The sequence below is a fragment of the Strongylocentrotus purpuratus genome, unplaced genomic scaffold (genome assembly GCF_000002235.5).
Source record: "Strongylocentrotus purpuratus isolate Spur 01 unplaced genomic scaffold, Spur_5.0 spur5_scaffold_19, whole genome shotgun sequence".
Taxonomy (NCBI): domain Eukaryota; kingdom Metazoa; phylum Echinodermata; class Echinoidea; order Camarodonta; family Strongylocentrotidae; genus Strongylocentrotus; species Strongylocentrotus purpuratus.
Window position 1 is genome coordinate 17033441 of NW_022145604.1, and position 60299 is coordinate 17093739.

A 60299-nucleotide genomic window follows, 5' to 3' on the forward strand; every position below is an offset into this window, starting at 1 on the left:
TAGCCAAAATAACGTGATAACTACATGTACCTTTCGTTTCCAACCAAAAACTATAAGTTAAAAGCACATTTATGGCCGCGACTGTGACGAAGCTCATGAAAACACTCTGCAATAATCGGTAAATAAAACAAAGCCACAAAACGGCTATATATATATATGTACAAAGTACGCGAACTTGAACTTGAACATAATGCATTCAACCAATTACCATATCTTTTCAATACCCACGTTTTGAAATTTCAAAGCTTAAGCTAAATCAACCAATTAATCAAAATAACGAGATAACTACCTTTCATCTTAAACCAAAAGCAGTCTTCAATGAAAAACGCGTTCATGGTCCCAACTGTGACCAAGCTCATGAGAAAGCTTTGTAATTTTCATTGACTGAAATACACAGCATCAAAATCCGGGTATATATATGTAATAAACTTAACATGTTAATCGTAACCATTAGCCTAATAAGTCTCTTTCGCGTTACATAAAAGTTTTATGCTTTTAAAGCTCGAGCTAAATAAACCAATTACCCGAAACCTAATAACTACCTTTAAACATCAAAATGGGGAAACATATACTGTATATATATATATATACGTTAAATAAATCAACTTAACATCTTAATAAAAACCGCTAGCCTGATAAGTCTCTTTTGCTATAGCGTACGAGTTTTGTAATTACAAAGCTTGAGCTAAATAAAAATAGACCAATTACCCGAAACAAACGTGATTACTACGTTTCATTATGACTTGAATAACAAAAAAAACTCCACGAAAATCTATGCCATGTTTTCCAACCCCTTAATAAGGCTATGAAGAAACATATTACTTCCGGTCTCGGAGAGATGAATACCATCATTCCTAAACAGCTCGCGCCGCTCGTGCCTGATGCCCAGGTGAGTCAAAGCACTGCCCCCGATCGTGCGGCATATGCGCCTGGCGTGCTTGTTTAGAGCTCGCCGCGTCCGATCAATTTTGGGCTGCTCGTCTTTACTGAAGCCGCTGTAGGTCCTGCGAGGCAAAATATCCGACCAAATGATGCGGGCATTGGGGAAATGTTCGTGCAATTGTCCGAGTGTTGTATCCAAAAGCAAGAATAATTCATCTTTTTTAGCTTGCCCGACGTCGTTCGTCCCCACGTGCAAAACGATGTGCGACGGAGAGGAAACCTGGATACCGGGCAGCACCCATTGGACATGTCCAATAACTTGACCTAGCTTAAGGCCCCTCCTTCCTCTCCACACGACGTTGGCTGACGACCCCAAACCTTGTTTTCCCTTACGATGCGCGAAGGCGGCTAGCCAGTGGATCATGGAATCGCCTATGAGCAGGATCGTACTTGACTGGCAACCTACAGCAGGAATGAAAGAAAAACTTCCGGCAGCTCATTGTTGTTGATGATTTACTCGTTTCAAAATCCCCAATAAATTGTAACATTATTAATCTTCAACTGCCTCGTGCATAAACATGAATCAATTATACATACTATTCAAACATATAAGTCTACCCAAATAACTGATAATTTTTCTTAACACACTTCCTTCAACTCAAATGATTAAAGAAATAATATGGTACAATACATCATGAATTATGCAACAGGTAGCATATTAATACGAACATATCTCTTATGCGCGTCCGAGGACCAGCGCCCCGTATTCTCAATTTCCCCTGCTTCAAACCGGTCATAGCGGCTGATGTGGCCGCGCCTTTTCTAAAAAAAAAAAAATGTGAGTAAATCGTGCTACTGGCAGATCCAAAAAGGACCAAACACTATTAATTTGTCTGGCCGAAGGGGTCGCTTTCACGAATTGCATCACCGTAATAGGCGGGGGTTGAATGCGTGCATGGTGCTGTGGCAGTCATGAGCCACAATTCACTATCAATGACAGCCCATGATCTAATGGATTCTCTTACTTGCCTCAGCCTAAACTGCGCATCGTATGTGCGCCAGCCGTAGCCGCCAAATCTAGCCGCCGTCCGGACGGTGTCCATATACTTAAACATCTCTAAGGCCCGAACTATATGCTGCTCGGTGTATATAGACGCAAATACCAAAAATGCGCTGGTCCATTGCTCTATTGAGGTTATTCGCGGCACCCCTCGCTGCGGTTGTACCTCCAATGTCGACCCCGACAGGGCAATAACCGTGGGTGCGCTGCCGTCTGGAACGGGGACATTTTTTAGCAAGGCCCCTAAATCAACAAACTCGCCTTTCCAGATTCTATCCCGCAATTAGTCCACTGCCTGGACTGTTCTCTTCATGATCCGTGCGCGCTCACATATTACTAGTACACCATAATATACACGTACGGAAACAGAGCCTGAGAACAGTCCAGTACACCTTGGCAAGTTCCCCCTAAATTCAGGGGGAACTTTTATTCCTCCCACTTCACCTTGGTCAGACCTTGCTTAGTTGTGATTGGTTCCCACTCATGCCCATCAAAAGATTCGGTCATTGCGCAATCTTACAACGATCGTAAACCTATAATTTGCAATGTCAGTTCCTTGACCCTTGACGGGAAATCCAACCCTAAATCTATATCTAAACCACCAGTGCGAATTCCGGGCAATGAAAACCACTACAAAGCATTGCTAACAATTTCGTTGTTCCGTCATTCAATCACACACACACGCACACACACACTCTGAACACTACACATCCATGATGTAAACACAAAGTAGTGCATGACTTGTAATCATTTCACCAAGATATTTTTATTCCAATTTACAGACTTCAACTTCATAGTGTACCTATAATGAACTACACTAGTAACAGATGACATGTTTCAAACTAGGAAGCATTTAATCAATTGTCTTGTTAGTGATTTTTACAGACAAACTGTTATTTTTTACTGAAATCCTTGCATCTGATTAGCTGAGAGCGAATTTGTCAGTCAAAATCACTGACAAGGCACTTGAAGAAACACCCCCATTTTGAAGTCCATTATGTCCCCAATCACTTCAAGATAAACATAAATATATAAACATGGAATTCAGGACTCTCATTGTTGTCGCAAATGGGTTAAACACGGAATACAATGAATTCCTTACCCTTTGCAGAATAGTATCTCACACTGTAGTGCATGATTTGAGATATATGTAATTTGCCATCAAGGACTATGGGCAAGAACAGTGCTCAGCATTAGTGTACTTGCATAAAAAGTCCACGATGTATGTGGAATACTGATTACCTTTTGAAGACAAAAAATTGGCAACGAGAATAATAGTTAAAGCATGTCATCATCTGCAAATTCATGTTAATAACATCAAAGTAAACTGTTATAACCTGTAAATGAGGTAAGCTTATTATGTAGCTTAAATTAACAATCATTGGGTGTAAAGTTACTTCAAATTAAAAGGAGAATCTAGCTACTTCCTTCTTTGTATGGCTTTCATACAAAGTGACACAAAAATTGAGATTTGGAGAAAAGTCATTCCAATGATTATAACATGTCTATCATGATATCACATTTTGAAAGCAAAGTATTTGTAGGTATGCATCTTTGAAGCAATAGTACTGGCTGTTTACCTATAAGGAATGAGTAATAAAATAAGCAAAACAAATCAATCATCAAAGAAAAAATAAGGCCAGTTCTATCGAAAACAGGAGCTATAGTATGAATAGCAAAAAAGAAAATCAATATATAATATGAATACATTTATAAAGCAGGTAATGTCAAAATATACATCCACAGTGTTTGAAAAATCAACATAATATGCTAATCGATCTGAAATATGATAAACATACAACGCAAATATTTATTTAAAAAAGGAATTTGTGGGTAATATAAAACAAAAGCTCTTTTTGAGGGAAGTTCTAAATTAGTATTCTTTCAAATGCCGTTCTGATTTAACCTTTTCATTTTTGGGCCTGCGAATGGAACATAGTACCTTTAATAAACAATTACTGTCATATTTAAGTGCATAACTGCTAGCAGTCAAATTATGACCTGAGATATTAAGGGAGAAAGAAAATAGTTTCCATTTTCTCCTAATGAAACAACTTTAGGGCCTACCTATAGTATTCCCTATATTTGCATATATATATATATATTTATCATCAGTCTGATTTTCCTCAAACTTTTAAAAAATCTGTTGGTCCATTTGTCTGCTTTTATAAATACCAAGAAATTATTGGACTGGACTTGGCCTTTATATATGATTCTGCAGTCTAACCAAGGAGTTACTGGCACTCCTTGGTCTAACACCAAATGTCAGATGAATGCATGGATTAAAAAAATAAAACATTATTGCCAGGGAGTCAATCAAACCAACAAAATTCATAAACCCAATCTGAACTTGTTTTCCTCGTTGTGGCATTGGATCAATTAATGGCTGGAAGTTGATCCTCGTCTTGGACTTGGGTGTGCCAGAAACTTAGTAACATGCTTTAAGGATACCAAAATACACATTCAGTATGAATAATTGCTTGTTAAAAAATACAAAAACATAGATCTAGGTGATGGTGCTGATTTGCAAAAAAAAATATTTAAAAATCATACATTCAGGAATACAATATTTGTATCATTATAATGATATTATATTGCATTATTGTGATATTTGTTCTCGCCTATAGGCGAAAACAAATATCACAATAATGCAAGAAAGAGTCTACAAACATAACTAATTTCAAAGATTTTCATTTCACTGTAGGCCTAGCCTATTTAATTAAGTAGCAGAAAAAAAAGGGATTTTTTTTTTTTTTTGTAAGTGGGAAGAAAGCCATAGAAAGGGAACAGTAAAGAACAAAAAACAAATCAAAGATTGTCGCAAGACGCAAGATCGAGTACATTCATGACATGGCACCTTTTTTTTACAGTTCGACCAAGCGATGAAGTATTTTGGTCCGACAAGAAAGGTACACCTAGATCTAGAGATGAAATTTAAATGTGTTTGTTTGATTAATTACCTTTGTTGGTGGTGTGCCAGGTAAAAAACAAGCTTCTCTTTTATTCTCCGAATTTGACCCTTTTTTGCTTTTTGGTGTCGTTGCTTTCCTTTTTGGAGTAGAAGGGCTAGAAGAGCTAGAAGAGGCAATTACGGTGTGGTTTTGAAGTGTCCGTTCGTAGATTAGTTCGACTTGTTGACTTCTCATGGAGTGTACATTTATAACTTTCTTCACACAATTGTCGCATACATGCTGCGATTTGTTTGTAGAAAAGTCACCAAATATGTCTTTTAAAACTCTTCTGCAAGCCACTCCTTGAAGTTTTCGTAGAATTTATATTAATGTAGTGTTTGCAGGTAACTATAGGGCAGTATCACAAATCATACACCACCTAACAGGTCTCATTGCATATTACTTTTAATAGTCCTTCTTTCACATGATTTCAGTGCTATTTAATGCTATTTATTTCAGATTTCTTTCTAATTTATGTTCCCATTTGTTGCAATAAGCTATATTTCTCGTATTTATACTGATTTATTTTACAAGTTCAATATATCATGTTATGCTATGTTCTATGTTATATAAATTACATTATGTGTTATTAATTTTGTTTGTAAACTTTTGTAATTCGGCTAAACGCCGCGATGAAAGTTTTATTTGAAATGAACCATTTTGAATGAATGAATAATTGGCAAACTCAGTTTCAATTGCTAGTCAACTTTTATCCAATACGATGTATGCATGCTTAATAAATTGGGACAATAGTGCATGTGTTATAACAAATAGCATTGCACATAACTTTCACATTCACCAACATACACCCAGCTCCCAGGGCTCACAGGCACGCATACACAGGCCGAGCACCTGAGCAAGGCCAACTGATCGGAACGAAACATGCATCATTCATGAGAGGATCCTTATTTGGGAAGCGGGGTCATGGGGTCACTGCTCATTAAATTCGGACCTCGCTGCCGAGATTAGCTGGTCGTTTTTTCGGGGAAGGTGAATTGGTGGGGAGTACGCATTTCATAAACGCGCGCGCATTTGGGAAAGGGCGAAAGATTAAAACGACCATCAGCTGGTCTATCCCGCAATGCGCGAGGAACAGCTGACCCCAGCACCTCCCGAGGAGTTGCCAACAAGGGGGGGGGGGGGGGGGGCATTGATCATAAGCCCCACCTGCTGCGCCTGCTCAGGGCCTCCAATTGAGTTTAATGTATCAATACCCGCGCAAACCAACGGCCTAGAATCGTACTCACTTGCGGATGGACCCGGTCCCCGCTGCTCCACTCCGGGATTCGGCTGCGGTGCCTGGACGAGAGGCTCTGATACGGGCTGGGAAGGCGGAGCTGTTGCAGTTGCAGTTCTCCGTGGACGTGAGGACCCAATTCGGTCAACAGTTGTCCACCTGGTCACTGGATTTCTGCTTAGCCTTCGGCATTATAATTCCCGACGCGATGATACAATTAACAAAATTATGTAGCTAATATAAAGTTAACCAATTATGAACTCCAAATGTACACAATTCAAGATCCCGTCGCCGTATATAATTACTCTGAAGAACCAAGTTGTATTAAAATGTTCCCTTCTGTAAATCCGATGTGGAATCGAAGTATAATAGTTGTCGACTACAATGTTTCCTCAATAAAGTCCAATAAATTAATTTGCCACCGAATAATGTCTATGACCATCCTCTAAAAAATCTGCAAGGTGAATGAGGATTCTCACGCCAACACCGTGAGAACCAATATATCCCGGCTAAAATAATTCCATATATAAATTCGAAACATACATTGCGCACATTCCTTTTATAAATACGCGTACATGAAAGAAGCCGCGCGGCTGACTCAAAGGGTGTCGGCACGTTATTGTTTTCTATCAAGATGCCGCTAAGGGTCATCACAGAAGAGAAGCCGCCGCGAACTCGTGATGTCACTGATGAATGTAAACCATTTATATCGCCCTTCGTTCGATAAAATTTCTTATATTATCCATTGATTTTTAAAAATATTTCTGCCCTTTTCGTAATCAAATTTAAACATTGAATATTTAGCGGAGGACGGCGAAGCAAAGTTATATATCTGTTTCAAGTGATACCTCATGATACGAGAACAATTTACACATTTACCTAAGAGACTGCGATTCCCGCAAAAAAAAATGAGAGTAACCCCACCAACACACACACAACAGCATACCCAAACATAATATACATACAACATTACAATTAAAAAAAAAAAAAAAAAAAAAAAAAAAAAAATCCCTTCAAAAAACACAAAAAACAACAACAACCAAACCTTAAAATAAAAAAAAAAAAAAAAAAAAAAAAAAAACTACTCAAGAAAGTATTTATTTCCTGAGTAGTAGCTTTGCAAGACCTTCCCAAGCAAAGACTGCCCACAATTCACCCCCTCTTCCTTGAAATCAAATAATCAAAGTAAGAACCCGCCAATGTCCAACATACCCATTCCTCTTTTCGTTAACCTGTCTGTATCCGAATTAATGGTATAAAACAACTTATTGTCACAGCTTCTACTCGACCTTTATAAACAAAGTTATGCTATCAATATATACAGAAGAAAAAAAAAAAAAAAAAAAAAAAAAAAAAAAAAAACCTCCATTGTCTGATTTGAAAGTACGAGTCAGATCGACTTTTAAGTTTTGTTAAAGAATAACCTCCATTTGATAATAGGCGTATGATATATATATATATATATATTTTTTTTTTACCAATATAAATGTTTCTATACTTTTCAACGATACAACAGAAATGTACTCCTATTCGAAGGTTCAGTATTGAAGTTAATTCGTCAAACTATCAATGTCTATATTAAGAAGGCATAATATTTGTCAAGGGACTACCACCTTGAGTACCTAATGAGCACTTGTTATTCTTGAGTAATAATATTGTTAACATTCAAATACCTTTCTGCAGATAGACACGGCACGTATTAAATCGTAATACTCATTGTCATACGATAAGTTCACTATGTGACTGGAAGAAAAAAAAAGAAAAAAAAATCAATTTGGTTCAACAACTCATTCAAAGGTAGAATGCATGTGGCAATACTATAAAGACCTTGCCGTGTCAATTGACACGCCCTTCGTCTGACCATCGTGACCTTCGTCAACCCTAACCCACTTGTGCAACAACAAAACATTTCAAAAAGAACATGTGAACATTGTAACTCTAAACTCTTGCCACACAGGACAGTGTCAGAACTACAATGCACAGTTACAATGACAGTCAAGATGTGTTCTTAGGAAAAGTTAAATTTGGTTTAACAATTTATTCAAAGGTATAATACCACAAGTATGCTCGTGACAATACTATAGAGACCTTGATTGTTGTCTCGCTCAGTATATTAAGCCTATCATTACAGATTACGCTTTAATCTTGCTAACGCATTTAGGAATGTGTATTATTCTTAAATTAGTGAAGGAGAATATTACTCCATCTCTTCAATGTGTGCCTATCTAGAAAAAGGTCAGGCATGTATCACTTTTTAGAATTTAAGATTGAAAGGCATCCGCTTTATGTTCAAATTAACAATAAGCTTGGCATAATGTTAAAGAGCAAGACATACAATCAAGAATGTATCCTATTGCACTATTCGAAAATTCAGAAAATACCAAATTCCTCTTTTCTTTGATACGTCAGTATCTGGATCTAATAGGTATACACTTTAGTTTACTATCATGGATTTGTTTTTGTCTTGTTTTAAATAAACGTTTTAAAGACAAACAACTTAGAGTAATTGTCATAAGACATTCACCTATTGGTGATAAGCATACTGATCGAAAAACCTTTGTCTTTAGCAATACCTTCATTGAGGAATGTGCCACTTTTCAAATGTCTTCGAATTATCAATGAGTGCATTTAGCATGTAATCAAACCGTCTTGATTATGACGGTCAAGTGACACGCCCAACGGCTGACCGACGTGACTTTCGTCAACCTTATAACCCACTTGTGCAACAACAAAACATTTCAAAAGAACATGTGAACATTACAACTCCAAACCCCTGTCATATAGGACAATGTCAGAATTACAATGCACAATTACAATGATAGTCAAGATGTGTTCTTAGGAAAAAAAAAAATCAGTTTGGTTTAACAATTTATTGTACGTGACGATACTATAGCCTAAAGACCTTGCCGTGTCAAGTGACACGCCCTACGACTGACCGTCGCGTCGTGACCTTCGTCAACCTTAAAGGTAATACAAAGTTTTGGGAAATTTTGCAAATTGGGTGGATGGTGAATCTTTACAATTTTGATATATTTGGATGCCCCTGTGGATGTATTATAAGCACTACAAAAATTAAACCCTAAAACACTTCTGATTTCGAGAAAAATTGAATATAAAAATTTACCGGTGCTCCCGGTAAATTTGGATAAATTTCAAATGGCGCCTATATGGCCGTACAATGGTAGCTGCGACCATGAACATCTCGAAATATGTAGTTGTGATATATGATTTCCAAACGGGAATAGCTAATCGGTCGATTTTAGTCAAGAAACATTGTTTCATAGCTAAATTGATATCTTGACCTTGAGAGGGAGCTATACAAAATAAAGAGTTTATTATTTATAATTTCATAACTTTAGACTCGATTTCAACCGGGACAACGATCAATGAATATTGTAGGAACGCATATGCTTCCAATATGTTAATTTGAACAAAATTTATGACCCGATACCAAAACTTTGTATTACCTTTAACACACTTGTGCAACAACAAAACATTTCAAAAGGAAAACATGTGAACATTACGATTTTAAACTTATGTCCTATAGGACAATGTCAGAATTTTAATGCACAATTACAATGATAGCCAAGATGTGTTCTTAGGAAAAGTTCAATTTGGTTTAACAATTTATTCAAAGATATAGTACCACAAGCATGCACGTGGCAATACTAAAAAGACTTTGAGTGTTGTCTAGAAAAAGATCAGGCGTGTATCGCTTTTGGAATTTAAGATTGAAAGGCATCCACTTTATGTCCAAACATCAAGTTTGGCACGATGGTAAAGAGCAAGACATGCAATCGAGAATGTAACCTATTGCACCCTTCGAATATTAAGACAATACCGAATTCCTCTTTTCTTTGATATATGTCAGTATCCAAATCTAATGGGCGTACACTTGAGCTTACTATCACGGATTTTTTTTCTTCCTTTAAATAAATAAAACAACTTGCAATTGTTGTCATAAGACATTCACCCATTGGTGATAAGCATACTGATAAAAAAACCCTCATGTCTTCAACAATACATTCAGGGAGAAATGTGCCCCTGTTCAAATGTCTTTGAATTTTAAATGAGTGCATTGATCATGTAATCAAACCGTCTTGATTATGACGGTCAAGTGACACGCCCAACGGCTGACCGTCGTGACCTTCGTCAACATTAACCCACTTGTGCAACAACAAAACATTTCAAAAGAACATGCGAACATTATAATTTTAAATCTTGTCATTTAGGAAAATGTCAGAATTACAATGCACAATTAGCATAGTCAAGATGTGTCCTTAGGAAAAGTTCAATTTGGTTTAACAATTTATTTAAAGGTATAATAGCTAATAACACAAGAATGCAAGTCGCATTACTATGTAGACATTAAGTATTGTCTCGCTCAGTACATTACGAAAATCAGTACAGTTTTACGCTTTAATCACTCTAATACATTAAGAAAAGTGTATTATTCTTAAATTAGTGAGGGACAGTATTGTTACTCCATCTCTCCAAAGTAAACCTAACTAGAAAAAGGTCAATCGTGTATCACTTTTGGAATTTGGGAATTTGAAAGGCATCCACTTAAAGTCCAAACAACAAGCTTGGCACAGTGGTAATGAGCGAGACCTGCACTTAAAATTGCAACTTACTTCGTCAACCTTAACCCACTTGTGCAACAACAAAACATTTCAAAAGAACCTGTGAATTTTATGGTTTGAGTCTCTTGACATATAGGATAATGACATAATTATAATTCAAAATAAGCATAGTCAAGATAAGCATCATTCAAGGTTCATTTAATGCTCTTTTCTTCCTTTTAATCTTCTTTTCCTGTTACAATAATATATTCCACACAAAAAGTATCCTTTCGTTCTTGTTGTTATTATTATGTTATCATGATGGGTATCAACATTCTATTTTTTCATATAACATGTTTGTGTCCTATGTTTTGATGAAATTAATCAGGATTCATTTCTGTTTTTTCTTTTTTTTTTCTCCCTTCCCCCCTTCTTTTGCTTTTTTGCTTTCACTTACTTTGCCTTCTTCCTAAAATAAAATAGACTTAAATACAAGTGATTAAACATAAACAATGCCAATTCATTTCATTCAATCTAGTGGCATTACAAATAAAATCTCGCAACGGCCTATATTTTCGCTGAAGCAAATCGACCCTTACACATAAACATGCACATGGATACACATTCATATTTTGAGAAAGCCTTTCCTATATTTGATGAAAACAATTTTTTTTTCTTTCTTTCTCAAATATACAACAACAAAAAAAAAGCAATTTTCATACCATGATTGCAGCATTTCCGCTTTCGTAGACATCATTATTGGTTGTGTCTTTATTGTCAATGAAGGCGATCTGGATAGATTTCCAATGTACTTAGGTCAGCTAGTCGTTCCAACAATTCTTGTGCTGATGGTTTCTTACTTTCTTCCCATACTGGTAGTTGCTTTCATTTCTCCTTTCTCCTCTCCTTCTCTTCCCTTATAATAATATCCAAATCTTGTCGGTGCAATATCATCGTTTCTCAACCACAAAGAGTATGTTGCCATAATAAACATTTTTAAATTATATCTTGTAGCTTTTAGAATATTGGTTTCTTCTGCTCCTGATGATCATAACGACATAATTATCACAATCTCATTTTCTCCTACTGACGCCCTACTTCTCTCCTTCTGATGACCCCTGTATATCCGTCTCCATCGCTAGTGACTTCGGTACTCCTGCCACGGGCATTCCTTTCCTGTGCATCTCTCCTGTAGTCTTCTTCGGGGTGGATTGGTCCCGGGTCCCCTGTGTTACCTCGTTTTTCTCGAATTCGTCCACAAACCTTGGCTGGTCTTTCATCGGCATCCACACATGGTCAATATAAAGCTTTGTTGGCTCTGTTCTTGAAAAGTAAGCGAGTTTCCCCGCATTCCTCGCTGTCTTTAACGCTGCAATTTGGCTCTGCCGGATCGATCTCACCCTTTTCGAAAGGTCGTCCGTGATGAATATCTTCGTTCCTTTTAATAGTTTAGCTCTTCGTTGAATCTCTACCTTGTCTTTATAGCGAAGGTAACGGGCTTTTATTGGCTTTGGCGATGATGAGGGTCCGCTCCGAACACGATGTATTCGCTGATACTCAATCTTATCTACTTCGTGTTCCGTAAATTGTAGTTTTGTAATCATAAATTCTTTCATGACTTTTTCAACGTTTTCCCTCTCTCCTTCCTTTTGTATCTTTTCTGGTATGTTGAGGAACACCAAATTCTCTCTTGCTGCATACGTTTCAACTCTGTCCAGTTCAGGCGCGGATCCACGGGCCCAATTCTTCCGGCCCGGCTATGGCAAGCCCTTTGTGTAAAAACTAGATAAACTCTGTTTTTCTCAGATAAACTCTGTTTTTCTCAGATAAACTCAGTTTATCAACAGATAAACACAGTTTATCAGAAAAACTCAGTTTATCAGTTGATTGACTCAGTTTATCAGTTAATAAACTCAGTTTATCAAGAAAAACTCAGTTTATCAATGATAAACTCAGTTTATCAATGATAAACTCAGTTTATCAATGATAAACTCAGTTTATCAACAGATAAACAGAGTTTATCAGATAAACAGAGTTTATCAGTTGATAAACTCAGTTTATCAGAAAAACTCAGTTTATCAGTTGATAAACTGAGTTTATCATTGATAAACACAGTTTTTCTGATAAACTGAATTTATCTAGTTTTTACACAATGGGCTTGCCATAGCCGGGCCGGTAGAATTGAGCCCGTGGATCCGCGCCTGGTCCAGTTCTTCCTTATACTCCTTCTCAGTAGTATTCATTTCTTCCTTCAATTTCTTCATTTCCTTTTTCAGGTTCGCGATATCTTTAGAGTTGTATTCAACGGTGTTCACTATCTCTGCAAACTGTTCGCGAATTTGTTTCACTTCATTCATTATATTCCTTTCCAGTTCCGCAAAACTTGTTTCAAATTTTCCTTGAAGTTTCCTGGTTTGCTCGTCATTCATTTGCTGGATGACTGGTATAAGGCTTGAAACCTCAGAAGAGACGGGGCTTGTTCAAAATACACGTGGGTGAATTGTGGGTGAGCCGCTTGCGCGAGGTGTGTCTTCACTCGACGAAGGTCATAATGAATAGGCCGACGATATTGGAAGCAAATGAGATTTTACAATATTCAATGATCGTTGTAGCGGTTGAAATCGAGTCTAAAGTGATGAAATTGTAAATAATAAACTCTTTATGTTTTATAGCTCCCTCTCAAGACTGATTTTTACTTTAGCTTTAAAACAATGTTTCTTGACTACAAACGACCGATTTGCTCTTCCCGTTTGGAAATTATATATCAGAACTGCATATTCTGTGATTCTCATAGTCGCAGCTACCATGGAATGGCCTTAATCGCTATTTGAAATATTTGAAATTAACCGGGAGCAACGGTAGATTTTTGATTATTCAATTTCTCGAGAGCAGAAGTGTTTCAGGGACTAAATTTTCCGGTGCTTATAATACATCCACAGGTGCATCCAAATATATCAAAACTTTAAAGAATTACTATCTATCCATTTTTTCAAAATTTCCTAAAACTTTGCATTACCTGAGAAGCAAATGATCTTACAGAAGAAAAGGCATTTCAAGTCCAGGTGTTATAAAATTAGCAGATACAAGACAACTGAAGCCGAAGGGGAGTCGTTGCAAAGGGAAGCGAACAATACTGTACAGCAAAGATGTACCTTAATTACCTTAATTTGTTTAAAAAAAGATACGGGCCCCTCCCCTAGTGCTCAAGGGGCGGGGGGGGGGGGGGGGAGGGTGCGATTTTCAAATTTTCGGGAAAAAACAACAACTAGTGCTCCCCCCTCCGCTGAGCGAAAAATCGACCGGCGCGATTAGTGCTCCTTACCCCCCCCCCCCCCCCAGGCGCGGATCCACGGGGGGGGGGGCGATGGGCCCGGCCCCCTGGATTTATTATTTTGTTTAGTTAGTGTTCACACTGCCCCCCCCCCCCTACTGAGCGAAAATAATGGTCTGTTCGATTTTCAAATTTCCGGGGGCTAAAACGAATACTAAAATTATGCTCACTACCCCCCCCCCTCCCCGAACACTCAACGAAATATTGGACGGCGCGATTTTTACATTTAAGGAGGCAAATACGAAATACTATACAAATATACTTGTTAAATTTGATTGATTTGCAGTAAAATGAGAACAATGAAAAGCCAATAATACCAAATTGCACTTTTAGCTTCTCAGACCGTCTGGTCCTGCAGGTGAAGTTCAAAATTATTACACGCTTCATTTAAAATTCAACAGGTAATAAGACTTTATATACAAACATAACAAAAGTGTGTGCCACGGGCAATGGGACACAGGGTTCGAACTTACACAGTGCAATACTACATGATAAAGGAGGTCAAAAACACGGGGGTGGGGCATTAGATATTGTGTGTGTGTGTGTGTGTGTGTGGGGGGGGGTTCCCCTATTATTGACGCCCATGCATGGAAGTAAGTTGAAATCCTAATAATCCTTAACATCCGAAGACACTGTAAACTACACAAAAGGAATAACTGCTATCATTCAAAAAGCATCAAATCAAATCATTTATTTTCCATGAAAAAAACATGTTACAATTATTGTTTCTCCACAATTCATTTCAGTACATGTAATAATAGAGGTTGATTTTTTATTTATTTATTTATTTATTTATTCATACATATTTATTCAGGTACACAATTAACATATTGGACCTGGTTTTAAAAGCATAGTATAAAAAGTTAGAATTCAGTACTCAGAATTCAAGTATAACAAAGTAAAATACAAAATAAATACAAAGTAATACAAAATATGGTAACATAACAATTTAGGTCCATAACAAAAATGATTATAAATATGAATGGTGGCTACATATAACAATTTCAATTAGAAGTTAAAAGAACAAAAATAGAGTCATATATGTAAATGCAAGGTTTTCAGGGTCATAACAAGGGATTCGATTTTGATTTTTTGTACAATAATTTGAAAACATCCAGAGACTGAGCATTTTGAAAGTTATTTGGTAATAGATTCCATACTTTAGCACCGGAATATTTTAATGACTGACAATAGAGTTGAATGTTTGGTTTAGGCGGCACAACATTAAGGGAATTGGCATTACGTGTATTCAGTCCATGTCTGTCGAAATACATTTCAATCTCATTGCATAAACGGGGTGGTGCAAGATCGTGGACACATTGGTACATTAGTGTAGATAGAAAATAATCACGTCGATCCTCAATTGTTTGCCAAGATAGATTATTCATCAGATCAAGACCAGAGATATTAGTATAATCATGATTACTTGTTACATGACGAGCTGCCCTTTTTTGGAGTCTCAATAGGGGTAATTTTAATTTATTAGGACAGTTACCCCAAACTGAGACACCGTAATCAAGACAAGGTTTAATAGTAGATTTATATATCGTATTGAAATGTGTCATGTTAAAGAATTGTCCCAATTTTTTCAAGGCAATAAATCTTGTATGCAACTGAGTTACATAACTGTCTTAAATAATCATTCCATTTCAGGTTTTCATGAATAATAATACCTAAGTACCTGTAGTGACTTGACCTTTGGAGAACTTTGCATTTGTAAATATTATTGTCTTGTCTTTATTGTGTGGCTTGAAGTCTAGCCTTTTATTCCATTGTCACTCATTTCTTTAGTGACACCTGTTGCATTACTAGAGTGCCACAAATACTTACTCTGGCAAGCACATTCCATACCCTATGGGTTGGGATGTGCAACCACCTAATGTACTGGTATAGCTTATACTGTACAGGGACATTACACTTGCTTGCTTTATTTGCCACACCTATTTTCATCACTTCTCCTGAGCTGTTCATATAGAGCACACGTATTCTAGAGAGTCTATCTACAGCAAAGCTAATTCAGCTTCATCTTAATTCTTGTCCTATTTCTTCGCTTGTTTCTCTACTCGGTTCTGAGGCCTTATTACTTTATAGAGATTATAAGTTTCTTCTTCTTTACTTAATTCGCGAAGAAGCGTCATTACTTTGTACATGGTCTTACATATTCTTTCTACGGGTGCTGTGCAATATTTGAACTACTACTTGTGATATAATATATGTTCCAAGTATCTGTACTCAACAGGTGTTTCTACGAGACAAGGTAGGAAAGAAATCTATTTCTATTTCTTTTATTTAGGTGATTAAATTCCCTAAACTGGTGACCCCGACGTGATCCAGATTTTTTTTCTTCTGTTGATCTAATCTACCTTGTCATCGTCATTATCATGCCTGATACTGATAGCAATGTATTACCTAATGAGGCTTCTGAGCCATCCCCTCAAGTCTCATATGTTAGTTTAAAGCTTCCCCCATTTTGGGCACATGATCCTGATATTTGGTTTGCTCAGGTTGAGGCTCAGTTTCAAACTAGAGGTGTCTCAGTTGAGTCTACAAAGTTTGCTTATGTTGTCGCCTCATTACAACCAGAGGTAGCTCTAGAGGTGCGCGATATTTTAATTGCCCCTCCCCAAACAGAGCCGTACAAGATACTAAAAGCAGCACTGGTTAAGCGAACTTCTGTCTCTGAGCAAAAGCGTCTGAACAAATTGCTGACGAGTGAAGAGTTAGGCGATAGGTCGCCCTCCCAACTCCTTAGGAGAATGCAACAATTATTAGGCTCTAATACTTTGGAAACTAGTATACTTAAGCAATTATTTTTGCAACGCCTGCCAACCAATGTACAGTTGATTCTCGCTTCCACAAGCGATGATGTCAGCTTGGTTGCGCTAGCGGCATTAGCCGACAAAATTGTTGAAGTTGCTGGTCCGCCTACTATTTCTCATGTCTTACCTAAAGAAGTGCCAGCGCAGACTTACGCTTGCGCTACTCCCAATGACTCTGGTGAAGTACATCGACTTTCTACCCAGGTTGCTCAACTGGCTGCTCAGGTGCAAGCCTTGACTTGTTCTATACAGGAGGACCGCAGAAGTCGCAGTCGACAGCGAGGCCCGAAGAATTCCGGCCCTCGCCAATCAGCTTCCCGTAGCCCGAGTCGGCATCAACAACATGCTGGGGCTGAATGTTGGTACCACTGGAAGCATGGCAAACGAGCCCAGAAGTGCATAAGTCCTTGTTCATACTCAGCAGGACAAAGCCGCCCTGGATATGTCCAGGGAAACGGGCCCGCCAAGGAATAGCGGCGACTAATTCACTTGGCACCATTCAACCCAGTCGCCTTTTCTTTGTTCATGATAAACAATCAGGCACGCGTTTTCTTGTTGATACTGGGGCCGAAGTTAGTATTTTCCCTCATTCCATGTTAGGAAAATCGGCAATGGTAAGTGCAACAAATATCCAACTTCAAGCTGTTAACAAGTCACCCATTAAGACTTTTGGCCAGAGATCTTTCACTCTTGATCTTGGGTTGCGGCGAGTTTTTCGTTGGATTTTTGTTGTCACGGACATACCTACACCTATCTTGGGAGCCGATTTCCTTGATAACTATGGACTATTAGTCGACATCAAACATCGACGGCTGATAGACACCACCACCACTCTTACAGTACAGGGAGTCGGTACATACACAGGCATCATTAGCCCGGTGTATGTCAAGCAAGATACTTCGGAGCGTTTCCACTCCCTTCTTCGTGAGTATCCTGACATCACCCGGCCAGTGTACAAGCACTCAGAAGTCAAGCATACAACCACCCACCATATCCAAACTCGAGGCCCACCTGCTTCAGCTCGCCCTCGTCGGCTTGCTCCAGATCGGCAGCAGATTGCCAAGGCAGAGTTTGAACACATGCTTGAACTCGGCATTATCAGACAATCTGATAGCAACTGGTCAAGTCCCTTGCACATGGTTCCGAAGAAGACACCAGGGGACTGGCGACCTTATGGAGATTATCGCATGCTTAATGCTCGTACTATTCCTGATAGATACCCTATTCCTCATTTGCAAGATTTCTCTGCGTCACTTAGTGGCAAGACAATCTTTTCCAAGATTGATCTCATCAGGGCATATCATCAGATCCCAGTCGAGCCTAGCGATATCCACAAGACAGCTATAACCACCCCTTTTGGATTATTCGAGTTTGTTAGGATGCCGTTTGGCCTTCGCAATGCAGCTCAGACATTCCAAAGATTGATGGATGATGTCACTCGCGGTCTTCCTTTCGTCTATGTTTATCTAGACGATATTCTTGTAGCTAGTACTACCAAAGACGAACACGAGACACATCTCCGTTTACTCTTTGACCGCCTGCAAGAGTATGGAATCATTCTCAACCCCGCTAAGTGTCAGTTCGGAGTACCTTTACTGTCCTTTCTAGGGCATAAAGTTGACTCGGAAGGAATACAGCCACTTAGTGACAAGGTGAAGATCATCCGTGATTTTCCGATACCTGCATCACTTACCAAACTACGAGAGTTCCTCGGGCTGATCAATTTCTACAGACGGTTCATTCCGCGGTGTGCAGAAGTACTCCAGCCTCTCACGGATCTGTTGAAAAATAGATTGAAGAAGAACCAACCAATCACCCTAGGTGAACAAGAACTTTCTGCTTTCAATCAGGCTAAAGATCAGTTAGCTAACGCTGCAGTTTTAGTTCATCCTAGAATTGATGTTCCTCTATGCCTGTTGGTTGATGCATCTGATGTGGGAGTTGGGGGAACTATCCAACAGCTGGTAGATGGTATTTGGCAACCGTTGGCTTTCTTTTCTAAGAGACTACAGCCTGCCGAGACTAAGTACAGCACTTTCGGTCGGGAACTGTTAGCAGCCTACCTCGGTGTAAAGCACTTTCGACATCTCCTTGAAGGTCGCACATTTACCATCTACACGGATCACAAACCTCTCACCCATGCTTTGAATTCAAAGCCTGACCGACACTCACCTCGTGAAATCCGCCAGCTTGATTTCATATCCCAATACACATCTGAGATACACCACATAGCAGGAAGGGAGAACACAGCAGCAGACGCTCTCTCCCGTCTGTGTATCGACAGAGTTGATTCATCCTCGGTCATAGATTTTGCAGCCATTGCGAAAGATCAAGAGGATGATAGTGAGGTACAGGACTCCTCGCTTCAGCTCAAGTCTATATCGCTTCCTGGTTCTCTTACTACCATGCTATGTGATGTTTCGACAAGTGTTGCTAGACCCCTTGTTCCAGTCAAACACAGACGAGCTATTTTTGACGCCCTCCACGGACTATCCCATCCTGGGATCAGGGCCACTCAAAAGCTCATCACGGAACGTTTCGTTTGGCCTGGTATTAATCATGATATCAGGAAATGGGCCAGAACATGTCTTGAATGCCAGAGATGCAAGGTGCATAAACACACAAAAGTTCCACTTGGCACTTTTACCTCACCTGATGCGCGTTTCTCTCATGTGCACATCGATCTTGTAGGCCCACTTCCTACTTCAGAGGGTAACACGTACCTTCTTACTTGTGTGGATCGTTACACCAGATGGCCAGAAGCTATACCTATCCCAAATATCACTGCGGATACTGTAGCACGTACTTTTGTGGCCAGATGGGTAGCGGTGTTTGGTGCTCCAACTACTCTTACTACAGACAGGGGTAGACAATTTGAGTCAGCACTCTTCCTTGCTCTCACTAATCTTCTTGGCACTAAACGCATTCGCACAACAGCATACCATCCAGCAGCCAATGGGCTTGTTGAGCGTTTTCACAGGCAACTCAAAGCCTCTCTCAAGGCGCATAACACAGTCCGTTGGACTGAGGTCCTTCCCTTGGTATTGCTGGGTATACGTACAGCTTGTTCGATGAGTTCATGGTCAACGTAAATATTTAGACATTCTGATGACTTAGTCGTAATTAGGTGATACGTAAGAAGTCTACGTATCACCTATTGATTTCGTCAAGATTTTTATTATTCCTATTATTCCTAATATTCCTATTATTCTTCCTCGATTTTGTTCGCAGGATATCTCAAAACTGAATAAAGCCATTGTCATGAAACTTTCAATGATGATAAATCTTAGTCTAACTTAGAACTGCGTGACTTTTCAAATACTCAAAGTTATCGTGACGTCATCCAGGCGCCATTTTGTGAAAATAGACTTATGATCATATGTTCATAACGGAAAGTAATTTTTCATTCATATTTATCAAGATTAAGATCAATATCCGTCCGGTCAATTTCAGGTCAATAAACGTGCGCAAATGCGCGTGTACGCGTTCGTGCGCGCGTTAATGCGCGCGCAAAAATTTAAAATGCTCTAAATCGTCTTAAATTTTTTTTGCATACCTTCCAGGCCATTAAAAGCATTTCGCAAAAAAAAAAAATCGCGCACACGCATATGCGTGCGCGTTTCCTCGCGTACTGGCATTTTGCAATATAGAATCGCCGAATTTTCTCTGTCATCATATTTGGCACATTTTTCCAAGCATTTTGATAACTTGTTCACCTTTTAATAACGCAATGAGCGTCCGTCAAAGTTGGCAGCACGCGCGGATCTGCGTTATCTTTATCCACAATACATGGGCAAAATCATGCCTATACAAATTCATTGTAACTCTTTAGAATAGATAGAAACTCCCAATATTTTTTCATATTTGGAAAGATTATGAGTTGGAAATATGATTTCATGTCTCATTTGACCCTCAATTAACTCTTAATGTCATCATAATGGCCTCCGAACTCAAAATTCCAATTTGCATATTATGACGTCAGCAGATTTTTGGAAAATTGATTGTATCTCTGTAAATATTGATCAATTTTCTTTCAAATGTTGATATGTTGTAGCTAACAATATTTTCTACAAATGCAGGTAAAACAATTTTTCATTTTGACAAAAGCATCATGGCGTATTTTTGCGATTAAAGGAGGCATGTCAATTTTTCACATTTTGCGTGTATTCTCTACGGGACATGACTTTTTCTCAAAACGGGATTCTACATTCTCGTCTTTCGCGAGCAACTCCTCCGTCGTTTTATCTTTGTTTACGCTGAGCTTTGAGTATGTTGTAGCTGAGAAAATAAGCTATAACAAGTGTGCCCTTTATTTTTCGATCAGATGCCGGGATCATGCCCATACTTCACTTACAAAGTGGGATTTGAGAATTCCATTTTCTGTTTACGTGTAATCTCTATGGGAAATGTTTTGGTATATCGGTAACGCACTTGGTTCGAGTCCATGCGTCTCAAAAAAAAAAACTTCACTTTTTTCCTTTTTGACCTTTCACTGTACCATCTCCTTTGAATATTAAAACACGTAGAATCGCAAATAATGTAATAAACAACCACATTTACTTTATTATTACCCTATTATCACTTGATCTATTACTTTTTGCGTGTAATCCTTATGGGAGATGACTTTTTCTCAAACCTGGATTCTACATTCATGTCTTTTGCGAGAAATATCGCCGTTATTTCAACTTGATTTTTGTTGATTTTTGAGTATGTTGTAGCTGAGACTATATACTATCTAAATGTTCTCTCATTTTTTCAGTCTGATGTCATCATGGTCTGTTGATGATGTTCATCAACATCATGATCATCATGATCATGATCATTATCATCATCGTCACCATCATTATCATTATCATCATTAACATTACCATTAATATCATCATCTAACATTATCATCATCATCATCATCATGATCGTCATCATCATTATTATCATCATTAACATTATCATTAATATCATCATCTAACATTATCATCATCATCATCATCATCATCATATCATCACCATTACTATCATGATCACCATCATGTTCATCATCATCATCATAATGATCATCATTGTTTACATGTCTATATAACTTCTCCCTTTCTCTATATAGTAAATATTCAAATCTATCATCAGTTTAAAAACAGACCACCTTATTCATCAAAGTGACGAATTAAAATCTAGTTTCATTTAATCCATTACTTTGTGCGTGTAATCCCTATGGGAGATGACTTTTTCTCAAATCTGGATTCTACATTCCTGTCTTTTGCGAGCAATATCGCCGTTATTTCTGATTGGATTTAGTTGATTTTTGAGTATGTTGTAGCTGAGACTATATGCTATTTAAATCATCCCTCATTTTTTCAATAAGCTATCAGAATCACGCTTATGATCATGATCATCATTATCATAATGATGATAATCATTTATCAATTACATTTTCATTTCTTTGAATAAGATAAAATCGTAAAAAAATGTTATTCATGATGTAAATTAGAGTCAAAGGTGTAACTGGTTACTGTACAGGGTCAACGGTCATATATTGGTTCAATCTATCTTCCCTAGATCCATGATTATCAAGGGGACACAATTTAATCTTGACATATAGATAGATCATAATGGGCGAAGCATTTTATTAAATAATATATCGTGTAATACATTATTCGTTATGTAAACCATTATCATACGAATCACCTAATTCGTCAAAGTGACGAATTAAAGTCTAGTTAACATTGTTTTGGTTTTACTTATATTTATCTTAAGACGGTTCCTTTTATACCAACTATTTAAAACATTCACTGTATTTTGTAAATTAAGAGTAACATCATGAATATTATCACCAGTAACATAGATAACTACATCGTCATCATAGATAGAGCATACTGCATTATTAAGACCTTCAGATATATCATTGATAAATAATAAGAAGAGGACAGGGGCAAGTACACTACCCTGTGGTACCCCAACTAATAATTCCTTTATAGCTGAGTTCTTACCCTTTGAACAAACTAGTTGTTTTCTTCCAGTAATATAATTTGAAAACCATTTCAACTCTTGATCATATATGCCATATTTCTCTAGTTTAAATAAGAGTAAATTATGATCAACGCAGTCAAAGCATTTGGATATGTCAAGAAAGCATGACCCAACAAATTCCTTATTATTAAGGGATTCATGAAAATCGTCAATTACACGGTGTAGGCACGTAACTATAGAATGATGAGGGAGAAATGCATACTGGTCTACATTAATCATATCGTGTTATTTTAGATAGTTAAGTAATTGTAACTGAACTTCCTTCTCTATCATTTTAGAATTATGCATACATGCAAGCACAAATTGAGACTTTTTAAAAATGACTCCTTTTTATGTAATAATATATACAGTGCGTCCCAGAAAAAACGAAACCGAGAAGTATCGATGTTTTATCATAACTTAATCACAACCATAATTAATGAATGATACATATTTGGAAAGCTTAGAGTCTCTTCTTTCAGTTGATGCTACTCACGTGATGCATATTTCTCGCATTAGTGATTAAAAGCAATTTGAAGGAAGGAAACTAAAAAGTAATTAAAAAAAAAAAATCATATTTCTAGAAAGTTCATTTTCTGCTCTTTCATATGATACCTCAATCAAGAAAAATGAGCCAGGAAAAACAAAGTTCTGTTTGTTTAAAGCAGCCCTTACATTTTTATAATTTTAACAAACGAATTCGTTTTCACTGCGTGCCTGCCGTAGCAAAAAGCAGATTGGACAAAAGACTTAACTCCGTTTCGTTGACAATCAGCCATGCATGAAGACTCTCGTCTACGGCTGATTGTCAACGAAACGGAGTTAAGTCTTTTGTTAATTTCGTTTATTGATCCGGCAGGCAGCCAGTGAAAACGAAATCGTTTAATAAAATTATGGAAATGCAAGCCCTACTTTAAACAAACAGAACTTTGTCGTTCCTCGCTCATTTTTTCCTGATTGAGGTGTCATATGAAAGGGCAGAAACTCAACTTTCTAGAAATGTGGTTTTTTCTTCCAAATTCAGATGCCGCCCGCCAAATGTCTTTTTGGTTTCCTTCCTTCAAATTGCTTTTAATCACTCATGCGTGAAATATGCATCACGTGGGTATCCTCAACTGAAAAAGGAGACTCTAAGCTTTCCAAATATGTATTATTCATTAATTATAGTTGTGATTAAGTTATGATAGAACATCGATACTTCTCGGTTTCGTTTTTTCTGGGACGCACTGTATAAAAACAATGCAAAAACATACAATATTAAACATCATTTAAACATTTATATAATAGCATATAATTTAAGAAGAGATAGATAGAAATATATAATAAAAACTAAAATGGGTTTGATTCATTACTTCAAGACGACGTCGTTTGATTCTATAAGGCGTTTGTATTGTCTTACTTTCCCCTATTATTATGGTTAACGGAACATGAGAGTAACTATACAAACAAAATCAATCTAAGGGCAATTACAGGAGTTTTGTCCGTCACCTATATGACATGATTGATATGTGCATATTACGTAATCCGAAAATGATTTATTATGGAGTGTATCGAAATTGGCCTTGGGTTAATTTACAGTTTATTCCATAAATCAGAGTTTATCAATGTTATATATCTAAACACAAGAATAATAATTTCATACTTTTGATGTGCGACCATTAATTTGAAGGGAAATTATTTGATGACATTGTAAAAATTGTCCATGTCAGACACCATATGCCTACCGATGCACCAGGGCCAGTGCTATGAATTACTTAAGTTATGTATATAGCCAATGCCACTTACCTTGCAGCTATAATTATAGCTCAGTTAGGTTTCGTAAAGGCCCAGTTATAAATGAAAATCCACCATCCAAGGAAAGCGTAAGCATGATTAGATATACCATATATCAAGTTTAAATCTCAAATGAATTTCAGTCCACAACATTTTTCAATTCAGTTTATTTGATTATTTCTTTAAAAAATATAAAATACCAATGAAATAAAGCAATTTGAGGTAAATATACAGAATGACATATAACAGAAAGGCACATACACATACATATATAGCTGACATGAGAAATACAAAAAGGATTGATTATAGTGGAGGTAACGGATTAACAAAAGCAATCGGACAGTCAAGGCTAATCCCAATTTTAGTACACTTAAAATTAGTAGATTAAAATAATTAAAAGTGAGTAAATTATATCATAGTACTGTACATGCATTTCAATTGAAGGTGAGAGTAGAACACATGACATCAGAGAGAAAGAGAATATGACATATTAATAACCTTAATTGTTTTTAAATACTTGTTAAAATGAATCAAAACCTTCGTGTAATAATATTGTAGAAATACTTACAACATGCACACTCACCCACGCACCCACGTACCAATTCATGTTTTTCATGATATAGGCCTTTCAAGTATATGAGAATGTAAAAAAAGGTATACTACAAATTCGACATGATATGGTAATAATCAAGCTACAGGCCTACATTTGGCTATATCGTGATGGTGTCAAAATTGCTCCTCGTTCGCGAGATATAGAAAGTCGAAAGAAGTATTAATTTTGGACAACATTAAACGTTAGCTCATTAAAAAAAATTGCGCCCATAACTACGCCTACGCCGATCTTTTCAAATACGAATAAAATTTACTGTAAGCCAAGCTACCATAATAATTTTGAGGAGGAAAAAAAAAAGCATAATTATTGAACTGCTTTTGTTCTTTTACGAATTTTGCCCAATATTTCAAAATCACAATTTTTTATTGAGGTAAAATTGAATAGGCTATTATAAGTTTGCGATCCAATGACTTGGAATTATCATCAAATATAAATTGAAACCGAAGAAAATTAAACAATTTAAAGTATTTATATAATTTCGTATCATTTCAGAGATAGCATACGACTTCAAAACTGCAAGTGATTATTTTTTTCAATCTTTTCCACTATTACATAAAGTTTTTTTTTAATTGACTCTCATGAAATTAGGTCATTTCCACACCATCTGGTTCTACATGTAGTTCGTAACGAAAAGGAACGATAGTGGGTTGGATAACCTTTTTCAGCCTCTGAAATGGAGAAAAACAAAATGAAGAATTATTGTTGAATATTATTGAATTATTAACATGTTGAAAGGCACTAATGTCCACACACACACACACACAAAAAGGATTTTATTGTAACGCAGCAATGTGAGGAGTGAAGCCCCCCCCAAAAAAAGAGAAGAGAACATGAAGAATTGCACTGGAAGAAGAATGGTTTAATAATTCTTATGAGAGTGAATTTCACTATTTATCTGACATCATGGAGTGGACTTCAAACGAAACGAATATGGCTTCTCTAGTACCACTTTGAGGTTTGAACCCGGCCCCCCACTCAGTGTTATTTAGGGTACGCATATGCTCGTTCCCTATTTTTTAAAGCACCCCCTATCTGAGGACTGCCAACATTTTCGAACCCCCCTTTCGCGGGCTTTTCGCGGCCTTTTCCTGCTTTGGAGACCCCCCTAAATCAGGAAAAATGCTCAATGTACCCCCATAAATTCGGAATAATTTCTCAGGAGTCCAAAGAGATGAGAAAAAAGAAGAAAAAACACCCCTTTTTTGAAGAAATCTCCGGGTGAAAGTCAAATACACCCCTTTTTTTACAATTCTCGGGCCGGACTTAGTCGCACGAAAAGTACCCCTTTACCGGACATTTTGGCAACACGCATGCGGTCATTCCGACCCCTGAGTGGGGGGGGGGGGGGCAGGGGTTTGAAACCAAACTGTTCCTTTCCTACTTCATTGCCAATGTGAATTTTGATTCTGTTGAGAATGATCTTTAAGAGCAACTTGGTTACATGGCTCATAAGGCTAATTGTCCGAAAATCTTCACATACATTTACCTTAGGCTTCTTTTGGAATTGACACTTATATACCCCCCCCCCCCAATAAAAGAGAAGAAAGTGAATTTTCGTTGCTCAAAGGGAAGCCGTATGCCCTTTGAGGATCACTAATTAAAAGCCCTAAAATCCTGTTCATAATCTTACCGTCATAGTGGGCCCTTCACCTTTGATCATGTGGTAGAAGATGGAGTAGACCGCTCCTGCGGGAATGCACACCATCGACGAGAGGGTCATACAGAAGCCGAGCCCGTCGGCCCAGCTCGGGTAGCCAGAGGAAAATGACAGCGGGGCCCAGTACACTATGTTGCCGATCCAAACGAGCTGAGAATAGAATGTATTTTACACGATTATTTGACAAATCTTTTGTTACCCTCTCTTCAAATTGGTTTTAATCACTCATGTGTGAAATATGCATCATATGAGTTCCATGAAATGAAAGAGGAGGATCTAAGCTTACCAATTTATGGGTCATTTATTAATTATAATTGTGATTAAGTTATAGTAAAAAAATTGTCGGTTTCGTTTTTTCTGAAACGCACTGTAGAGTAGAATAAAGAGAAAGTCGAGTCCTGCTTAATTCGAGGTTTAAATATTCATTGTGAGCTTTCTTATTTTTTGTCAGTTTGGAAGCGTATCCGGACACCTACCCCCTGGACATCCAAACCCTAGGGCAGCCACCACCTAGGATGACTACCCCCAGACAACTACCCCTAGGAAAACTACTCCCTAGGACAACTTCCCCCGGACAAATACCCCCAGACAACTACCCCCGGACAACTACTCCCGGACAACTACTCTCTAGGATAGTTGTCCGAGGGGTAGTTATCCTAGATGATGGTTGCCGTAGGGGTATTTTTCCGGATGGTAGTTGTTCGGGGGTAGTTATCCGGGGGTAGTTGTCCGGGGGTAGTTGTCCTAGGGGGTAGTTAACGGCGCGTACGGAACCCAAATCAGACTTGGGTTCCTCGAGCACCTTATTCTACTCCATGCAATTACGATGCGTCGACTAGTTTACTAGTTTTGTATCTAGTGAAAGAGTATTTTAACTCGCAATATCTCTTTATAATATTGTTTGAAGCTCAAATATTCATTGTAGTATAGCAACTTGGAATCCTTAACATACAATGCAAAATATATCCTATTGATTTCTACACTTTAAATGTCAGTAGAATAAGGGCCATCTATATTCGGAGAGATATTTACCAGAGCAATAATAGGAACAGTGACTGGCCAGCAGATTATGTACCATTCAATCTGTTGCCATTTCAGCATCTCGGCAATGTCTCGGGAGAACCTTCTAACACCTTTATTAAAAGAAAAGAGGTAAGAATGGAAAATCAAAAAGTTACACATCCCTTTCAATACTTTGATAGTCTTCGATAATCATATTGATGCCATAAGATGTCAAAAGTTTACACATAAATCTAGTTTTTCTACGTTGTGACTGACCAGCTTAACGATGTACCATAAGGTGTCTCCATCTTAGAATCTCGACAATGTTCGATCTTTTATCTTTACTGATGATGGGAAAACAAGGAAAGTGAAAATCATTTGGTACGATTTAACGCATGTACCAAAATTGATGACAATTTACTCAATATTTGGTAAAATTAAACCCAACAAACATACATGTTCCATTAAAAAAAAACAACATAACAGATACAAATTTCGCCTCACTTGGGATCAGGGGCAGTTAACCTCCATTCAATGTATTGATTTGTCCAATATACAGTGCGTCCCAGAAAAAACGAAACCGAGAACTATCGATGTTTTATCATAACTTAATCACAATTATAATTATAATAAATGACACCTATTTGGAAATCTTAGATCCTCATCTTTCATTTGATGCAACTCATATTTCACGCATGAGTAATTAAAAGTAATTTGAATAGAGCGGAAACCAAAAAGTCATTTGGCGGGCGGTATCTGAATTTTAATAGGAAAATCACATTAATTTTCTAGAAAGTTCAATTTCTCCTCTTTCATATGACACCTCAATCAGGAAAAATGAGCCAGGAATAACAAAGTTCTGTTTGTTTAAAGTAATGCTTGCATTTCCATAATTTGCTCAAATGGGTTCGTTTTTACTGGCTGCCTGCCGTTGCAACGAACAGAGTTGACAAAGGACTCCGTTTCGTTGACGATCAGCCATGCACAAATAACACGAAAGACCTGATGCATGGCTGATTTTCAACGAAACTGAGTTAAGACTTTTGTCAACTCTGTGTGTTGCTACGGCAAGCAGCCAGTGAAAACGAACTCGTTTGATCAAATTATGGAAATGCAAGCATTTTTTAAAACAAACATAACTTTGTTATTCCTGGCTCATTTTTCCTGATTGAGGTGTCATATGAAAGGTCAGAAATTGAACTTTCTAGAAATGTGATTTTCTCCTTGAAAATCAGATACCGCCCGCCAAATGACTTTTTTGGTTCCTCTCTTCAAATTGCTTTTAATCACTCGTGCGTGAAATATGCATTATATGAGTTCCATCAAATGAAAGAAGAGGATCTAAGCTTTACAAATATGTGTCATTTATCAATTATAATTGTGATTAAGTTATGATAAAACATCGATAATTCTCGGTTTCGTTTTTTCTGGGACGCACTCTATACCTTCAACATGGGCAGTTGTTTCGCTCACATGTAAAATTAAGGCTAATCCACCGTTTACACAGAAATAGGATACAAAACATGGTTAAATTTGGTGATGTTAAACTAATAGTCATACATAATAATGATTTAAATTGGGTAATGGCTTGTTTCGTTTCCTTATCTCTGATCAAATCAAAGAGAAATTTTTACCATAAAACCATCCGATGGCGATGCTCTCGAAGAAACATATCCAAATGATAGGGAAGGCACTATCCCCATAGTTACTGAAGAGCGTGAAGACGTAGAGACCACCCTAAAATGTAATCAATAATAACAACAAATATAATAATCATAATGATGATGATAATAATAATATTGATAACAATACTACTGCCACTGCTACTACTACTACTACTACAACTACTACTACTAATAATGATAATATCATTAGTGATAATCCTCGTCGTCGTCGGCGTCCTACAAGTCATGACTGACCCTTAGTGACCCTATATATAATGAAGTTCCAACCAATTCTATCCTGGGCATAGCGATTAGCTGTGCAGATGTTCATGCCAGTAATCTTTTTTTTAGTCCATCAGCTCATCGAACCTTTGGCCAACCACGTTTCCGTTGACCCTCAACGTGACCTTGGGTTATGATCTTCTCCATGTTGTCACCTTCTCTTCTTGATATGTGTCAAAATACCGCAACTTGTTATTATCTATTTTCTGGCATAGGGTGGCTTCCGCTTCAATTTTTATCTTGACAAAATCATTTGATTTATGAGCCGTCCAGGATATCCTCAGCATCCTCCTCCAACACTACATTTCGAAAGCATGGATTTTCTGCTGCTCCAAGCGACCACGTCTCTGACCCGTATGTAGCGATTGAAAAGACCAGAGCAATCATCATATGAATATTGGTTTTCCTTGAGATCTCTCTATCTTTCCAAATGTCAGTAAGGCTTATGGCAGATGATCTAGCCATGGCGAGACGTCATCTAATTTATGGTGAGCTTCCACCACCATCCACAATTAGACAGGGTTGACTACTTCGATATCCTCTCCATCAGCTTGAATATGATGGCCCTTCTTTCCTCCACATATCATTACCTTTGTCTTCTTAATAATGAGGTACAGTCCATATTCCTCACTGGCTTTTTGACTCTTTCAATAAGGCCCAATAAATACAGTATTGATAATAATAATAACAGTAAATATAATGCTAATGAAAATAATTATATTGATAATAAATGTATATAGTACTGGTTTCTTTCATAGCACTATATCGAATTGATGATCGTAAACTAAAAACTAATAACAAGAATATAATATAAACATCACACAGTTAACTACACTGTTGGTCATAATGGTGGAATAATTATTTTTACCCCTGTTTAGGGAAGGATTTAAAAAAGTTATTTATTTCGAATAGATCTAGATAATGGCATACATTCTCATATTTTATTGAATATTAATTTGCGAGTGTTTGTTTTGCGTGACTGCTAAATCATATGTGTGCTACTATGCTAATCAGCTAGGGAACCTACGTCCTTAAATCATAACTGACAGTAATGAGGATTAATGCCTCACAAAAGGGCACTAATATAGCTGATCGAAACGATTTTTATCCTGGGGCCTCACAGTAACGAGGCCGTTGCTTAGCCCCTGAATCATGACTGTACGCAGTGTTTGCTAGGGTACGCGGCCGCCCCCACAAATCCCCCAAAACGAAGAAAATGCAATAAATTTTCAAAAATTCATTGCATTTCCCCCGGCCCCCAACAGGAAAAATTTCTCTGTATGGCCATGCCTTGAACCATAATGCATGGCCCTACAGACGAATTTTTCCTGTTGGGGGCCGGGGGAAAAAGCAATGAACTTTTGACAATTTATTGCATTTTCTTCGTTTTGGGGGATTTGTGGAAGGGGCCACGTACCCTAGCAAACACTGCGTACAGTCATGAATCAGGGGCTAAGCAATGGCCTTATTACTGTGAAGCCCCAGGATAAAAATCGTGTCGATCAGCTATATATTAGTGCCCTTTTGTGAGGCATTAATCCTCATTACTGTCAATTATGACTTAAGGACGTAGGTCCCTTAGCTGATTAGCATAGTAGCACAGATATGATTAAGCAGTCACGCAAAACAAACATTCGCAAATTAATATTCAATAAAATCTGAGAATCTATGCCATTATCTAGATCTATTAGAAATAAATAATTTTTAAAAATCCTTCCCTAAACTGGGGTAAAAATAAATATTCCACCATTATGACCAACAGTGTACAATGTAAATACATGTAAATATGTTACAAGATACTTCTTGAACGATTCAACAGAGGAACGAGAACTTTGTCAAATCTGATTTCAAGTCGATCTCAGTAGAGGCAGGCGGAAATTGGCATAAACAGATTAATGAATGTTGGACGAAAATCTGACATTCTCAAGAAGGAAGTTATACATTTTATAAGAAAATAAAATATTTATTATCAGGCCGATATTATCATATACTCCTCTATAAAATAGAATTAATAAATGAATTCTTCATCAACAGCCCTCAGAAGTCTAGAGCTGTAGTGGTCAAGTGGAAACGTCTTCAGATTGTGGATCGAAGGGATCGCAGTTCAAGTTCTCCAACGGAACTAATGTCCTTTTGCAAGACATTAATCTACATATGCCACTCTCCATCCAGGTGTTAAATGGGTACTGGTGGGAACGAGTTCCTTGGATGCCATGTGAGCACCGAAACCGGTAGCCTCGCGGAGCCGGGGTAGGCACCATGAGCACGTACCGTGCATGGTGAATATGTGCCTTATAAAAATATCCAATATCAATAAGTTTATCATTGGTAGTATTATGTTTTCATTAATTTATGTTCTTGACCACTAAATATCTTTACGTGTCGATATCGTACCTGAGTTACCATACTAAGGCCAATCAGGAAGTTTACAAAGCAGACTCCCAATACGAATAGCCCTTTATAATACCCAATCCGCAGCGAGGTAGGGAAAAGATCCAAGACAGACGTGATGAACGCCCCTACCATGACGAGCTAACGTAGAAAAAAGGATGATAACAAATTTTTAGTTCATGAAATGGGGAGTGTTGGTTGCGTTTTAAGGGAGAAAATTAATTATAAACTATGCTTTCACATCCACATAATTTTTTGCCGATATTATCAGAGTATCAAAACATTACATGATTTGAGAGGAAAGAAGAATAATTTTTTTTCTCAAAGTTTTTGAAAATATTTAAGATGTTGAAAGGAATGACAAGGCTTAAATTAAGCGGATGAAAAAGGTCGAAACGGTTTAAAGGTTGAGAAAAAGATAAAAAGATTGAAGGTTGGAAATTGTTGAAGAATTTTGAAGAAATTGAAGAAGGGTTGGCCTTTTCGGCCATTACAGACCTTACACAGTTGCAATGTTGTAGAGGTTGAAAAGGTTATCAAAGTTAAACATATTTAAAAGGGCGAATGGGAAATAAATTATAGGTCTTACTATTGGGAAATTAAGTATAGGTATAGGTGAAGCAAATGCAATCTATAGATAAAGATTCTCGATCGAGTCTTTTAAAAAAAAAATATCAGGCATAGATTAAATTAAATTCTGTTTCAAATCAATACATTCTGAAACCTACTTATGGTACAAATACTGTTAAATGAAAACAGTCGAGTTAAAAACATTGAAATTTAAGGATTTTGGTATGATGATCCACAATGTCTTTCTTATAGCCATTTCGTTGATAGACATTAAACTTGCAAAGGCTGATCCAGAGGGGGTCAATGCGGTCCAGACCGCTCCGTTTTCCTTGTCAGAGATTTGTAAGCTTAATTTTTGCTACACATCATGATAGAAAATATGTGATGATTTTTGCTTTTGCTTGTCAGATATAGGTATTAAGAGTAAAAAGGGCAGTAAAGACATTCTGATGATTTTGATGCCTCTAAGGGTACGTTTATGCTCAATTTTGAAGGCAGAATGAGCGATTTGAAACGCTCATCGTATACGCTCATCGTAATCGCAGTTCCACGGTGTACTGTAAATGCTCTTTTCTCTGGCTCCTCCAGGCATGATTCTGGCTGAGAGCCAGAATCATGCCTGGAGGAGCCAGACTAAGTGCAGTGCAGAGTCTGCACTGCGCATGCTATGTTGACCCCATTTAAACGCGTTTACAAATGATTGTGCGGTTATGCTTCCCCAGAATCGCCGATTCAAAACGCAACTTTTTGTGAGTTTACGATCGGCGATTATGATCGCCGTTTTTCTGCGATTCTCCAAAATGAGAAAGGACGCAACCGTGTTTTGAACTAAACGCGTAACAAATGCCTCATTCTGGCCAGAAAAAGTTGACCATAAACGTACCCTAACTCTTGTCAGAATTCTGACCTCCGCCATCCCACTTAGGCCAAATCCTAGTCCAGCCTCTGTACCGTTTCCGTGTCGCGCGCCTAATCAGCTGATCAAATAACACACCCTCAACGTGGAATGTAGACCTAGCCATTCCCCTCATAATGTACCACCTGACCTCTAGAGGTCAGTGAATGTACCCCGATAATGGACGGAAATTTGGGGGATCGCGCAATCAGTGGAGGGACCGCACTGTGTGTGGGATCGATGCGTGTGATAGAAGAATCAAAACAAAGAACGGACTGAAACTGGACTACCCCAATCCTTGTTTCTTCCCCGATTACCTGAGAGTTTAGCCCAATCTTTAGGACCACTAGGAAGAAGAAAATTGCCGAGACCCTTGATGAAGGCATTGCAGCAAAAGCACGCGGAAAGACCTCGAAAAAAAGACCAGGACCTAAAGTAATCAAACAAAATCAAAATTAATGATAAAAAAGAAAACGAAATAACTGATTTGTATCAAAGGACGTACATATAAATATACAGAATGAAAATTATTTAAGCGGGAGGGGATAATCATTTTGAAAATGTTTCTCACCACCAAGATATATCATTGGTTGATTAATGTGGTACTCAGTATCCCACAACGTATTAATTTCAAACGTTCTACGAAGCAGGGGGGGGGGGGGGGAGGGGAGAAAGTCCTCAAACTCCTCATAATCATCGGTTTCGCAAACAAGAATAAAATATACAGTTTTAAATGAAGTTAGTAATACCCCTTGTTAATTAATAATTTGTAAATTCTAGAGGGAAAGGTATACTAGTTGAATAACGGCTTTTGTTAAATATCTTTAGATGTAAGCTTTAAAGGTGAAATTCATAGAAAATCACAAATATGTCAACTAATGTATTACTACAAACTGGTAAGCTAACAGATGGCCATCATACAAGTTTTAGGTCAACTACGTATCGGGTGATTTATAAAAATACAAATACAACCACCTCCATAGCAGCTGGGATATACGAGAGATTCGCCCGAAAAATAACGATGTTTTAATGACGTCACTATATGGACCAATACTGCCCAAGCAGACGACATCCCATAAAGAATGCACATAATTGCAAAGCTATTATTTGTCGAATTATGATGAGTTTAGTGTACATGTAATGGCATGTCAAACTATTCAAAAGGGGATATGACCCGATTCTGATAACTAAAATCTTTTGCTTGTAAATACACAGGATAGGAGTTAATTAACAATCAAAGAAACCAGACTTTCTAATTGAAGCCCCCGGAATGATATTAAGGACGGCATGTGTTCCCTCTTGAAACGCCGAACACACCGCGGTGTGTGCAGCTGAATATACAATGGCGTCTTATTTTGTTTATACGCGACAGATTCTTTTATTTTGTATCGCTGCATTTGTCATCAAAATAAAAACATGCGCGGGTTTTAGAGTGAGGTAATAGATTATACATTTAGCCTGACGGTAGTGAAGAGAAAGAACTCAAGAGAAGATGAAAACACAGGCACTGAAAATGTGTGAGATGCCATGCGACATCGTCTGCTTGTGCAAATCATGTCCATACTGTGATCTCACACATCTCAGCAGCGTTCGCAGAGCTCTTCAGGTGCTATGCAGGGGCTGTATTTAAGCGTTTTGTAATTTTGTAATCATTACTTCGGAGGTTTCCACGCATTAAATTTTGATAACCTTGTCGAATCGAAGTGTCAACTTTGCAATAATGAAAATAAAGTTAGTTTTTAAATTCAATGAATATCTACTTTAATATGGCACATTTTCAAGAAACATAGATTGGGACGAATGCATTTTCACAAACATACACAAGTTATACCGGTAGCAGATTAATACAACCTCTCCTCCCACCAGTAGGCAAGTGATGCTTGGGTTATGGTTAAGGTAAGTGGGTGGGAGGGGTGAAGCCCTCACCCCTCCTCACCACAGTAGACAAGTGGTGTTAGGGTTAGGGTTAAGGTTAGACGGTGGAAGGGGTGAAGCCCTCAGCCCCTTTCCCAGCAGTAGCACAGTGGTGATATAGGGTTAGGGTTCAAGTTAGAGGGTGGGAGGGGTGGAGCCCTCAACCTCTCCTCCCCACCAGTATGTCAGTGGTGTTAGGGTTAGGTTTAAGGTTGGAGGGTAGGAGGGGTGAAGCCCTCACTCCTCCCCACCAGAATCACCAGTGGTGATACAGTTAGGGTTAAGGTTAGCGGTGGGAGGGGTGGAGCCGTCACCCCCCCTCCTTACCAGTAGGCCAGTAGTGCTAGGGTTGGGGTTAGGGATACAGGGTGGGAGGGGAGGAGGCCTCATCCCCCTCCCCACCAGTAGGTCAGTGGTGATAGGGTTAGGGTTAAGGTTAGAGGGTGGGAGGGGTGTAGCCCTCATCCTCCCCCACCAGTAGGTCAGTGGTGATATAGGGTTAGGGTTCAAGTTAGAGGGTAGGAGGGAGTGAAGCCCTCACCCCTCCCCACCAATAGGTCAGTGGTGTTAGGGTTAGGGTTAAGGTTAGACGGTGGGAGGGGTGTAGCCTTCAACCCCTTTCCTACCAGTAGGTCAGTGATGCTAGGGTTAGGGCAAAGGTTAGAGGATGAGAAGGGTATAGCCCTCAACATCACTTCTCCACCAGAAGAACAGTGGTGCTATGATTAGGGTAGTGGTGCTGACACTACTCTTACCTGCATCAACGGCTCCACTTATTGGGATATCCTCAGCGAACGCTACGAAGCCAACGAATGAAGAGACGATGATAACACTGTAGATACTTGTAATCACATTTAAGAAGGCTACGATCATGCTGTCCCTAAAGACAATCAATAATCACAAAATAGCCTTGAAGATAATGATGAGTGAATGTTATGCAGGTACATTGTAAAATAAACAATCTAGAAGCAACTGGGAAAGGCTGATTATGGAGTACAAGAGAATCGATGTTTATAATAAACAAAGCTTGTAATGATCAACATCAGTAGCAGATCTAGGGTTAGGCTTGGGGGGGGGGGGGGGGGTGATTCCCCATTTCTTCAAGGCCCCCTCACCCCTGAACAAAAATCGAAAGGCACGTATAGAAATGAAAGCAAGAACTTTCATGTTCCATAAAATCCCCTCCCCAATGCTCCCCTTTTATTTTCATAGAACCGCTTCAGATAACATAAATAAAAAGCCTCATTTTGCGAAATATCACACAGAAATCAGTTATGGGACTGCATATAAATGTTTGGTCCACACTTTTCATCTTATTCTTGTGTTCATCACGGCGTTTTAATAGCGATCCTTTTCAGGAGACACTTTCACTATGATATTCTTTCAAACTGACCGTATACAAAGAATGATAAAGCTCATAAATATTTTTCAACTGTCCGAAAACCCAACCTTCTATTTAAAAAATATTTTTCTTAAAGGCATAGACCGGAAGTGGTAAAATTGCGGTTCAAGTGTTTTGGGTGCAAAATAACCATTCAATATTGTTTAAATATTTCCTTCAGAGGTTCTAGATGGCAATACTTCAAACTAGATTCGCAAAAACAGAAATATATGCCCAAAATATGTTCAATGTTGGATATATATCTATATATCTATCCAGGCCGGATCGCTTTGATAATTTACCAAATGTATCAATTAGTAGGCGGTTTCCCGGCAAAATTTGTATCATCATGTATTAGTCAAATCATATTCTTTCAGATGATAAGTAATAAGAGCTTCCATTTCTTTTTTTTGAGAGGGTGGCGTTTCCAAAACTGGTCTATACCTTTAAGACATACCGAGTAGAAATCGAGACAAATTAAAATCATCAAAATGAATGAAGGTAGGTCTACCATATCTGAATTGAAAATACACTATGTTTTCTTCCCGCAGCTATGATCTTATTGCAGTATCCCTTGAGCGGATAATAAAGGTCATTCATCCGTGTTCTTTTCCATTATTTCCTCTTCTCTCTCTGTCTCTTTCTATCTCTATAAGATTATATCGTGTAGCAAAACAAAAGATAAAGGAAATCAGTAGAAAAAGTTTAAAAAAATGAATGAATCAATAAAATGGATCCGGGCTTACTGGGCACAAGGTCCGCGGTTCGAGACCTGCCGCGGCACTAATGTCCTTTGGCAAGGCATTGATCTACATTTCCCACACTCAACCCAGGTGATGTAAATGGGTACCTGGCAGGAATTAAATCCTTGAAAGGCTTGAGCGCCGTAATGGCAGCACAGCTAAAGCCGGGGTAATAATCTCCATAAAAAAACTGAGTGTTATTATTATTATTATCCGAAATAACAGATCATCGATCGCAAATAAGTCGGTTTGCCTCCCAAAATTTTAAAAAAGAAGAAGAAGGTTTTTCAACGGTTTCCGGTAGTTCCGGCGGGTCATACTTTTAATATTGCTACATGTATTACAGCTTTCCTGTAAATAATAACTTCCGGTTATTTTGGGAGACTGTCGGCCATTTTGGACGCCATTTTGGATCTCCCGATTTTCGGGTAGGTATAACCTAATGAGTAATGTAAGTGGTATAAATGGATTCTTCGAACCCTCAACCTAGGTATTGACACCAAAATTAAATCTTTTAAGATGATTATATCATGATTTACAGCTATTTGAGGCTTGGGTGGCCGTCTTGGACGCCATTTTGAAAACCACCACTTTCCGGGGGTTTATTTTCTTAGATTGTTCATATGTTGTTTCTGATGTCAAACACCACCGGAAACCGTTGAAAATCCTTTTCTTGCCGCAACGGTTGGGGGTCTAACCATAATTATATTGACCCGACTAATTTGTGATTGATGATCTGTTCATTGGCGGCCATCTTGGACGCCATTTTTAAAGTAACCACTTTTCCGGTGTCCGATTTTCTTAGATTGTTTATAGCATGTTGTTCCTGATGCCACTACCGGAAACCGTTGAAAGACGTGTGTTCGCTACTATGTTTGGAGGTTGGGGTATCATTTATCCCGACTAATTGACCTGAATTTACACTTGCATGAACTTAAACAAAAATTTAACCGTCTTTTTCAAATACCTAGTGCGAAAACAGTGGAATAGATGAAATAAAGGTAATATTTGAAAATTTCAGACGGTGAAGTTTTGCAAACCCTGAGAACAATAATTTCATGAAGAATATGATTCATCCAATGCCTTTGAAATAAATATTTTATTTATTAATCATTTGCTGGTCTACTTACTGCTCCATGAAACTAATGGTTTTCGTATGGAGTTCCGGTGCTAGCAATTATATCAAACTCTTGAAATCTTATAGCTGATCGAGCGATTCTGAGTTTGCCTTAGTGCCCGCTGCTTTTCTTTTCTTGCCACGAGAAGAGAATATTACAAGCAAGTGTTTTTGTACCAACCTATAGAAGTTGTAGTGGAATTTGTTGAAGCTTCCAAGGGCTGTGAAAGCACCTAGTCCAATCGAGAAGGAATAGAAAACTTCTGTTCCAGCGGCTATCCACACCTTTACAAACCATTTGATGAAGAAAAATAAAGTCAAATGCCTGTCGATTGCTATGTATTTCATGTGCTTTTATTGTAAACTGAATGCAGTTCACCTATTGGGCCGATATTTCCAGTTAAACCATTCAACAACAACAACAAGAAAGTGGATGGAGACCAAAACAAAAACAACAACAAATAAAACAAAACAAAACAATGAACCGTAGATCGCCATCATAGTAAAGCGTCGCTTATGATTGCAGTCTCCTGGACTTTTGTCTACAGATAGTTAGGATAATACTTCAAATTCATAATAATATAGTATAGAAGAAGTTCGTTTATATATGTATATATTGTATTAATCACAATTTGAAATGAAGTTATATTATTAGCGTATTTTTATTATACCTAACGTTTACATTTTCTTTGTTATTCAGTGTATTTTGAAAAAATGCAGATATCAATTCAAATCATGATTTAAAAAAGGGAGATTATTTTGCCTATTAAATTCAGACACGGTTAAGGTAGCGCTGCATAGTTTTACTCGTTCTGAGCTTTACAAATATTGGAATGACCAGTTTGAAGACAAAGAGAAATATTGATTATATTAAAATAAACAAATCCTAAAGGCCCGAATTCACAAAGATGGTTTGTCGACAAACCTAGGTTTATGTGCGTCATATGACGCGTTCCGATGCATTTCAGACCAAGGTTCAGACAAATTTTAGTCCGAAACGCGTCGGAACGAGTCATGTGACGCACATAAACCTAAGTTTATCTACAAACCTCCTTTGTGAATTCGGGCCACAAAGTTAATGGTTAATGTTGTTTGCTTTGATACACATTAACATTTTCTCTCGAGGTAGATTCATAAATGCTCAAGACCACCTAGAACTAGAACAAGTCGACTGCACTAAATTTCTGGGACTTTATATTGATAGTGATTTATCTTGGAAATCCCACATTTCTAATTTGAGCAAGGTCCTCTCAAGAAATACTGGTATACTTAATAGACTTAAACACTTTTTTCCCAGTAAAATTTTATCAACAGTTTATTCTGCTATAATAACTCCATACCTCACCTATGGAATTCTCGCCTGGGGTAACGCTAGTGGAAATCTAATAAATATGCTTTTTCGCATTAAAAAACGCGCTATTAGAAATATTAATCATGTAGGATACCTTTTTCACACCAACAACCTGTTCCATGAAAACAGAATCCTAAAATTATCAGACTTATTCTATTGCAATGTTGGTATATTCATGTACAATTTATCTACTAATAACCTACCTGAAATATTTGTACAAATGTTCCGGAGAAATAGATCCCTACATGATTATCCCACATGTCAGAGCAACGCATACCACCTTCCACGTACCCGAACTGTTTTTGCCCCCAAAACGATTATGTTTACAGGACCCAGTTACTGGAATGCCCTCCCGTTAGAGTTAATTGAAAGTCAGTCCTTATATACTTTTAAACGTAAACTGAAGGAACTGCTTTTCAAAGCATATCTTGATGTCAATGTATATATGACCTTTGTGTGCAAGCACGTTGTGTCTGGTTGTTGTGCTTTCGGAAATACGTATTTAAAAAAAAAACAACAACAACAATAAAACATCGTTACTTCTATATCCGAGAGTGCGACGGCTGACACAGTGTGCTTGCTCGCTTCGTTATTCTATTTATGTATGTAATATACAAATGTATTCATTTTACTATTATCTGTAATGTTCGTTTACCAGCTGAGCACCCATTGTATGATAATTTAAGTACGTGTACTTTTATCTACACTTAAATAAAGGAAGGGATAATATAAACAGCACCACCGCAAGTTTATTATTATTTCCTTTTTATTTTTTGATTAATTTAGACTGGTCACTATTACATGCATATCCGTCCTCCATTTATTACCACAAATACTTTTACTGGGGCCTACAGCCTTACAAGCTTGCTTTCATGTAGTTCCTATCAAATTTCTCTTAGTTAAATCACTAATTCATATTGACCACTTATCTTTGTTATTATTATGTATCATTGAAAAAAACAATTTTGTACTTCATTTGAAATATATGTATGTTTATGAAATAAATGAAATGAAATATAAACGAGTTAATGGTATTTATATATGTTCAAGGAGTTTCAAGTACATGATCTCTCGTATTTATCCTTATATATACGTGTTCTTGTCAGAATAAACAAATGATTAAAAAAGAATATATTTAATGTGTATATATATGAATATATATATATTATATATGTAATATAATATATACAATACAAGAAATAATAATGCTCCGTAGACGAAGATATTGTTCTATAAATTGTCGCCCTTAGGGCTTTGTCAAGTAATGATTTTATTTTATGAGAATGAGATGCGCTTATATCGATGCATAACAATACAATTTTCAAAGTCAAATAAATTAGTCAAATTCAAATGATTACATAACATGGGAATACAGGTCCTCTAATCAGAGAGAAAACACGATAGGAAATACCTTCGCGAAATCAACAGATGCAAGATATTATACAAGCTTTGAAGACCGTTTACCTGTGTTCTTCCAAGTAGATATATGTTGGGGTAGAGAAAAAACCGCAAACCATCATACGCTCCTGGTAAAGTGACCCCACGTATAAAAAATGCGGCTAGTACAAGGTGTATATAGGGAACGGTGACATAAGCTATCTGCAAATTAAGAGAAGTAAGAATAAAAATTATACCACATCTAGTTCGGTTTCAACAATTTTACACTCAATATGGTCATAAAGTGGGAATTTCTATACAAACTTTATTTTTAATTTTTCATCATCATCCTCATCACCATCACCGTTTTTAATATTATTTTAACACCCATCCCCCGGACTATCACGTTATCAAGCAAGCGCTTTACTGTGATAACCCTTCTTTTGCAGGCTTCTTCATGAATAATTCTTGGTAGTGTCATCAGTAACATGTTGTTTTAATGTCAACTTTTGTTATTATTACACTTTGTACACGTTCAAACAAATGTCGTATCGCTGAAATGTAATTTGATTTGTCTGTTGCACAAGACAATACATTTAATTCAATTCACTTTTAAAAAAGGCAAGTTGAAGGAAAAAAAACATGATTAATTTCTGATCGAAATCACATGATAAAAGAATGATCATTGGTATTAAAAATAAGAAAACAAAACAAAAAGAAGTAATATACAAATTATTTCTCGGATTTACGGGTCGAATTATGAATTGAGTGCACCTTTTAAAATGAATGTACTGTTTTTAATCAAACCAAGCTATTTACACTAGTTTAACTACAATAAGCCTTGCTTAAATGTTTATGCTCACAGCCAACAATAAAAAGTAAATTAAGCAAATGGGTACGTAGTGTGACCAATGTAGCTAAAAAGCCGAGATATTTTAGCAGTAGAACAGGGTGTCTAGCTCATAGTGTGACAGACATATTCGTTGTACAAGGACCCACTATATTATTCCTCTTTTCTTCATTAAAATTATTATCATTATCATCGTCACTATTATCATCATCATTATTATCATCATTATTATTACTATTTCTATTATTATCATTATTATTGTAAGTATCATTATTATTGTAATTATTACGAGCACAATCATCATCATCGTCATCATCATTACAATTACAAGGAATGAACTGTAAACAAATCATTGCAATTTCGTATTTTGGGGGTCATTTTTTCGTCATAAAATTATTACAGACAAATAAACAAACAATAAACAAAAATATAAAATTACCTTGCCGCTCAATTTGACTCCCATCCAGAGGCCAAAGTAGATGAGCGTCCATGCGAGGAAGAGGTTTAGGGCAAGATACCAAACAATACGTCCTACGTCATGTATTCCGTCTGTCTGATTTAGCACATTGAATCTAGCAAAGGAAAATGACAACTGATAAAACTAGATCCCATTTTTCAGTTCACTTCATCTTTATTTCATTTTGACTATCGAGTTTTCCTAACATTCACTAATTTCTTGACACTCCTTTTTCTACTAAGAAATACGAATTTTTTCTCAAAGTACACTTTAATTCAAAGAATACAGAAAATAATAAAGAGTTATCCTGACGGAAGCGTTAACAACTACAACATCAGTTTGTGGTATCACTGAGGCTGCAAGGTGACATCAGTTCAGTTCATTTCGGTTTGTTAATATCAACATACACAATGTACAATGCAGTAGTCCAGGGACCAATGATGCAATGTTTACATAAAATATGCATACAAACAGAAATGATTATAATTTCGAGGTATGGAATCCTCAGTAGTTAAAGGAGTGTCAAGAAATTTGTGAATGTTAGGAACACTCGATATTCAAGATGAAATAAAGATGAAGTGGAGCCCCCCCCTCCCCATCATGTTCTATTTTCCCAGATTTTTCTGCCATATCCTGCAGTAGACTTAACCAGTAATACACCCGGATGTGGCTTTAGACAAAGATGTTGACTTTACTCATTTTCAGACAGTAGCGGTTCTAGAGAGGGGCTGGAGGGGACCCTTCTTCCCTCCAAGCCCCCTCAAAGTATTGATTATAAATGAATTTAAGCGAGGCACATGTAGAAAATGAATGCAAGGGCTCCAGGCTCCTCCCTACCCGTCATTCTTTTAGAAACTCGCCTGATGGGGAGGGGGGGGGGGGGGGGGAATGACTGCGCCCCTCAAATAGCTTTAAAAAACAACATAATTTCAACCGGAGCCCCTTTGTATATTCTATTCGCAAGAGGGTGTATGCATGGGCGTCGCTAAAGGGGGGGGGGGGGGCTGTGGGGGTGCGACACACCCACCTGTCAGGAAATTGTGGGTAAAATTGCGCTGACGTCGGGAAAATTGAGAGAATGGGGAGGGAAAGAAAAGAAAAAAGAAAAGGAAAAGAAAGGAAAGAAAGAAAGAGAAAGTAAGAGAAAAGTAAGAAAGAAAAGAAAGTAAGAGAAAAAAGTTAAAGAGGAAAGAGAGGAAAGAAAGTAAAAAAAAGAAAAGAATGAAAAGGAGTAAGAAAAAAAGAGAAAAGGAAACAAAAGAAACGGGGGATGAAAGAGAGGAGAGAGAGAGAGAAAGAGAGAGGGGGGGGGGGGGAAGAGCCTGAGAGAGAAGGGGTGGGAGTAAGAGAGAGAGAGAGGAGAGTTGTTAGGTGGAGTCGTCTCGTCAAGGGAGCAAGAAAGATACGCATATATGTTGCTGTGTCGGATCAGCTGTGTCGATTCTGGCTCGATTCATGCTCGATCCTCGTGTACGTTATCAATTAAAGTTTAATGGTCTAAGGCATGGCTACACAAAGAATTTTTTCTGTTTGAGATCGGGACAAAATGCAATGAATTATTGATAATTTAGTGCATTTTCTTTGTTTTTTTTTGTATTTGTGGGGGCGGCCCTGTAACCTAGCCTCCGTTGCGTACAGTCACGATTCAGTGGCTAAGCACTGGCCTTGTTACTGTGAGGCCCCATGATCAAAACCGTGTCGATGTGCTGTAGTGCCCTTTTGCGAGGCATTAATCCTCGCTACTTTCAGTTATGACTTAAGGACGTAGGTCCCCTAGTTGATTAGCATAGTAGCACACAATGCTTTAACAGTCAAGCAAAACAAACACTCACAAATTATTATTCAATACAATCTGAGAATATATACTATTATCTAGATCTATTAAGAATAAATCATTGTCAAAATCGTTCCATAAATTGGGTTAAAAATAATTATTCCACCTTTATGACCAACAGTGTATTTGTCGGGCTACTTTTGTCGGTAATTGGTAGCCTCTACACCCCCACTGAAAAAGTTCTAGCGACGCCCCTGTGTGTATCCGGAATGGAAATCCGGTGTGTAGGTGGCGTGTACCGTCTGTTCCGATCTAGGCATATTTTGAGTTTGATATCGGATATCACATAATCCAGACTTTATTCACATACATTCAGCGATGATATACCTGTATATCTACAATTTGGCATACATCTTGGTTAAATGGTTCTGACCCCGTTTTAAGTCAACGGATTGCAGATCACAAGGTAGAGAGTTCAAATCCCGGGCCAACGCTAATGTTGTTTTCAAAAGCCGTTAATCTACAATTGCCACTCCCAACCCAGGTGTAAATGGGTACCCAATGGAAATCAGATTTCGATGTTAGGGCTTCCACTCCAGGAGAGGTAAATACATTTTTTTTTTTAAATGGGCGCTATTTACTTTTACGGGTCGGCTCTATAAACCGGGGTATTAATCAAATATCGAAGTGCCATGATACATGTGCATTATTATTATATTATTATTATTATTACTATTATTAATATTATCATGATATCGCTATTATTACTGTAGTCATTCAATGAAAGGTGAATTTTAGTCATACGAATACAGTATGAAAAACGTTACTGGAAGGAATAGCCTGGTTTAGTAACATATTTAAAGTTAAGAAAGTTTTTATTCAGAGGACCTAGTCATGAGTTATCCCATTCACCTGTTATTAATGAAAGAACTACAATACTTGGAATCCAGTATGCATACATTACTTGTTGAAATGTCTGGGAAGCGCCGAACAAGCGTTCGGTTTATCAAGAATAACCTCGTCTGAAAAGTATGTATACAATTTGAATATGTTAGTAAACCGGTCTAAGTGGGAAACGTTGATGATATAGTAGTATTGATACTGTGAGTTTTAGAATCATCATCATCTGACATCATCATCATCATTATCATGAAACTTACTGCCAGAACTCCTGGGCCGGGTTGGTGGTTGAAGGGTAATTATAAGCACATTTGTCAGGGTTATCTGAAGACCCTGCTACATCCCTACTGTTCCACGATGGAGCTCGCGGTGCTTCCGTTGGATACGTTTCCCACTTGTTGCCGATGATATAGGTTCCGTTGACGCACACCCATTTAGACTAGAGTCAATGAATTCAACGTGATACAGTATAACAACAACAATGGTTAATACCATATTTATTATCATTTTTATTATCATTATTATCATCATTATCGCGATTGCAACTACCTTCGAAAATCAGCCTAAGGCAATTCCAATGGCCTTAATTTGTACATCACCTTTTGAGATGTGCGAACATTGCAAAGACGTGTGACGTAATAAGGGAGTTTACAGATACAATCTGCGCATGGGCAGATAAAGGTCATTTGTACCAAAATGGTAAAACCCACAGAGATGAATACTGGATATGCGCTCATGAAAGTTATGTGACATTATTCATTCATGCACTAACGGTACATTCTATGATACGCAGGTGGAGGTATTCTTTTCAAGAGGTCAAACAAAAGGTATTCATGAAGCACATCTAGGACTTTGGCAGACATTATTCAAAAGATGCTCAAAGTGGAACTTCTCCATGTGTAAAAGATCTGTGGATCTTTGGGGTCATTTGGACTATGTGCTATCTGTAAACTCCCTTATTCGAACAGGATTTCTGTGGGATATACAATAAGTTGATATTTCGAAATTAGTGGCGATCGTGTTTATCATTACTTGTATCATTAACTCAACTCAAACTTCCCATCTAGAGCTATGCACGAACACAAAGACTTTCGAGAAATCAACCGAAGCCCTTGTCCTCAATAGCCTTGTCCATTACCCACTGAAATGTGCGATAAATGTATGATAAGGGAATCTGAATAGAACTTATATGTGATATAGGGTATTGGAATAGACAATTTTCGTTATGGAATCAAATTTCATGCACAAATCTTTTCTAAGTGCCTTGTTACAATGTATTAGGCGCGTTATAAATGTGATCTATTATTATTAATATTACACATTGTTTCATTCACCCGCTTAACTACGAATAATTGTATTTCAATAGTATTTCAATTGTAAAATGCGAATTACAGACTTATGACTTGTCCTACCTAACAACACATTCGTCCGAATTCACAAAGGAGGTTTGTCGACAAACCTTGGTTTTCGTGCGTCATATGACGCGTTTCGACGCGTTTTTACAAACCAGGTTTGTGAAAAATGCGTCAAAACGCGTCATATGACGTACATAAACCTTTTGTTTGTCGACAAACCTCCTTTGTGAATTCGGGCCATTATGTTAGCAAGTTGCATTCTGTCTATTGAAATACAATTCGAAGCCTGTGAATAGAATAATTTGTAAGGAGGCTCTTAAGAAAGATTTCTGCATTAAATGTTATTACATTTTTGTTTGTTCCCTAGATACAGATATACCAGATACTTGTCGTTGTCGTATAAGTTTGCCATATTTGGTTTACCAGGGGGGGGGGGGTGGGGTGACTTGTGTGCCCGACTCCCCCCCCCCCCGATCCACCACTGAGGAAGCTTTAAATAATGGGATGGAGTGGGGGAGGGGAGGGATGTACAGAGTCTAGACTTACGGAGCTTTCAAGGCATGAAGCTGTGTTCCATACATTATTGCATCTCGTCCAGGGGAACTCACCGCCAAGGCACGAACTGTAGAGGTAGTATAGAGTCCAAGCCAGGATGACGTTATGGTAGATGGTACGCCACCAAGCGACGACAGTGGTGGCGACACCAATACCTACGATGATTAAATTAAAGGCGTGTTCAGGAGTGGGCGTGGTAAACCGCCACAAAAAGAGCCACCCGAGTTTTTGTACATGTAAAATGAATAGCAACTATGAGCAACAAAGGACTTCTGCGTATTCACTGAGATCCGTGTGTTGTACACGTAACGTCATCACTAAAAAAAAAATAAAGCCGTGATTATGCCGCGTCATTTCTGTACGAGCCTTGGAGTATTACAACAACAAAAAAAAAAGCGTTCAACATATATTTTATAAAAACTTACCGGCTCCAGCTAGGCTATCGATTTTGCTGTATGCTCACAGAATTTATGAAACACTTCCTACCAGCCAGGTATCCATGTAGTAATACAAGGTTCAAGGTTTCAAGTTTTTTAAATATTTTGTCCACATAATATAATCAAATGAATATGCAATATATACAAGCGTTCAATAACACAATATTAAACAAATGATACGACAAATAATTAAACAATTATTCAAATGAATCATTTAAGATTGGGAAGGTGGTGTAAACATAGTGGAGGTTCTATTAAAAAAGCATGGCTTGTATTTTATAGACCCCTTGAGAATAAAAAAGTTACAAGTGCTCTGTAATAAAATATATATTTAAAAATACCTTGGTTGATTCGAATGTGGGAAATGTCAAACTGATGACTTGCCAAAGGACAGTGGTACAGGTACGGGGCTCGAACCCACGGCCTTCGCATCTTAACCCTAATAAGGCCGGGGGGGGGGGGGATTTTGCCCCCCCCCTCCACGATTTTTCCGATTGCTCGAGAACGCATATGGATGGCGCCCCGCCGCTCGCTGACTTTTTTCTTTCGAGTCTTGCGCATCTTACAAAAAAAAATGAAAATCGGACCTACAATTACAAGGTCAGGTGACCTTTTGTCTTCGCGTGTCAGCCCGAAAAGCGCTCATTTTTGTGATTTGTGTACAAAACATATGGAAATGTCATTCTTCCTAAAATAGATTAAACATTGGTTATTGAGTCTTGTTTAAAGTTTAGGTGGTTGTTTTGGGATTAAAAATAGTTGAATTATAGTAAGAAATGAAATAAAACAACAAAAACAATAAAATACATAAGTTAACAAAACAATGAAATACATAAGAAATTGTAAAAACAAGAAATAACATAAGGAATAAGCTGGCTCTTTCAACTTTTTTTGTCGTATTTTTATTCCAAATGGTCTGATAAATATATGTAGTGAAAAAAATGCTTAAATATGAATAATATATGATTTATGGGTAAAAATGTGATTTTATGACTTTATTTGCATAAATTACCATAAATATGCAAATATGTGAATTTTTCTAAAAATTGAAATCATCATATTATTCTATACACTTCACTTGACATGCGTGCAAATTTTCGCGGAGATCGGCCGCTTTGCGGCCGAGATTCTAAGGGAGGGGGGGGGGGCATAATGGCCCCCGGCCCTACTAAAAACTCAAATAGCCCGGCCTTATTAGGGTTAAGTCAAGTGTGTAAAAGAGTGAAAGAGGCAAGTAATGCTTATGCGCTAAACACTGAAAAAACAATGTCTGGAAGCTTTAGACCGCTCTTTGCTCACATATTCAAATCGATTTTTGTTTTCTTTCCTAGGGACCTAGTGACGAGTGTTTTCATTAATCCGTTTTCAATGAATGAACTACAATACGCGGAATCCAGCCTGCGTACATCATTTGTTGCTATGTCAAGCAACCCTTGTACAAACGTTAGTGTTTTCAAGAACAACCTTTGTTTAAAGAGTATCCCAATAATGTGAATATGTTGGTAAACTGATCTATCGCAAAAGGTTGATTTTGTAGTTCATACAAAATAATGAATAATCCGAGGTAAGGAATAATAATAATATTAATACTTATAAAGCGCATTATAAAACAAAAGTTTCTCTACGCGCTGTACAAGCATCAATTACGAGAAATGTAATCATTCAAAAGGAATAAAGAAAGAGAAATATACAAATCTGATAACTACTAAAATGACTAACTCGTAATGGTTAGGAGCCAGAGCAAAATAACACTGAGTTCCTATAGGAAATATATTTATTCAGATGGTCATATCTCAGCCAATACCTAACATATACAATTGGTTTTCGACATTTGGAAATTATTTTTGATGCCCTTTCGGAAAATGAAGAAAAAAATTGAGAAATTCTAAAAATAGATTTTTGATGACGTCACGCTTCACCACTCTATTTCTTAGGGGATAGGCCTAATTGGTTTCTTCGTAAAAGAGATTAGTCTGGATACAATCTGGTGTTAAATTATGGAAAATCTTATTGAGCATTATTTACATGTGCTTTTATTCTTTCTTATGAATGGAGGGGTGGCCCCTTACCACCCTTTCATGCTTAGTCGCTATAACTTTCCTCGTTTGCCGAACATGACAAGAATACGATCGCCTCCCTGCCCCTCCCACCCCTTGAACCCCAAGATGGGAGTCGAAGCTGAGTGAATGCTGGTTTATTATGTCTTTCCATGGTCGGAAATACCGGGGATGGTTGACACTTTCCCTCCGATTTGGACAGGGGGAGATTACTATCAAAATTCCCTCACGATTTTGTTCTTTATTCACGCACCCCCACCCCTCCATAAACAAACAGAAAGACTACTCTAAACCAACCGTGACTTAAGAGCAAACATTCACCATCAAACATGTGATTACGTTTTCTTTTGTCTTTTTGCTTCTTAGAGGGTTATCGAAAATGAAGGCACCCCCAAAATATTGTGTTGTATATTTATTTTCTTGTCAAGACAAATGCATCCCAAGATATAAACTTTCATCTACGCCCACGCCTACGCATTTAAAGTTTCGTAACCACAATTGCTTCGACACGGTGCCTAACAACGGTTAAAATAACTTTGAAGATTAAAACTACGGACTTTTGTGGGAACCTATAACGTACTGTACGTACTGTATTTTTACGTATCTGGGAATCACGTTTTAGCCATTTCCGTCTTTTCGTTGTCTCCCATTACTAAATTCTTGTTTTATACAATGTATATATGTTTTGTATGTCTTTTCAGAAATATTAATTAATTAGTTATGTTTACCTTGAAAAAGTGGGCATATCTTCCATGCTCTGATGGGACCCGAGGAGGTGTATTGACCGAGTGCCGTCTCCAGGAACATGAGAGGAATCGCAAGAAACATGGAACATAGTAAATATGGGATGAGGAAGATAACTGTTGAGAGAGAGAGAACATAATCAAAAGTGTTACCAAACCATACGGCTTTTACTACTACTGCTGTCCTACTACTACTATTACTAGTTGGTAGAGCAGTGGTCTCCACTATTAATACTACTTCTAACAATAATAATAGTGAATACAATGATTATGATGACAATGATATTTATAACAATAGTGACGATAACATATACTCATATAAGCCTAATCAGTATTATTACTGTTTGTCGAATGCCAATTTTGTCTACTATCCACTTGGTCTAATAATCATTTAATTATACTAGGTTAATAATCATCATCAAATAATTATTAGACGTTATTCAGTTAATAAATTCCTTGAAAAACTATCGTTTAGGCTGAAGCGAATTTACCGTGATTAAATAAATAAATGTAATGACAACAATAAATGAAATCAATCCACCATCTTGAAGGGGCACTGGTGCACTCCAGTCAAACCGCAGCGCCTGGGTTAATGAGCTATTTTTTGCAAATTTTGTAGATTCACGTACGGCCGTACGATCCCAAATCGCGAGATTTTGTGCGAGATGTCACGAGATTTGGAAAGAGCCAACAAAACCCCTCCCTCTGCAAAAAATTATTCAGGTATCATCGAAAAATGATGTGGTAACTGAATTTACGATTCTTGCTCTCTCTTTTGGTATATTATTTGTAATATTTCCGAACTTGGAAAACAATGCAAATTGAGCCCAAATATTCGGCTAATTTTGTTCTTTTTGCAATCACATTTTGACATAGCGTTGTGTTTTTGCTAGCTCCTGACAGGTAACGAAGTTATTTTTTGTCGAAACATTTTTCCTGAATAGAAGAATAGTTTATCTCAAAATCCTCTGACAAAAACGAGCGGGATGGATAAGAATATAGGTTGGCGGTTTTCGAGCGACGACTATCGTTGACCTCTTGAAATAATATATTTTAGGTATTACTGGAAAGCAAAAGAGTTGAGGTGGTCTTCCCCCTCCCCCCCCAAAAAAAAAACGCCGGCCCAAAAAAAAGGGGGGAGAGAGAGATGAGAAAAAAGTAAGAGGACGTAGGAAGAAAAAGGAGCAGACAAAGGAAGGTGACAAATTAGACTGCGTTAACAAATAAAAAGATTACAAAGGAAACATCAGATATGTATCATAATTATATTCTTCTTAATGTAATTGTGAAATGAGCTTTGAATTCTATAGCCATAAGCCCAGTCCAGCGCAGTTCGCCTTTTGTATTGCTCGACATAACGTACCTACACAATGACTCAACGGTGCTCGACGGATATTTTATGTACAGCGGGCCGGGTTCTTTACCTTTTTATTGTATATTCGTTGAGGAGAGTGTAGGAATTGCTAGCCAGTATGTATATACAACCCCGCTCTCATATTCTCGAACAAGAAATAAACAAGAAATAAGTCACACTAATGTGGCAAATAATGGCGAACATATTTCCCGCAAGCAATTAAGGAAATCTTATGATGAAATACTTATTGCTTGGTGATTGGTCAATATATTTATCACATGCATGATGCTCAATTCTAAAAGAAAACAAATCGAAATCTTGTATAGACCTAAAACAATGAAGCAAATATTATTTTTGAAATTTCAGACAAGGGTTATAAAGGTCGAGAACGAATCACCTTCTTTCTCTATAGTTTAATGAAACGTCAAAGCTTCCGCGCTTCGCAAGAGAGGTGTGGGGGCGGGTGGGAGGGACTCCCCTACCTCGCACCCACCCTCCTTCGGAACGCGCTTTTGTAAGTGCTTCGCCCCCTTAAATAAAATCCTAGCTACGCGGTTGCATACCACTGAGGTCTGACTGACCCCACCCCCACATAGAGCCAGGCGCGGATCCAGGATTTCTTAGGGGGGGGGGGGCCCAAATTTGAAATCAGGCGAGCCAAATATTGGTACGTTATGGTGACCAGCAGTGACGTAATCGGGAGGGGGGTGGGTGCAGGGAGGGGCGAGTTTCCCCCTCCCTCCTCCGCGAAGCGCGGAAGCTTTGACATTTCAATAAATTATTAGAGAAAGAAGACGATTCGTTGTACCGTTCCCAAATATAATCCTCGCCTGAATTATGTTTCCTCACCTCCCGCGCGAAGCGCGGAGGCTTGTACGTTTCATTTAGAGAAAGAAAACGATTCGTTGTGTCGTTATCGACTCTTAATCTTCGTCTAAATTCAGTTCCCCCCCCCTCCCGCGCAAAGCGCGGAAGCTTTTACGTTTCATTAAATCATTGGCGAAAGAAGACAATTCGTTGTAGGCCTACCGTTATTACTTTTAATCCTCGTCTAATTTCATTTTCCCCCTCCCGCGCGATGCGCGGAAGCTTTTACGTTTCATTAAATCATTAGAGAAAGCAGACGATTCGTACCGTTCTCGACTCTTAATCTTTGTCTGAATTTCAAAAATGTTCTTCGTCTACTCCCTTTTCTTCCTACGTCCTTTTCCTTTTCACTCCTCTCTTTTTTGGCCGGCGTTTTGGGGCCCCCCTCTGTGAAAATAATGCATTTAAACGCAACGAATTTTCTTTTGGACCAATAACATTGAATTTAAGAGTTCAATATTGTACCCCCAACAAATCTGAAACAAATATAGATATGTGACTCAAAGTGATATACCGGTTTTTACCGATATACCTGATAATAATATAATATGTAAAACATGGGAAAAAAACTTTATTTATTGTTAGGGTTAGGGTTAGAGTTAGGTTAATACGGACCTTGGTTTCCTAGGGTAACGCAGGGGCCCGGTGTCCTAGGGTAACGCGGGGCCCGGTGTCCTAGGGTTAGGGTTAGAGTTAGGGTAACGCAGACCCTAGTGCTAGGAACCAATAATTGCTTGACTTTGTAAAAGGCATCAAATTAAAACAGCAAATTTAGGGGCGAAATTACCAAAAAAGCTGGGGCGAGCTGACCAAGAATCCCAAAATCGCCAACCAAAAAAAATCGGGGGGGGGGGGGGGGGAGGGGGGACATGACCAATTGAGGGCGACTTTGTAAAGGGGCGGACCGACATTGGGCGACCTGAAATGGAACCGCCTGTATAGCCTACCAGGCTCACCTAAAATTCTTGCGTTCGCATTGTTTCCTTCTTCCTCTCCCAACCTCCCTTTCTACGCCTTTGATTTCATACACTCATTATGCTACCAGCAAAAGTTTAAGGAATAAAGCGACTATCAAGTTCAAGTAAAAAGATTGAAGATTTGCGTCGCGTGATTCTTTTCATTTGTTTTGATTGGCGTGTTGAGGTCAAGAGATATCTCGACCCTTTATGGTGGCTCCAATTCGAGCTCAAGGCTATGAGTGTGTAATCGTAGACACCTCTTAGTATAGAAAGCTCGAAACAATATATACAATCTACTTGTTAACATGTAGTTCAAGTGAACAAGTGAATCAGGTGCGGATCCAGGATTTCTTAGGGGGGGGGGGCCCAAATTTGAAATCATGCGAGCCAAATATTGGTACGTTATGGTGACCAGCAGTGACGTAATTGGGGGGGGGGGTGGGTGCAGGGAGGAGCGAGTTTCCCCCTCCCTCCTCCGGGAAGCGCGGAAGCTTTGACATTTCAATAAATTATTAGAGAAAGAAGACGATTCGTTGTACCGTTCCCAAATATAATCCTCGTCTGAATTATGTTTCCTCACCTCCCGCGCGAAGCGCGGAAGCTTTTACGTTTCATTAAATCATTAGAGAAAGCAGACGATTCGTACCGTTCTCGACTCTTAATCTTTGTCTGAATTTCAAAAATGTTCTTTGTCTACTCCCTTTTCTTCCTACGTCCTTTTCCTTTTCACTCCTCTCTTTTTTGGCCGGCGTTTTTGGGGGGACCACCCGACCGCCCCCCCCCCCTCCCCCTGGCTACGCGCCTGCGGTCAGATGAACATAATTATGTTGATACCTTGTCTGCCCCCGGAACTCAGGGGTTTAAGGCAATAATTTACGGTCAGATTAGCATTCAGGGGTCCGCCTTTGGGCCCTAGGCCGGTCCAGGGAGCAGAGCCCCGGAAGTTCAGGGGTTTTAGGAATTTTATTAAGGTCAGATGAGCATTGTTTTGATACCTAATTGTGACACTGGCAGGTCACTAATTGGCGTGGGGTTCAGGTGGCGGAGCCCCCGGAATCTTAAGAGTTTTAGGCACTCAATTACGGTCAGATGAGTATCAAGAGGCCCGCCCGTTAGGGCTCTTGGTTGGGGTCAGGGGGCAGAGCCCCGGAAGCTCAGGGGTTTTAGGCGTTTAATTACTGTCAGATGAGCATCTAAGGGCCCACCTTAGGGCCCTAGGTGGAACCCAGGGGGCAGAGCCCTCGTGGTTTTAGGCATTTAATTTAATCATGGTCAGATGAGCATATTTTGATACCTCATTATAATGTGACACTGGCATTTAACTATTTTTTCTTTCTTGCTCTCTTTCTTTCTATTTCTCTTTAATATACTTTTTCAAAAAAAGGTGGGGGGGGGGGGCTCGAGGATCCCGATCCCCGTCGTTCCGCGGGCCCTGACATGTAGGCATCTAAAGAAGCATTTTCTTGCCTGGCTATACATTTAGGAATTTGTCATTTTCCAACAAACGCATAAAAAGTACAATTTACTTAAAAGTGAGGAAAAATTGGGGAAAATTATGTCATTTCTGCATTTTTTTGTAAACCACCGTTATGGAATTAGAAAAAAAAACACGTTTGAATTTGATTTCCCCAAAGCCCCCCCCCCCTCCCCTATCAGTACGTCAGTGCCCCCCCCCCCGATTTACACCTTGTTGACGAGAAAATTACGACTGATATCCCTTACCTTTCTTCATTCTCTGTTTGTTCTTTCCCTTTCTCTCCTCTTTCCCTTTCCCTTCCCTTCCTTCTCTCTCACTTAGGTTTGCTGGGGGGGGGGGGGGGGGGGGGGGGGAAAGGTCATTTTGGCCCCCACTCCGCTCCACACATTGTTGACTGATCTCCCCTTCTTTTCTTCTTCCTCTTTTTTGTTCCCTTTTAGCTCTCCTCTTTTCCTTTTCCTTCCTTCTCTCTTTGTTTAGCGGGGACGGGGGGGGGGGGGGGGGGAGGCAAGGGCCTTTTGCCTCCCCTCGATCCACAACTTGTTGGCGGGAAAATTGCAACTGATATCCCCCTTCTTTTCTTTTCTTCTTCCTCTTTTTTCCTTCCCTTTATCTCCTATTTTCCTTTTTTCTTTCCCTTTCCTTCCTTCTCTTTTATTTTTTGATTGGAGGGGGAAGGTTGGTCCTTTTGCCCCCCCCCCGATCTCCTTCTTCCCTCTCTTCTTTTCTTCTTCCTCTTTTTTCCCCTTCTCTCCTCTTTCCCTTTCCCTTCTTTTCCTTTTCTCTCTCTCTCCTTTTTTTTTTTTTTTTTGCGGGGGGGGGGGGGGGCCAAGGCCCGCTCGGCCCCCCCCCTGGATCCGCGCCTGCATAGAGCAACAATCCTGATGTACGTGCTAGTTCAACACAGCAAGGAAATATAATCTAAATAAAATGTCATCTACTTACACCCGCCATTGGCGTAGCAGAGGTAAGGGAAGCGCCATAAGTTCTGAAAACAGGCTACGAAGCCGATGTTCGTCCCAATAGATTCAAATCGCCAACTCCACCGTTCCCGATCCATCGCTGCCTGGTCCGACATATTCTATAGTTCAGTATGATATAGGTCTAGCTGGTATACAGGTCTATCCTATAGTCAAGATATATTTCGAGCTATCATGCATGAACGCCGAATGTATGTCATAGTGTCTTATCATGTATATCCTCTTCTGCGCTGAATAACCAGGAAGTACGTGCAACTGTAACTGATTTTTCTCAGGGGGGGGGGGGGGGGGGCTTAAACAAATGTACGGTAGGTGTGACTCAGCATGACGTTCTCTTTCAAGTTCAGTGTGTAAACTTTATAGTAATGTATGCGGCAGGGGCGTACGCAGGATTTTTTCAAGGGGGGGGGGGGTTTAAAATCTGGCCCAAAATATTTGCTCCCGAAAATTTGAAAAGTCGCTCAGGTGGGGGGGGGGGGGGGGAGGGGGGGGGAGGGGGGGGGGGAGTAAGCGGATACTTTTTTTTTTTTTTTTGGTCTCGAAATTTGAAAATTTGACTTCTTTTTTCGTTGGGGGGGGGGGGGGGGTATAAGCGGACACTTTTTTTTTTTGGTCTCGAAATTTGAAAATTTGACATCTTTTTTCGTTGGGGGGGGGGGGGGGGGGTAAGGTCACTTTAAGTTTTTTTTAGGGGGGTTTACACACATAAAAATACCAAAGCGGGGGGTTTGAACCCCCAAACCCCCCCCCCCCCATGCGTACGCCCCTGGTATGCGGTGTTGCGGTGCGATGCAGCCTTGGTGAACCGCATACATATCCTGAATGCATGTACTTTCTATATTAGACCAATGTACATGATTTTACTGCATTTATTGCAAATATGTGAATTGCGCAGCGCTGATGTTAATCCACCTCACATAATGTAGCGTACTTGGCTCAAAATCCTAGTTTCTGTAAATCATAGGCTTACACGCGTAAGAGTGTCGTGGTCGAGCGGTTTAAGGCGCTTGACTGCAGATGCGAAGGTCGAGGGTTCGAATCCCGACACGGCACTAATATCCTTTGGCAAGATATTAACCTGCACTTGCTACTCTCTACCCAGGTGTTAAATGGGTACCAGGTAGGATGCGACCGTCATTGTTGGTCAAACAGTTTTGAGCGTAACGTTACGCCTGGCTGGCTCCCCAGGGAGTGGAGATTGTGCACACACTGTGTGCGGGAAAGTATTGAATCCAATGACCGGGATAATAATATATGTAATATCTATAGAGCGCTGTAAATCATAGATGTTATAAGCACTATATAAAGCGGAGTTATTATTATTATACATGTACGTAATTATACCTCTTGGGGCTGTTTTATTTTAAATATATAAATCGTCAAAAGGATTGAAAAATCATGTTCAGTATAGTAGTCGAGTCCAAAGTCGAGATCCGAATATGTTGCTATATTGTCGTCGTATCATGATTAATTCATCGACTCTAAGTCCAAGGGTTGAGGGTAAGATTCCCAGCCCGGTAATAATTGTATTCATGAAAATATACATCCACATTAAATTGCCACTCTCCACAACGATGTGAATGAGTACCTGGCAATTGATGGGTAGTAGCGATTGCAGGGCCCATGCAACTGAAGTGCTAATGCATGTATCAATTTACAAAAAAATACACTTCAGCCTTGACATTTAAGAACAGCAGATATAGGAAATCTATCTCCAAAAAAAGAGTAAAATTAATGTATTTTACACTTTTTCGCCCAGGGCGGAGCCCTCAGAAGCTCAGGGGTTTTATACATCAAATTATCGTCGGATGAGCATAATTTTATACCTTAATTGTGACACTGGCAGGTCACGAATTGGTGTTGGGTCCAGGGGCGGAGCCCTCAGAAGCTCATGGGTTTTATACATTAAATTATCGTCAGATGTGCATATTTATTCCTTATTTGTGACACTGGCAGGTCACGAATTGATGTGGTATCCAGGTAGGCGGAGCACCCGGAAGCTCAGGGGTTTTGGGCAATAAATAACAAGAGCATATTTTTATACCTTATTTTTGATACTGGCAGAACACAATTTGGTGTTGGGTCCAGGGGACGGAGCCTAAAGCCCAAGGGTTTTATACATTAAATTATCGTCAGATGTGCATGATTTTATACCTTATTTGTGACTCTGGTAGGTCACGAATTGGCGTGGGGTCCAGGGGGCGGAGTCCCCGGAAGCTCGGGGGTTTTGGGCAATAAATAACGGTCAGATGAGCATATTTTTAAATCAATTTGTGACACTACCAGGACAAAAATTGGTGTTGGGTCCAGGGGACGGAGCCCCAGGAAGCTCAGGGGTTTTATATATTAAATTATCGTCAGATGAGCATGATTTTGTACCTTATTTGTGACACTGGTAGGTCACGAATTGGCGTGGGGTCCAGGGGGCGGAGTCCCCGGAAGCTCGGGTGTTTGGGCAATAAATAACGGTCAGATGAGCATATTTTATATCAATTTGTGACACTGTCAGGACAAAAATTGGTGTTGGGTCCAAGGGGCCGAGCCCCAAAAAGCTCAGGAGTTTTATACATTAAATTATCATCAGATGAGCATGATTTTATACCTTATTTGTGACACTGGAAGGTCACGAATTGGCGTGGGGTCCAGGGGCGGAGCCTTCGGAAGCTCGGGGATTTTGGGCAAGAAATAACGGTTAGATGAGCATGCAGCCGTCCGCCTTAGGGCCCTAGGTGGGGTCCAGGGGGCAGAGCCCACGGAAGTCAAGGGGTTTTAGGCATTTAATTACGGTTAGATGAGCATTTTTTTAGAACCCTTTTATTTCCTTCCTTTTTTTCTTCCTTCTTTTTTTTCCCTTCTTTTTTTTCCTTCTTTTTTCCCTTTTTTTTTTTCTTCCTTCTTTTTTGTTGCCGGGGGGGGGGGGGGCGGGCCCCCAGCCCCCTGGATTCGCCACTGACTACTACAACTCGGCTATAGGTCAAAGGGATTGTCTCCGAAATTGCAGCGTCTTTGGAAATGGTCTTTCCTCATCATTCATCGCTTGTCTAATGTCGTCTACAGGAAAAAGGCAAAGAACCGTGGAAAGAAGATGGTTGTTCTTGCTGAGAGGTTAAAGCCTCATATGCGAAACCCTTGTCTCGTGAATTGAGGAACGTATAAGTCAGCAAGTAGACCACGCTGAGGAGAAGAGTGGAGGATCGCAAGCAGAAGACCCCATGAAAGATGTTAAAGGTAATACATTTACATGTACAAAGTTTTGGTATGGGGTCATGAGTTTGGTTCAAATGAACATATTGGAAGCAAATGCGATTTTACAATATTCAATGATCGTTGTAGCGGTTGAAATCGAGTCTAAAGTGATGAAATTGTAAATAATAAACTCTTTATGTTGCATAGATCCCTCTGAGGACTGATTTTTAATTTAGCTTTAAAACAATGTTTCTTGACTACAATCGACCGATTTGCTATTCCCGTTTGGAAATTCTGAGATTCTCATAGTCGCAGCTACCATGGAATGGCCTTAATCGCTATTTGAAATATTTGAAATTTAAAGGGAGCAACGGTAAATTTGATTATTCAATTTCTCGAGAGCAGAAGTGTTTCAGGGACTAAATTTTGCGGTGCTTATAATACATCCACATGGGCATCCAAATATATCAAAACTTTGAAGAATTACTATCTATCCATTTTTCAAAATTTCCCAAAACTTTGCATTACCTTTAATACATGAGTCGCAAATGATCTTACAGAAGAAAAGGCATTTCAAGTCCAGGGGGTTGTTTCACAAAGATCCTAAGTCGAACTTAACTCTAAGTTGGACTTAAAAATTATGGAGAGCCATTTGTAGCCTAAAATAAAATATATTAACAAGTGAATACTCATGTTTTTAGGGTTTTCATAAATTCCACATCAAGAACATGAAATCTCCCATGATAATAGAAATATGAATGATTTTAAACAACATT

At 38.5% G+C, this 60299-nt stretch overlaps 2 protein-coding genes across 2 annotated transcripts; both read right to left on the reverse strand.

The window, feature by feature from the left end:
• Nucleotides 1-25804: 25804 nt before the first annotated feature.
• Nucleotides 25805-43013, reverse strand: LOC115926074 (sodium- and chloride-dependent taurine transporter-like). The gene is made up of 10 exons (XM_030990443.1): nucleotides 42862-43013; nucleotides 41660-41794; nucleotides 39026-39129; nucleotides 36359-36483; nucleotides 34007-34119; nucleotides 32228-32365; nucleotides 29522-29624; nucleotides 27918-28018; nucleotides 26859-27035; nucleotides 25805-25896 (listed from the first exon to the last, which is right to left on the reverse strand). The coding sequence occupies exons 1-10, from the start codon at nucleotides 42883-42885 to the stop codon at nucleotides 25813-25815; spliced, it is 1104 nt and encodes a 367-aa protein (XP_030846303.1). The 5' UTR covers nucleotides 42886-43013; the 3' UTR covers nucleotides 25805-25812.
• Nucleotides 43014-45794: 2781 nt separating this feature from the next.
• Nucleotides 45795-56533, reverse strand: LOC115926075 (sodium- and chloride-dependent GABA transporter 1-like). The gene is made up of 4 exons (XM_030990445.1): nucleotides 56303-56533; nucleotides 50686-50817; nucleotides 47455-47618; nucleotides 45795-45992 (listed from the first exon to the last, which is right to left on the reverse strand). The coding sequence occupies exons 1-4, from the start codon at nucleotides 56433-56435 to the stop codon at nucleotides 45810-45812; spliced, it is 612 nt and encodes a 203-aa protein (XP_030846305.1). The 5' UTR covers nucleotides 56436-56533; the 3' UTR covers nucleotides 45795-45809.
• Between the last annotated feature and the right edge of the window lie 3766 nt (nucleotides 56534-60299).

Bases quoted from the DNA above. Each gene is read 5' to 3' on its own strand.
- LOC115926075 (XM_030990445.1), bottom strand. From the start codon at position 56,435: ATGTCGGACCAGGCAGCGATGGATCGGGAACGGTGGAGTTGGCGATTT. The intron at 47,619-50,685 runs GTAAACATAACT...TAATCATCGTAG, and splicing joins GATATGCCCACTTTTTCAAG to GTATTGGTGTCGCCACCACT. The intron at 45,993-47,454 runs GTAAGTCTAGAC...CATTGACTCTAG, and splicing joins CTTCATGCCTTGAAAGCTCC to TCTAAATGGGTGTGCGTCAA.
- LOC115926074 (XM_030990443.1), bottom strand. From the start codon at position 42,885: ATGGGAGTCAAATTGAGCGGCAAG. The intron at 39,130-41,659 runs GTAAACGGTCTT...TGGTTTGTAAAG, and splicing joins ATCTACTTGGAAGAACACAG to GTGTGGATAGCCGCTGGAAC. The intron at 27,036-27,917 runs GTAAATATCTCT...TTCTATTCTCAG, and splicing joins CTGTTCCTATTATTGCTCTG to CTCGTTTGGATCGGCAACAT.